Source organism: Aegilops tauschii, chromosome 4, assembly GCF_002575655.3.
Source record: "Aegilops tauschii subsp. strangulata cultivar AL8/78 chromosome 4, Aet v6.0, whole genome shotgun sequence".
NCBI lineage: Eukaryota > Viridiplantae > Streptophyta > Magnoliopsida > Poales > Poaceae > Aegilops > Aegilops tauschii.
This window is the reverse complement of record NC_053038.3, coordinates 429,663,607-429,735,695: the sequence shown is the minus strand read 5'-3', so window position 1 is coordinate 429,735,695 and position 72,089 is coordinate 429,663,607. Positions and strand designations below refer to the sequence as shown.

Sequence of the window (72,089 nt, the reverse complement as noted above, 5' to 3'; positions counted from 1 at the left end):
AAGCCGGCGTCGTCCAGGGCTACGATGCCTGCGGTCGCCAGCACCGTCTGGAAACGCTGCGCGGTGTGGGGCCGTAGGCCGGCGCCTTGGATGATTTGGCACAGCCGACTGCCGCTCGCGTCCATCGCCTCCATAGGTGCTTGTGGCTTCTGGTCACTTGGTCTTGGATTGGAGTGAGCAGTGTTGCGCAGAGACTTGGGAGTAGATGGATTGGAGTGGTGGGGCGCCTTTATTATATGAGAGTCCAAACTGTGTTGCATTCACATCGTGCTGGCTCTATTCTGCTTCTCCAATTAATTCCCTCTGCATGTAATTGAGGATGCATCATTGACCGTTCAACGTCTCGGGAACCGCTACCCTCTCCCTCCTTGGCATTCAAGCACCTATGGACCCGTCGATGACGAGGTGCCTATGGTGACTTCGTAAATTTCAAGATGATAGCACCGTGCGTGTGTGCGTTCATACGGGTGAGTGTATGCGTGTGTATATGAGCGCTTGCGTCTGTACTGTGTAAAAAAACGTAAATGCGTGTCAAAAAGAGACTAGTCAGTATACTCAATATTGTGCACCTCGGAGAGGAAAACGATAGAACTAGTACGTATTTATTTACGGTGCAGATTCACTCATTTTGCTCCATATGTACTCCGTCTCGGTGTAGTCTAGTCACTTGTTGAAATCTCTAGAAGGGCAAATACTCCTTTCTGGTTTACAGGGCTATACTAGCAAGTAGTTGTATGTACTAGTACAATAGTGGGCTCACATAGCAATTTTGTCTCATGCAAGAGCCTGGCTATATGCGTGCTCCATTGTTCGCAGCTGCAACATTCGGTTTGCGCTTGGCTCTTCGCCCCTTCGAGAAGACGAACAATGATGTTACTACTAATGCTTCTACAGTGTCGAATCCACTGCTGCATGTCCATCCACCACGAGCGGGACGGATAGCTTGTTGTAGAAGTACTACTAAGCAAAAGCATGTCCACGTTTGCGAGCAACCGCGTGCATGGGCGAGGGAGAAGGCGTGTAGTAAAATCAAGCTTCTCCTCGTTGTACGAGTTGACGCGACACATCATAGCACTGGCCCCACATGCTTGCCTCTAAAGTTGGCTGAAAGACCCACAGTGTACAATATATTTGCTGCAACCTCTAACATTTACCCACCACAAATTAAAATATATGTGGCCATATGCATCATTCTGATGCAGAGGCCGGGGAGTCCCCCCTTTTGAAAAAAAAACAAATTAAAATATATATTCCTATCTTGACCAGATGAGCGTGCAAACTACAATCACCAGGGTGTCATGTAGGGCTAGAAGACTATTTTAATTTTTTTTTAAACTTCGAGACGGCCACATAGCATGGAGCCGACCCCAACGATTTTAAGCTTACAGGCACGATACACGCTATCCTAGACTACTCTACACATGAAACTGCCACACGAGCGTCCGGGCTGCGCTTGGCTCTTTGCCTCTTCGGGAAGTCGAACAATGATGGAGTACTACTGCACTGGAGGAGTACTACAGTACGCTCCTGGCCATCTGACACCGATTGAACTGCTGCATGTCCACCGCGTGCGGGAGGGAGAGCGTGTAGCGAAAGCTTCTCCTAGTCTTGCCAGCCACCACGCTCATGGGCGAGGGAGGGACGCTCCTGCCTTTGCGTGTATGACAGGTGGGCCCGACAGGTGTGTGGCCAACCTGTCATACAGCCAAAGGCAGGTGCAGTTAAGCCCGCGAGGGAGAGGATAATCAAACTTCTCGTTGATGTACGAGTTGACGCGGCACATCAAAGCACTGCACTCGATATATTTCAATAATTCACGTTTACCGATGCATTAATTACAACGCATGCATGCATGCCGTGACTCTCCTTTTGATACTTGCATGTGTTGATTTAATGCACCTTGAAGTAGTATAAAATATGTGACGGTAAAGCTTTGTAATACCCCGGCCCAAGTCGAGAGATGGTTGTGCACGAGGAGGGCGAGATCATGCAGACCGAACAGGACCCGACGATGGAGCTCTCTAAGGTCTCGATGGACCTCATCGTGCTCCACTGCCCCTTGTGCCTCCGCCCCTTGACGCCTCTAGTGTATGAGGTTCGAATACACCTCGTCCGTTCGGCTGATTGAGCAAGGTGCAGGTTTCTTGATTGATGTGCTGTTTGATTGATTTCTGCAGTGCAAGGGAGAGCACCTGGCCTGCGCGGACTGCCGCGTCGAGCGCCCCGGGAACCAGCGGCAGTGCCAGAAGTGCGAGCGCGGCGCTGGCTTCGACATGCGGAACACGGCGGTGGACTCCGTCCTTTCGTCGGTGAGGGTGGAGTGCCCGCACGAAGGCTGTGGGCTCTACGTCACTTACCACATGCTCGCCGATCACCAGAGCGTGTGTCCGCTCGCGCCCTGCAAATGCCCCGTGCCCGTCTGCGGCTACGAAGGCCCGCCGCCGGCGCTCTACCACCACATTAGCACCGCGCATCCCATGCCCGTGCACAGAATCCAGTACGGCAAGGTGCTCCAGCTGCAAGTGCCACTGTCGGAGCCACGGCTCTTGCTGTTCGCGGAGGAGGACCGTCGCGCGTTTTTCTTGGTCGGCGGCGTGCTCGACATCGGCGCGCCTATCGCCGTGTCGGTCGTCTGCATCAGAGCGGGGGCGTCCCCACTGCCGCACTACGTGGCCAAGCTGTGGGCGAACGGCCCGCCGGGGGAGCCCAAAGGCACGACTGACGCCGTCAAGGTGGAAATGGAGGTGACAAGCAGCAAGGATCCCGGCGACGTCGGCGTGCAGGAGCTGACCTTCTTGACAGTTCCGCCCAAGCTACTAGCCGGGGCTAAGCTTGTGTCCCTCCACATTCAGATTGACAAGCTCACGTCCTAAATGTTTCTACAGTGCCTTCTGTTTATCTTAGTAATTAATGCTCTTGTTTTTCTCAAAAAATTATGTTTATCAATGCATTAATTGCAATGCATGCATGCATAAAGTACATGCATTGGTCAATTTTCTCTTAATACTTGCATGCAATGATTTAATGCACCTTGGAATCTGAACATGTGTTGGGGAACAACCAAATTGAGCCTTATAAAATGGAAAAACTAAAATTTTGAGATAAGCCCTATAAACCGGAAAAGAGGGAGTAGAAAAAGAAGTACTCCATCCGGGAATAGTGCCGCACTTCGAAACTAGAACCGTCAAGAAATTTTGAGCTTGCGTTTCATCACATTCCAAATTACTCCACGCCATCATATTGAATTGCAAACCTGTTCACACCGATCACAACCTAAACGGTTTCCCACTTAGGAGCGTATTAGTACCACGCTATATTGAATTGCAAACCTGTTCACACCGATCACAACCTAAACGGTTTCCCACTTAGGAGCGTATTAGTACTCGGTTATAAATACTAGTATGCCAAGATGACTGCACATTCCTCCTCAACTCCTCATCCACAAAAACAAACAAGTCATTCAGCATCCTTCCCTTGCGTCTGCCATGGCCAGCGTGAGTTCTGGGTCAAGAGATTGCCACCAGGGAGAGGCGAGCATGGAAGCGGAAGCACGAGAGATGTCCCGCCTCGCTACGAGAGCAGCCGACATGTCCCGCCGCGCGGAAGTAGCAGCATAGAGGTCCCGCCGCGCCGTCGATGCAGCAGACTGGTCCGGCCGCACCGCGGAAGCAGCAGAGATGTCCCGCCGCGCCGCGACGGCCTGGGAAAATTTCTCGCGGGCAGGCGACGACTGTTACAGGCGCATGCATGCGATCGTCCATAGCCAGATGGATCAGATCTCCGGCTAGGCGAGGTTGCAGGACGACATGAAAGCCTCGTTTGAACAGGCTACCGGCGTCATCCGGCAACTAAGGGAGGGCAATGAGAGGCTCCAGGCCGAGCGCGACCTGCTGAGGGAGAAGATCGTCCGAAGTGCAGACCAGCAGGAGGAGACCAGTGCCTTGTTGAAGAGGACCGGCGTCATCGTCAACAAACTTATGGACGAGAATGACATGCTCCGCAACGAGCGCCAAAGGCTGGTGAAGGAATCCGTGGATGTTCTCAAGCAGCGTCTTGAGGACACGAAAGAGCTCATCGCCGCTCGCTGCGGAGACTAGTTCCCGCGGCCTGTAGCAACGCATCAAGAAAGTAGAGATCAGCGAGCCAGATCCTTGTCTTCCTTCTTCTTTTGCCCTTGTGTATTTCGGGCGTAGCCGCATGTGGCTTCTTTAATTATCTTTCTAATTATGTAAGACAATTAATCATCCTTATCTTTCTGTGGAAGATCAATGTTGCGAGGCTGGAATGAAGAAAACTCTTGTTGTGGCGACCCTGGCGTTGATGTTCTTCTAGTTGCTGCTGGGCTTCCTTCAGTTTCCTGGTTTCTTTTGATGTAATAATCGGTTTAGGATGTGGATTGTGTCGTCGGTTGTGAAATGTTGGGTTCTAGCGCGGATGTTTGACCTTTGTTGGCCTCTTGGGATGTTGCAATTTCAATCTGGTAGCTTTTAGTCCTTCGTGTTAGGCTGGAGTTGTGCTGAACTTCTTGTGAATTGTGGTGGTTTTCAGTAATGAAAATCGGAAGGGGCAAGCCCTTCTTTGATTAAAAAAAATTAATCGTCCTTATATATTCATCAGTCTTGCTATAAGTCGCAGTAGATGCTATATAGGTCCGTCAGATCTTACATCAAGATCCGTGCTTTCAGATTTTCTTTTTTCTCTCTTAAATCTCAGTCGAGTGAGACATAGCCACGCCATTAAACAGAGGCTCGGGCGCCATTAATGGAGACCTTGGGAGAGAGGTGGACGGCAGATGGAGGTCAAAGGGCTCTCCTCCCGATAAGCACGCGCAGGGGTCTGATCGCACGCCTCTCGTACTCAAATAGCTACACTGCACGGCGCCTCCTAGCTAATAAAAAATGGGGACGCGTGGCGGCACGTAAATGGTACTAGTAAGTAGAACGCCCACGGTTTCAATAATACTTGTGTTTCCGATTGTAACCTGACAGCACTTGTTCCTAAATGACTTTGTTGATTGTTAATGTGTGCGCCTTCGCAAATCGGACTGCAAATTTACCACAGCATGTTGGTGCCATGTCATGGCACCAAGCCAAGTTTCATTATTTTCATGCGTGTTTTGGATTTACAGGAATTAAAAAACTAAGTTTCTCAATGTTTCCAACCCAGCCACGACGCCCAGAATTTTGAATTTCATTCCCATTTCTTGCATGGAACCTAGAAATTTACCCGAGGACACACATGTGATTTTTCAACCAACTTTGGTGCACTGGAACATGTGCTTGTATTTCAAATTTGAATTATGCACACAAAGGTGACACGTTCCCTCCCAGAACCACGAGCCTTCTTGAGAGAAGCTCCGATTTGCAAGAAGCTTATACCAAAATTTGTTCCTATTCGGCCAATTTTTTTTACCACGGCATGGTACTACCATGACATGACACCATGCCAAGTTTCATGATTTTAAAACCAAGTTTCTCAATGTTCTCGACCGAGCCACGATGCCCAGATGTTTGAATTTTATTCTCATTTTTTGCATGGGACCTACTCCCTCCTTCCATCTATATAGGGCCTAATGTGTTTTTCAAGACAGCTTTGACTATTGACAAGATTAATAGCACATGAGATGTATACTATGAAAATTATATTATTGGAAGCTCCTTTGACATACAAATTTGAAGGTATGCTTTGTGTAAGTTGCATGTCATATATTATTGCTCTAACGTTTGGTCAAAGTTAGCCTCGAAAAACACATTAGGACCTATATAGGTGGAAGGAGGGAGTAGAAATTCACCCGAGGACACAAATGTGATTTTTCAACCAAATTTGGTGCACGGGAGCATGTGCTTGTAGTTCAAATTTGAATTATGCACATTAAATGACCAAAAACTCAATTAATGTGTAAATAAGGCCAAACGAAGCCGGAATAATTCCAAAATTTAACAGAGCACTCATGTAGTTCTATGTTGCCTTTGTAAATAAACTCAAGGGGGACAACGTATATCGTTTCGCACTCAAAGGTGGCACGTTCCCTCTCAGAACCACGAGCCATCTTGAGAGAAGCTTCGGTTTGCAAGAAGCTTATACCAAAATCTGTTCCTATTCATCCAAATTTTTTACCACAACATGGTAGTACCATGACATGACATCCATGCCAAGTTTCATGATTTTCAGACGTGTTTTGGATTTACAAGAATTTTAAAACCAAGTTTCTCAATGTTCTCGGCCGAGCCACGATGCCCAGATGTTTTAATTTTATTCTCATTTCTTGCATGGGACCTAGAAATTCACCCGAGGACACAAATGTGATTTTTCAACCAACTTTGGTGCACGAGAGCATGTGCTTGTAGTTCAAATTTGACTTATGCACATTAAATGACCAGAAACTCAATTAATGTATAAAAAATGACAAACGAACCCGGAATAATTCCAAAATTTAACAGGGCACTAATGTAGTTCTATGTTGCCTTTGTTAAGAAACTCAAGGGGGGCAGCGTATATCGTTTCACACTCAAAGGTGGCACGTTCCCTCTTAGAACCATGAGCTTCCAAATCGGCCCAATTTTTTACACAACATGTTAGTGCCATGACATGACACCATGCCAAGTTTCATGATTTCCAGGCGAGTTTTGGATTTACATGAATTTAAAATCAAAGTTTCTCGATGTTCTCGGCCGAGTCATGACGCCCAGATGTTTGAATTTCATTCTCATTTCTTCCATGGGACCTAGAAATTCAACCAAGGACACACATGTGATTTTTCAACCCACTTTGGTGCACCAAAGCATGTGCATGCAATTCATATTTAGATTATGCACATTAAAAGTCCAGAAACTCAATTAATGTATAAAAAGGCCAAATGAACCCGAAATAATTCCAAAATTTAACAGGGCGCTCATATAGTTCTATGTTGCCTCTGTAAATAAAATCAGGGGGGAGGCAGCGTATATCGTTTCGCACACAAAGGTGACACGTTCCCTCTCGGAACCACGAGGCTTGTTGAGAGAATCTCCTGTTTTGCAAGAGGCTTATACCAAAACTTGTCCCAATTCAGCCAAAAATTATACGTATGAAAACAGGGTTTTGATTATCCCAAACATCTCGTTACCTAGACCAATAATGTACTATGATTTAAATTCAACAAAAATGGATACAAATATTTGAATTGGAGAGCGTATGGTACATGTAGTTCATAGTGAAATATGATTACTGCTATATGTATGTTTTTTGTTATCAAGATAATATTTAAATTATTGTATAACTTGACAACAATCGTATTCAAACAAGGAAAATTGATTCAAATTTAGTCCATATGGTAGACGACAATATATATGTTCACATGGTGGAGTAAAATGTTCATATATGATGGAAGATCAAAATGTACGACTACATCAATTATAAACCACAAGGTCCCCTAACGATATATTCGAATTCAACATAACGTGGATTCAAAAATTGAAATTCGAGATCATGGCATCTGTAATCATATAAAAAGGGACATTACTCTTTCTTTGGTGGGAATTGATTTGTTTTTTGTTGTTGTTGAGGGAAGTGCGAATCGATTTGGTACTGTGCAGGGTAATCTTGTTCTCCCGATTTTTTTTACATTTTTCTTGTAGTTTTTTCAATGGCATCTATAGCAATATAGTAAAAGGGGACATGACTCTCTTGTGTCTTGTATGAATTGTTTTTTTACACGTTAAGTCTGTTCTGCCGAACAAGGAATCCGCACCTTGTTATCCCGAAATTTTCAAGCTCAAGTATCTTTTGTCTCACCTGCTTTGAAACTCCCGCTTCTTCAACCCGCGCCGCGCCTTGTTATCCCGAAATTTGGACGCGCGCGAGAACTCCCTCCTCATCCGAAATCGCTCCCGCAGCCCAGACACGCGAAATCCCCCTTCTACCCCTCAGCCGGAAATGAAGCTCCACGTTGCGGTGTCAAAACCGGTGGGGGTACGCTGGTAACTTACCCTACATTTTGGACAAGCGCGTCCCTAAGCTTGGCTCCCCCTCCCCCTTCGCCCCCCATTCGTACACCGAGGCTGCCAAAACCCGCGAAACCCCACGCTCCTCCGTCGGCGTCCCGACCGCCGCCCAGCCGGAGACTCTTCCCCGACTACGTCGTCCACCGCAACAGCTCGCCGTCCCTCATCCACCGCACCGAATGAGGATCCGTTGTCGATCTCGTCGTCCCGCCGGATCAGCCGACCCATCCTCCACCTCCAAGGAGCTGCCCCGATGTTCGCCTCGTCTATCGTGCCACGTCAATCCCCACAACGCCGTCTTGACTTGCCCCACCGGAACCGCAGCACCCTCACCAATTCCTCCGATGAAGCCGAGGCCAACTTGGCGCCACCAAGGAGGTTCTGCACTCACCGCTGCATTTTATCTTTTATTCGATCTCACAGGGCTGCCGGTGCTCGATACCGAGCAGACATGGCGTGTCTCCATCAACGGCGCCGTCGCCGGCCACATCATCCATGGCGTCTCTCCCCCATGTCGTTGCTTCCTCGGCGGCGACTTCCACAACGGCACTAGCTGCAGCTGCTCCGACTCTCGCTCGCGCTGCGGCTCTATTCTTGCTGTCGGTCGCGCTGCTGCACTGCTCCTGCTTTCGTTCGTGCTGCTGCTCTGCTCTTGCTCTCGCTTGCGCTGCTGCTGCTGCTGGACGACCTCCGGCAACTACAGGAGTTGCTGCTTTAGCACTCGCTCGCGGTGCTACTGCACGACTTGCTCTCTGCTAGTGCGTTCCCTGCTCGAGCGTCTACTGATTTAGATCACTGCTTCTTTGCTACTAGTGCTCGAACGCCCTAAACATCTATTGCAATGCTCTGTTACTAGTTCAATCAGTTTTGACAGTAAAATTCAGTTTCGACTGTGAAGTTCATTTTCTTCAGTTAAGTTCAGAGTGAACAGTACGTACAGCATCTGTCGGAGCGTCCGTGGCGCGGCTGATGCGTTTTACATCTAGCACTTTTTGGTGATGTATTTTACATCATCTATTGCAGATGATATTAGGGTCCCACTTCAGATTAACGTTGTCTGTCTTGTCATGCTTCAGCCTCGTCGCCGTACACCTTAGCGGAGCTGCTCCAACGACGGAACCGTCCATCACAGCGGAGCAGTACCCTCGGCGCCGTTTCCAGAGGCCTCTGATCTTCTTCCCCGCCTCCGACAGTCACACCAGCATCATCACCATCCTCCACGTCCAACCCAATGATGCTGAGGTCCACAAGGCTATGCCAAAGAGGTTGTACACTCGTCGCATCACTTTGTTTCTCCATTCCTTTGTTCTTCCAATTCATGTGAGCCAAACACCCAGGTTGACTGAAATCCTATGTTTCCAAATGCTTTGTTTTGCACGTGCATTCCTATCCTATTCTGTGTTTTTCCTGTCCCTGCGTTTATAGAATCCTCCAATTCTAAGGAGCCCTTACAGATTTACTTCATTTTCAGATAGGCGTCAAAGAAAACTTTGTGTGTTATGTCCTGCTCCTGCCGTGCCGTCATCCACCCCACCTGAGGTGCACCATCGACAGAAGCGTTCACTGCAGCAGAGATCCCCCCTGCAGACTTCCTTTCGCCACCTCAGATCATCTTCCCCGTTGCCGGCAGCCACGCCAACTGCATTACCATCATCGACTGAGCAGATGAACCTGAGGACTACACAGTTCCGAAAGAGAGGTCGCAGTCTTTCGTGTTTGCTTACGTTATACATCGGTTATTATTACCTGCTACTTTATCGTTCAATCTTGAGTTTTGAATTGCCCATGGGTCTCATATCGAGCCAGCAACGAATAGTATCTGTCTACTATCTGGTTCATCTGGGGTCTTCTATGTGGTTCATGTTGGGTGGGCAACAAACAATAGATGATCCATTGTCTATCTTTTTAAACTGAAGCTATAATCTACCTGCTATCATTAGTTTTGGATCCATCCACTCATTTGCTACCATCAGTCTTGATTTTTGCATGCACCCCTTAGGCCTTACAAAATCTAACTATTTTTTTATTATGCATGTCAGATATTGTACACAATCGTACTGAACATGTAGAGAAAAAGAGAAGACCGCTGCGTGCGAATATAATGTCATGCAGACGCCGCTCCATGGTGGGCGAAGTGCCCCCCCCCTCCTGCATTTCCAGATTGTATTCCAGAGGAAGATAACTGTTCAGATGGAGATTCAGAAGGAGCCGACCACGCCTGTTTACCACCTGAGGTGTTTGCTCTAACCTGGCATGCTGATGTTGGTCATATCATGCATATGGCGCCTTGCATTGCTTACATTATACATCTTATATGTCATCAGCTTAGTTTAGATTTGCTTTGTGTGAATGCCACCTGTTTGGTTTGTATATCATACTCCCACCATTCCTAAATATTTGTCTTTTTAGAGATTTCAACAAGTGGCTACATACGGAACAAAATGAGTGAATCTACACTCTAAAATATGTCTATATACATCCGTATGTGGTAGTCCATTTGAAATCTCTAAAAAGATAAATATTTAGGAACGGAGGGAGTATATGGGAATTATGCAATGCCATCTTCTTTAGCCAGGCATCATATACGTGAATCATGCAATGCCATCCTGTTTAGCCAGTCATCGTATATGTGAATTGTATTGTGCCATATTTTTTTTCCATAATGTATTCCATTTGTCAACAATGTTTATACATTCATCTACTCTTCCTGTGCATCAGCCATTTGAGTCGGTCATGGGAAAATCTGGAGTGAAAACAAGGTCTTTTGAGCAGTCAGTGCTACCTGTCGATGCAGATTTCTTGCTGGTTACAGATAGCTCCTCAGAGGAGGATTCAGAGAGAGATGACCAGTCGTATCCCCCCCCCCCGAGGTGCATGCTCTAACTTGGCTGGGTTATATTGCTCATATCATGCATATGGTGTCTTGCATTGCCATGCCATCTGCTTAGATTAGACATGCTTTGTGTGAATGCCTCCTGTTTGCTTTCTACATCAGATATGTGAATTATGCAATGCCATGTTTTTCAGCCAGTTATCATATATGTGAATTATGCACCGCCATGGAGCCAGGCATCATATATGTGAATTATCTCATGCCATCTTTTTTTCATTACGTATTCCATTTGTCGACAATCTGTGTATATTGAACTACTCTTCATGTGTATCAGCCATTTGAGCTGGTTATGGAAAAACCTGGAGTGAAAACAAGGTCTTCAGAGCAGGCAATGGTACCTGTTGAAGCATATATCTCGATGGTTACAGGGAGCTCCTCAGAGGAGGATTCAGAGACAGATGACCAGTCCTATATCCCACCTGAGGTGTATGCTCTAAGTTGCAATGTTTATATTTCTCATATGATGCATATGGTGTCTTGCATTGCTTAGTTTAGACATCATATGCACAATATTGAATTCTATCTGCTTAGTTTAGAAATCATACATGCGAGTGCCAGCTGCTTAGTATATGAATCAATTATGTCAATTATATCATGCCATCCTGTATACTTAGACAACATGTATGTGAATTATTTCATCCCAACCTATTTTAGAAAGACATCATATAGTTTTGTCATGTCATCCTGTTTAGGTACTCATCATATGTTGAATTATGCCATTATATCCTGTTAAGTTATCCATCATATATCTGAAACTGTGTCATGCTATCCTGTTTAGTTAGGCATCATATATGTGAAATTGTGTCATGCTGTCCTGTTTGGTTAGACAACATATATGTGAATTACCACATCTGTCTATCATACAATGTCTGTACGTTCAATTTCTTTTCTTGTTTATCAGCCATTTGAATTGGAGGGGGTGATGGCAGTATCTAAGGGAGCAAAAACCCGTTCTTCACAAAAGACAGTGCTACCCGTCGATGCAGATAGAACCATGGTTGTACTCGCCCACAAACTAGCCCCACCACACATAATCGAGACTCTTCCAGATTGCACACTTACACCATTGGGCAGAGAACCAGCTACAACCCATCTAACCACAACCCCAGCGGATAGTAACCCACTTATAGTTGACAAAGCACCATGTCCACCACAGAGTACCCCCACACGAGCAGTTTGTAAAGCTACTGCAGTGCCCAAAGCACGAAGACCACCACAGCTAACCCAAACTCCACGTTTAAAGCAGAAGAGCAACTGTTCTCAGGTCAGATTCCGTAGCTATTGTCCATACTCCTTTGCTGTTGCATCACTGTATTTACTCATACCAACTACTTTCGAATTTGAAGGATCCAATTGAAACTCCAATGGCGCAACAGGTATGTTTTAAACCTATTTCTTTAACTGGATTGCTGTTCTAACTTCTTGCTCTATGTTGATTTCAGTTTAAGTTGTATAAACAGTTATGTTCTCATGTGATGCACATTACAAGTGCTGCCAATGCTGTGTAGTTTCTCACACTTATATTCTGTCTATGCTGTTGTGTCTTAAAAATATATGAGTTGAACTGTGTCTCTATCTTGATTAGGGAACATAAACTAGAATGATATGGACAATACAGTGACCATACTACATAGATATATGTTTGTTTCATGATGTTATCCTGTCCACCTTACTACTGAACCGGTTTACCAAAATGAGTTTCGTATACTACAAGCTAAACCTGTGATGTGTCTGCTTGTTTCTCTTGTAGTATGCAAACAGAATATTGGAGAAGAGCACCCCACTACGCAATGGTAGAGAAAGTAATGCAAATAAGGTTCAAGATAGTGAGACAACCCTGTTGGTCTCCAAGAAAGCTGATAAAAACGATCTTGTAGACAGTGAGAAAACCCCACAATCTTGCGTTGATGTAGTGTTCGAGTTACTGGCCAGTACCGCTGGCACAAGCTCTTCGAACTCGCTGCCTGAATCACTTCGGCTTCTTCAGTCTCAGCTACAAGCTGAAAGGCATCAGTCAGTTGTGCTGCGGCAAGAAGCCGAAGGACTGAGGAAGTCCCTGCAGAATTCAGATGCGTACTTTCTTGTGCAACAGCAAGCGCTGGAGGATTTAAGCGCCAAACAAGAGAAAGTTAATAAGCTTGCTAAGCATCTTGCCAGCATTATGGGTACCCAGGATATTGTTTCTTGAACTCTTCTGAAGTGGTTTCAGTTCTGGACTTGTTTTGCTGTGGCGTTTATATGCTGCTTTGTTCCCTATATTTGCACTGGTGGCGAACTTTGATGCCCAGTGGATGTAATATGTGTAATAGCCGTGATAGCCTAGCGTAAGTTGCTTGCCTATTTATTTCCTTATTGTCTTGTTTATTTGTTTTCTTATAGTCAGTGCAGTTCTTTTTCCGCGGTTTGCTAGTGGCCGAAATAAAATATTTTTTAAAACTAGGCTACATTAACAATGGGCTACATATTTACTATAGTTAACATGGGCCTCCTACGGGCCGTAGAAACAATGGGCCTTCTAAGGGCCGTAGAAACAATGGGCCTTCTACGGGGCGTACACACAATGGGCCTTCTACGGGCCGTATCATCAATGGGCCTTTTACGGGCCGTATGATCGGTTGGCCAAACATGGGCCAATAACACACCACATTATGGCCGTAAACGGGCTAGAGTTGGAATCGTCCGTTCATGGGCCGACCATAACGGGCCATCGTTAATAGGCCGTATTTGATGACGCTATGAAAACGGCCCAACGTATTAACGGGCCACAAACAGGCCGACTGTAACCACGGGCTGTATTTGGCCCACAAGCAGAAAATGACAGTAACGGGCCGAAAGTAAACCAATGCTGGAAATGAACCCAAGAATAAATGGGCTCTGAGAAGGCCGAAAGATAACATGGGCTGGAAACGGCCCAACGGAATAACGGGCCGTTAATGGGTATAAAGTGATACACTGTTCATTACGGGCCAGTTTCACCACAGGCCGTTAATGGGTGTAAAGTGATACACTGTTCATTACGGGCCAGTTTCACCACGGGCCGTTAATAGGCCAAGAGTTACATAGGGCCTCATATGGGCCGAAAGTCGTCATGGGCCATACATGGGCCAGAAGTGAAAACGGGCTGGAATCATATTGGATGGCCCAGTTGACGCTACTGGGCCTAATTCGGATAGGGCGTAACGGGCCTTGGGTTAGCGGGCTGTAAATGGGCTATATGCGAACAGGCCGTTAACAGGCTTTCCATGGGCCGGCCCGCCACCATTTGACCAAGTCAAACGGGCCGGCCTTTTCACATGAATGGGCCTCTGTTGGGCCGTGCCACGTGTCGACGTATCATAGGCGCCTTCTGTCCAATGAGTGGATGACATCTGTCCCAACGATGAGCCGACACGTGTTTCCTCCAGCCAATGATGATTTTACACGTGGAAATTCCCCATTGGTCGGGGCTGTTAACGGGTTATCGGATCCAAAACCCGAACCGATAGCTTAACGGCGTTCCGTTACGGTGGATGCCACGTGTCGGTCACCCTTGACGAAAGCACTTCTGTGACGCGCGATTTATCGTCATGGAAGTGCACACTTCCGTGATGATAATTTTGGTAATGTCATGGAACACTTCTACGACAACACATGTATGACTATCTTGATTCTGTCATAAAATCGTCATGGATGTACATGCATGACAAAAAACACGACCTACTGTGACAAACACGTATCATCACGGAAGTGTATTTTTTTTTGTAGTGCGCGTGCGTGTACGAGAGAAACGCGCAAACCTCTGTGCATCGCTCGGCCCCGACCACCCACCGTAACCGGGAACACCCCGATATTTTCCTCGCCCTCGCTTCTACCATGGTTTTTTCCGTCATGGACGGCCCAAAGAATGTCATGCAGCTGCGTCTCCGGCCCGCCCAGGATGAAAAGCCAATTTTCTGTCATGATTTTTTGTCATAGAAGTAGGAGCCCACCACATCTATTATGATACCGGGTTTTCTCACAATTATCGTCATAGAAGTGTCATAAGTATGACAGAAAAAAAATTCGTTCGGCCCAAAATGTCACGGATGTGTCTTTTTTTGTAGTGAGTAGCAGGAAGAATTTCTGGCGCCGTTGCCGGGGAGATCTACATCAAGCCTACAAGTACTCACCATAAACTCTCATCTCTTGCATTACATTATTTGCCATTTACCTCTCATTTTCCTCTCCCCCACTTCTAAAACGATTTCAGAAAAACACAAAAAAGATTTGCCTTTTTATTCGCCCTTCTTCTGTTCGTCTTTTCATTTGCTTTTTGTTTGCTCGTGTGCTAGATTACTTGCTTTGTCACAATGTCTCAAGAAAATACCAATTTGTGTGAATTTTCCAATACTAATAATAATGATTTTATTAGTAGTCCAATTACTCCCACCACTAGTGCAGAATCTTATGAATTAATGCCACTTTGCTGAATCTTGTTATGAAAGATCAATTTTCTGGCCTTCCTAGTGAAGATGCCGCATCCCATCTAAACACTTTTGTTGAGTTGTGTGATAATGAAAAGAAGAAATATGTGGATAATGATATTGTTAAATTGAATCTATTTCCGTTCTCACTACGAGATCGTGTTAAAACTTGGTTCTCATCTTTGCCTAAAAATAGTATTGATTCATGGAATAAGTGTAAATATGCTTTTATTACCAAGTATTTTCCTCCCGCTAAGATTATCTCCCTTAGGAATGATATAATGAATTTTAAGCAGCTTGATCATGAACATGTTGCACAATCTTGGGAGAGGATGAAATTGATGATAAGAAATTGCCCTACTCATGGTTTAAGGTTATGGATGATCATACAAAAAATTTATGCCAGATTGAATTTTGCATTTAGAAATCTTTTAGATTTGGCCGTGGGAGGTACTTTTATGGAAATCACATTAGGAGAAGCTACTAAACTCCTAGATAATATCATGGCTAATTACTCTCAATGGCATACCGAAAGATCTTCCACTACTAAAAAAGTTCATGCGATTGAAGAAATTAATACTTTGAGTGAAAAGATGGATGAACTTATGAAATTATTTGCTACTAAGAGTGCTCCTATTGATCCTAATGATATGCCTTTGTCTACTTTGATTAAGAACAATAATGAATCTATGGATGCAAATTTTGTTGGTAGGAACAATTTTGGTAATAACGCGTATAGAAGTAATTTCAACCCTAGGTCGTTTCCTACTAATTCCTCTAATAATTATGGTAATTCCTACAACAATTCTTGTGAAAATTATAATAAGATGCCCTCTGATCTTGAGAACAATATTAAAGAATTTATTAATTCACAAAAAGTTTTCAATGCTATGGTTAAAAATTGCTCAAGATTGATGATTTGGCTAGGAATGTTGATAGAATTTCTCTTTAGATTGATTCTTTGAAAATTAGATCTATGCCACCCAATCATGATATTAATGAATCTCCTAAAGCTATTAAAATTTCCATTGATGAGTGCAAAGAAAGAACCACTAAGATGCGTGCTAAGTGAGATTGGTTTGTTAAAGCGTGTTCTTTGATTTCTTGTGATAATAATGATGAAGATCTTAAAGTGATTGATGTAACTCCTATTGAATCTTTGTTTTCTAATATAAATCTTGATAAAGATTGGACTGGATATGAGTCAACTTTAGCTAGAAGACATCCCAATGATTCGGAGTTTTTAGATCTTAATGCAAAAATTGATAAAAGTGGGATTGAAGAGGTCAAAACTTTAAGTAGCGATGAACCCACTCTTTTGGATTTAAAGGATTTTAATTATGATAATTGTTCTTTGATAGATTGTATTTCCTTGTTGCAATCCATGTTGAATTCTCCTCATGCTTATATATAATCAAAACAAAGCTATTACTAAACATATCGTTGATGCTATGATGAAATCTTTTGAAGAAAAACTTGAGTTGGAAGTTTCTATCCCTAAAAGCTTTATGATGAGTGGGAACCTACTATTAAGATTAAAGTTAAAGATTACGAGTGCCATGCTTTGTGTGATTTTGTCAGGACCGGTTTTCGGGATATTAATTTCCCAGAAAATGGCCCTTGTGCTCACCAGCCCCAGGATTACTGTTAGCCGATGAGGCACCAACTTGATACAGAAATTCCAAGCAAAGTACATAATATGTAGTACAAGACCATTCTGGCCTATGAGTACAACAACTGGTTTCTAGTGGCTGATGGCGGACGCGCTTCGTTGTTCATCTGTGTCTATGGGACTCCATTTCCCACAGGAACAGCTGACCAGGATAACTCCTATCTTCGCGAGGCTGCTATCACCTTTGCATGGGTTCCGGGGCTGTTGTCGCAACGCTCCTCTCCACGCAAGAAATCTGGCCAAGACAATAGCCAGGGACAAGCCAGTGAGTACTTTTGAATGTACTCGCAAACATTATGAACACTGGTATAATATAGCAAGGGATAATCATGCTCCGAAATATTCTATGATCATAACGTCAGTCACGAAATAAAAATCCATGATGCACGCAAGCAGGTTGTTTATATGAAACATGAGTATGCAATCAGAGAGTAGAAATAGAATGCACCGATCGGGTGTCTGAAGCGACGCCTCGAAAGGATAATAATATAAATCATGCCTCAGTCGGGCGTCTGAGCGACACCACATAAAGGGCTTATAAATAAAAGAAATAACAAGCATGCCACAGTCGGGCGTCTATGCGACACCTCATAGGGCTTATAAATAATTTAAATAACAAGCATGCCTCAGTCGGGCGTCTGAGCGACACCACATAAAGGGCTTATAAATAAAAGAAATAACAAGCATGCCACAGTCGGGCGTCTATGCGACACCTCATAGGGCTTATAAATAATTTAAATAACAAGCATGCCACAGTCGGGCGTCTGAGCGACACCACATAAAGGGCTTACAAATAATTTAAATAACAAGCATGCCACAGTCGGGCGTCTGAGCGACACCACATAAAGGGCTTATAAATAATTTAAATAACAAGCATGCCACAGTCGGGCGTCTGAACGACACCACATAAAGGGCTTATAAATAATTTAAATAACAAGCATGCCACAGTCGGGCGTCTGAGCGACACCACATAAAGGGCTTATAAATAATTTAAATAACAAGCATGCCACAGTCGGGCGTCTGAGCGACACCACATAAAGGGCTTATAAGGTAAATAAATAACAAGCATGCCACAGACGGGCGTCTCAGCGACACCACATAAAGGGCTTATAAGGTAAATAAATAACAAGCATGCCACAGTCGGGCGTCTCAGCGACACCACATAAAGGGCTTATAAGGTAAATAAGCATGGTGAATATCCAGGAGGTAGAACCGTCCCAGGGATACTCAATAAATAATGTAAATGGTTAGTCCATAATAATAATAGCCATAATCATCGCAAGTCACAAGTCATGATCCAAGTTCTGGTTTAACAGTTTTTCTCCTCCGAAGACCGACACTTGACCCATCCCAGACTGTAGTCCTTACCCATGGACACGGCTATTCGAATAGATGTATAATCTCTGCAGAGGGTGTACTCTTTACCCACGGGTAACGGATTTCTTTAGTCCATCGGGACTAATTCCGTCTACGGTCTTTTAATTGAAAACACACCTAACCGCACACACCAGCCTAACTTACCGGTGTCTGGAATCACCCACGACACCCATTAAGCAAAACTCTAAGTGGGGAGGCTACAACCTCGACTTAGCATGGGATCACAAAATTTACGCGCGCAAACTAGGGGAGCTACCCCCTCGGCTCCAACCGGAAACACCCATGCCCCCGGGCCAGGTGGCATGCCTACCGGATGCAGCCGGTATCTTCCACCATGGCCTCTCTGTACGGTGTGTGCTAGAAAGGGGTTGACAACTTACTGGACCGTACCCTACCTATGGCAGGGACAAGTGGTAGTACGAAACAAGTATGGGATGTTACCGGAACAAGACTCGATCTACGGCCGACTCAGGAGGTTTAAGTATTCCCTGCATGGTTAGCATTGCAATCTTCTTCATAGTTTCCCGACAGGGTCACCACCCATCATGCCCCATCATGCCTTACTGCACATTCTCGCCACAACGAGACGACAGTCACGGGGTTGTGTTCACCGGAACATAACCTCCTTTCGAACTCCCTCCGAACTATCATCAGGCACATGTGGCATGAGAAGTAGCTGCTGTCACCAATGTCACATACCTAACAGAAAAGATTTTCACCATGTGCTTATATGCATGAGTATGATTCCACATAAAATAACACCATTCCACATTAGCATAAATGGTGGAATTCTAGAATATTCTAGCAAAACAACACCCAACTTGTATCATATCTGAGTTCAAGATGCTTGCCTTCAAGGTGTGGAGGGGTGAGGTGCACTCCAAAACTTTTGAAAGTTATAATCTCCCCTCCAAATTCCTATTTTCAAAAATATTCAAATAACACATACTTTAAAAACAGCGCAAAAAGTTGTCCTAGATATTTTTGAAATAAATCTTAAAATAAACTAGGTGGAATTTGAGAGAGGTAGGAAAAAGAATTAATTCATTTGGAGGTTTATTTAAAACGATATAGCTAGTCGAAGTTTCAGTCAAAATCTGATTTTTAAAATAAAACAGAAAAGAAAACGTTCCGGACGAAATACGTTTTCGAGAGGGGGACACGTACTTCGGGCTTTACGCCTCCACCTAATCTAGCGTGGACCGGCGCTGGGTCACTGACAGTGGGCCCCTTGGGTCCACTGGTCAGGTTTGACCAGTCGTTCCCCCGCCTCCTTCCTCCTCTGGCCGAACAGAGGCGGGGCTCCGGCGATCGACGCCGGCGAACGGCAGCTCCCCGCGGGATCCGGAGGGCAGGGATGGATCCGCGGTTCCAGGGCGGTCCTCCCGGTGGTCGATAGGGTGGCGGGGACGGAGGGAGTTGCCGGCGGCGAGCTCCGCGGTGGACGGCAGCTTCGGGTGAGTTTGGGGGTCTGGGCTACGGTGGCTCCCGATCAAGTTTGAGAGGTGGGGTGGCTCCGCAAGGTCTAGGAGAGTCGAATGGCGGCGCTGGATGGACCGGGGAGGTTCTGCTCGCGACGCAAGGCACCGGAGCGTGGCGGCGGCCGAGCTGGCCAGAGACGAGGAAGAAGGCCCTCCCCCGTTGATTGCTGGCTGCGGGAGTGCTATGTGGATGGCTTGAGGTTGCCTGGGGGTTTGGAGGAGCTCGGGGGTCCCTATTTATAGCGGCCAAGGTCGGTTCCGCGGCGGCCGTGGATAAGAACGCCGGCGACCGCCGTTCTGTAGCCAGGGGGCGCGTGGCGTTGGCTGGCGGGGTCTGGCAGAGTGAGGGGATAAGCTTGAGCTGTTCCAGGGGCAGCTGGCGCGCTGGAGTGGCTCGGGCGGCGCTGTCCATGGCAGGAGCCTGCTGTGGACGCCGGTGTGCTGCCAAGGGAGCTCTGACGGCGGCGCTGTAGGGCGCTAGGGTGGCTTGGAGGGTTCTGGCGAGCGGGCGAGGGCAGGGCGTGGCCCTACGGGCGAGCAAAGGCCAGGGGCCAGACGCGGCGACTCGGGCGCACGCACGTGCAAAACGCGCGCTCTGGCCGCGCCCAGAGCACGCACGCCAGGTGCTCGACGCAATGCCATCGTGTGCTAGAGGGCTTGAGCGAGGCTGGTAGTTAACAGGTCTAGGTTAGAGTCATCTAGGAGCTTAGTGGACAAGTTAGTTAGGTCAGAGGATCAAGTTCACAATGCCAACTAAAAATCATGCCAGATTTGGCCATGCACACAAAGTGTTTGGCAAAATGCTAAGGGCAACTAGGCAACTCTTGGGGTGGCCAAAATCTCCAGATCCTAGTTTCTTTAGGTGTAGGTGATGGTGGCAAGGTTAATTGGTCAAGACCAGAAACTTGTTAGTGCAAGTTTTTGAGAAAACCAAATCTGGACAGAAACTAAAGGCTGTAATTGCATGAACCAAAAATACTCCAATGGGTCCACTCGCCTGGACTTAAGGGTTTTGTAGGGAGGACTACAAGTAGGAAAAAGCTCATGGGCACTAAAGCAAAATAAATTAGGGTTGCAGTAGAAAAAGCCAAACTGGACCAGAGAGCAAAAGAGGATGATTTGCTCAAATTTGTCAAAGAACACTCATGGGTTTTTGCATGAAGTTGAATTATATGCATCTACTGACATCTCCAAACACTTGGAAGAATTTTTAAAGAAATATTTAAATAGGTTGTAGTGCAAAATTACCAACTGGACAAGATTTGAAACTTTGGTGTAGAGCTCAAAATCTCCAATGACCAAAAGATATTTTTGCATAAAAGTGATGTGGAAACACTACATGACATCCCCAATTTTTGGTTGAAATTTTCAGATATTTTCTGAAAGGGTTGTAGTGCAAATAGAGTTCTGGAACTTATGAAAAATCATTTTTAAAGAAATAAAGCATCAGGAAAAATAATTGTAGAAATGATTCCACTGATAAAAAGAAATGGTCTTGGGAAGATATACAAGTCCAACAATATTTTTGAAGGTTTGCACTTGGGGTAAAAACTTCACAATATCAAAGAAAAAAAAGAGGTTCTGAAATCAAAGATAAATTCAGAAAATAAAAATTTAATTTCCTGGCAAAATTTTAACTAATAAAACAAGGTCAAAATTTTGGGGTGTTACAGATTTGGGTGCTAGCGTTTCCACGATTCCAAAAACTTTATGTGATGTGCTAGGTTTCCGTGAATTTGATGATTGTTCTATAAATTTGCATCTCACGGATTTCAGTATTAAGAAACCTATGGGAAGAATTAATGATGTTCTTATTGTAGCAAATAGGAATGATGTTCCCGTAGATTTCATTGTGCTTGATACAGATTGCAATCCTACATGTCCTATTATTCTTGGTAGACCTTTCCTTAGAACGATTGGTGCAATTATTGATATGAAAGAAGGAAACATTAGATTTCAATTCCCGTTAAGGAAGGGCATGGAACACTTTCCAAGAAATAAAATTAAGTTACCATATGAATCAATTATGAGAGCTACTTATGGATTACATACCAAATATGACAATACCTAGATCTATGTTTTATGCCTAGCTAGGGGTGTTAAACAATAGCGCTTGTTGGGAGGCAACCCAATTTTATTTTTTTATTTTTCTTGTTTTTGGTTCTGTTTTCAATAAATACACATTATTACCTCTATATTAATTGTGTTTTGGTATTTTAATTAGTATTTGAGCCAAGTAAGACCTTTGGGATGGCTTATGGTGTTAGTTGATTTGATCTTGCTGAAAAACAGAAACTTTTGTGTCCAGTAACAGAATTGTTTAAATTCACTGGAGCGTGTAAAAACCCTGAATGTTTTACACAAGATTGATATACAAATTGCCTCCGTCATCCTAAATTTTCAGAATTTTTGGAGTTACAGAAGTATGAGCCAATTCAGATCTTCGCAGACTGTTCTGTTTTTGACAGATTCTGTTTTCTATGTGTTGTTTGCTTATTTTGATGAATTTATGGGTAGTATCGGGGGGTATGAACCATGGAGAAGTTGGAATACGGTAGATATTACACCAATATAAATAAAGAATGAGTTCACAACATTACCAAAAGGTGGTGATTTATTTCCTTATACTAACGGATCTCATGAGTTTTCTGTTGAGTTTTGTGTTGTGAAGTTTTCAAGTTTTGGATAAAGATTTGATGGACTATGGAATAAGGAGTGGCAAGAGCTTAAGCTTGGGGATGCCCAAGGCACCCCAAGGTAATATTCAAGGACAAGCAAGCATCTAAGCTTGGGGATGCCCCGGATGGCATCCCCTCTTTCGTCTTTGTTTATCGGTAAATTTACTTGAGGCTATACTTTTATTCACCACATGATATGTGTTTTGCTTGGAGCGTCTTGTATGATATGAGTCTTTGCTTTTTAGTTTGCCAAAATCATCCTTTCTGTACACACCTTTTGAGAGGGACGCGCATGAATCATGAATTTATTAGAATACTATATGTGCTTCACTTATATCTTTTGAGCTAGGCAATTTTGCTCTAGTGCTTCGCTTATTTCTTTTTAGAGAGCGGCGGTGGCTTTATTTTATAGAAATTGTTGAACTCTCATGCTTCACTTATATTATTTTGAGAGTCTCTCTAAACAGCATGGTAATTTGCATAGGTTATGAATTTAGTCCTAATATGATGGGCATCCAAGAGGGATATAATAAAAACTTTCATATAAAGAGCATTGAATACTATGAGAAGTTTGATTCCTTATGATTGTTTTGAGATATAAAGATGGTGATATTAGAGTCATGCTAGTGAGTAATTGTGTATTGGTAGAAATACTTGTGTTAAAGTTTGTGATTCCCATAGCATGCACGTATGGTGAACCGTTATGTGATGAAGTCAGAGCATGATTTATTTATTGATTGTCTTCCTTATGAATGGCGGTCGGGGACGAGCGATGGTGTTTTTCTACCAATCTACCCCCTAGGAGCATGCGTGTAGTACTTTGTTTCGATATCTGATAGACTTTTGCAATAAGTATGTGAGTTCTTTATGACTAATGTTGAGTCCATGGATTATACGCACTCTCACCCTTCCACCATTGCTAGCCTCTCTAGTACTGCGCAACTTTTGCCAGTGCACTACACCCACCATATAACCCTTCCTCAAAATAGCCACCATACCTACCTATTATGGCATTTCCATAACCATTCCGAGATATATTGCCATGCAACTTCCACCGTTCCGTTTATTATGACATGTTTCATCGTTGTCATATTGCTTTGCATGATCATGTAGTTGACATAGTATTTGTGGCAAGGCCACTATTCATATTTTTTATACATGTCTCTCTTGATCGTTGCACATCCCGGCATACCACCGGAGGCGTTCATATAGTCATATTTTTGTTCTAATTCTTGAGTTGTAAGTAAATAAAAGTGTGATGATCATCATTATTAGAGCATTGTCCCATGTGAGGAAAGGATGATGGAAGCTATGATTCCCTCACAAGTTGGGATGAGTCTCCAGACTTTACAAAAAAATAAAAGAGGCCAAAAGAATCCCAAACAAAAAAAGAAGAAAAAATGAGAGAAAAGAGAGAAGGGGCAATGCTACTATCCTTTTACCACACTTGTGCTTCCAAGTAGCACCATGATCTCCATGATAGAGAGTCTCCTATGTTGTCACTTTCATATACTAGTGGGAATTTTTCATTATAGAACTTGGCTTGTATATTCCAATGACGGGCTTCCTCAAATTTCCCTTAGGTCTTCGTGAGCAAGCGAGTTGGATGCAGACCAACTTAGTTTCTTTTTGAGCTTTCATAAACTTATAGCTCTAGTGCATCCGTTGCATGACAATCCCTACTCACTCACATTGATATCTATTGATGGGCATCTCCATAGCCCGTTGATACGCCTAGTTGATGTGAGGCTATCTCCTTCTTTTTGTCTTCTCCACAACCACCATATTCTCTTCCACCTATAGGCTATATCCATGGCTCACGCTCATGTATTGCGTGAAAGTTGAGAAAATTTGAGAACATCAAAAGTATGAAACAATTGCTTGGCTTATCATCGGGGTTATGCATGATTTAATACTTTGTGTGATGAAGATGGAGAATGATAACCCACAAGTGTAGGGGATCGTTTCTAGCCTTCTTCGATAAATAAGAGTGTCGAACCCAACGAGGAGCTAAAGGTAGAATAAGTATTCCCTCAAGTTCTATCGACCACCGATACAACTCTACTCACACTTGACGTTTGATTTACCTAAAACAAGTATGAAATTATTTTGCAGAATAAAACTACGAGTACTTTGCGAGAATAAAAATATGAATAAATTGCAAGGTAATAAAATTAGATAGCTTTTGTCAACAAGAAAGTCATTTGTCCCTAGGCAATCAATAACTAGACCAGTAATCATTCTTGCAATTTTATATGAGGGAGAGGCATGAGCTAACATACTTTCTCTACTTGGATCATATGCACTTATGATTGGAACTCTAGCAAGCATCCGCAAGTACTAAAGATCATTAAGGTCGTGAAACCCAACCATAGCATTAAGTATCAAGTCCTCTTTACTCCCATATGCAACAACCCACTTATCCGTCTTTAGGCTGCTGTCACCCCCGCAACCGACAATAAGCGAATCATAAACATATTGCAACACCCTACATCGAGGACCCCTCACGTTTGCGTGAGACGGAGGACACCGTAGGATAGCACCATAAATAAAATATACACTCATACCAACCAATATCACGATTAGCCCACAGGACAAAACGAATCTACTCAAACATCATAGGATAACCATAAATCATTGGGAAATAATATATGGAGTTGAGCACCATGTTTAAGTAGAGATTACAGCAGGGAGAAGGGCGTTACACCACTGCATAGAGGGGGAGAGAGTTGGTGTTGACAGCGGCAAAGTTGTTGGTGTAGATCGCCGTCATGGTCCTTGCCCCGGCGGCACTCCGGCGCCACCGGGAGAGAGGGGGAGAGAGACCCTCTCCTTCTTCTTCTACCTTGGCCTCTCCCTATATGGGAGGAGAGTTCCCCCTCTGGTCCATGGCCTCCATGGCGGCGGAGGGGCGGGAGCCCCTCCGAGATTGGATCTCCCTCTCTATTCTCTTCTATTTTGCGTTGCTGTTTTCTGGTCAAAAACCATTTCTTATATTCCCGGAGATCCATAACTCCGATTGCATTGAGATTTTAACACGATTTTTTCCGGATATAAGCTTCCCTGCGCCCGAAGTAGAGCCCCAACCAACGTACGAGGTGAGCACAACCCACCACCGTGCGCCTGGCCCCTAGGGCGCGCCCTGGTGTCTTTGTGGGGGCTGTGGGGCCCCGTTTGCGTTGATTCCAAGTCCCAAAAATCACATATATTCCAAAATAATTCTCCGTAAAATTTTATTGCATTTGGACTTCATTTGATATGGATATTCTGCGAAACAAAAAACATGCAAAAAATAGGAACTGGCACTGGGCACTAGATCAATAGGTTAGTCCAATAAATCATATAAATTGTTGCAAAAAATATGTGAAAGTTGTATAATATTGGCATGAAACAATCAATAATTATAGATACGACGGAGACGTATGAGAGCATAGCCATACTATATGATTTTGTAGGGATAACTTTCTTTGGCCACGTTATCTTCAGAAGACATGATTGCTTTATTAGTATGCTTGAAGTATTATTGTTTTTATGTCAATATTAAACTTTTCTTTGAATCTTATGGATCAGAATATTCATGCCACAATAAAGAAAATTATATGGATAAATATGTTAGGTAGCATTCCACATCAAAAATTCTATTTTTATCATTTACCTACTCGAGGACGAGCAGGAATTAAGCTTGGGAATGCTTGATAAGTCTCCAACGTATCTATAATTCTGTTTTGGATGTTTTATATTACCTAGAGCCCAGTGACAATTTCTGTTTTTTCCTTGTTTTTGAGTTTTACATAAAAGGAATACCAAACGGAGTCCAAACGGAAAAAAACTTTCGTGATGATTTTTCTTGGACCAGAAGACACACGTAGGACTTGGAGAGGAAGGCAGAAGAGTCCCGAGGGCTCCACAAGCCCTCAGGGCGCGCCCCTGACTTGTGGGCCCCACGGGAGTCCACCAACCCTAATCTTTGGCCTATAAATTCAGAAATATTCCCAAACCACCAGAAGCGTCCACCAAAATACTTTTCTGCCACCGTAACCTTCTGTTCTCGTGAGATCCCATCTTGGGGCCTTTTCCGACATCCTGCCGGGGGGGATTTAATCACATAAGGCTTCTACATCAACTTTGTTGCCCTTCCGATGAAGCATGAGTAGTTTACCACAGACCTACGGGTCCATAGCTAGTAGCCAGATGGCTTCTTCTCTCTCTTTGATCCTCAATACCATGTTCTCCTCGTTGTTCTTGGAGATCTATCCGATGTAATATTCTTTGGCGATGTGTTTGTCGAGATCCGATGAATTGTGGATTTATGGCCAGTTTATCTATGAATATTATTTGAATCTTCTCCGAATTCTTTTATGCATGATTTGGTATCTTTGTATTTCTCTTCGAATTATCGGTTTGGTTTAGCCAACTAGATTGGTTCTTCCTGCAATGGGAGAGGTGCTTAGTTTTGGGTTCAAGCTTACGGTGTCCTCACCCAGTGACAAAGTAGGGGTAGCGAGGCACGTATTGTATTGTTGCCATCAAGGGTAAAAAGATGGGGTTTTCATCATATTGCTTGAGTTTATCCCTCTACATCATGTCATCTTACTTAAGGCGTTACTCAATTCAATGAACTTAATACTCTAGATGCATGTTGGATAACAGTCGATGTAGTAGTAGATGCATAATCATTTTGGTCTACTTGACACAGACGTGATGTCTATATTCATAATCATTACCTTGGATATTGTCATAACTTTTCGCTTTTCTATCAATTGCTCGAGAGTAATTTGTTCACCCACCGTATTATTTGCCTTCAAGAGAGAAGCCCCTAGCAAAACCTATGGCCTCTGCCTCGACCCTTGACCCCTCGGCGACCGGCAATCCTCAACCCTCGTTCCTGACCCTCGACCCTAGTTTTTGCGACCGGCGATCCTCGACCCGGTTCCGTCGGCACCGACGCACCCCTAACCTATATAGATGTCATTCAGGGTTTCGTCGACGTCTTTTTCTTCTTCTTCTTCTTCATCATCATCATCATCATCATCATCATCATCATCATCATCATCTTCTTCTTCTTCTTCTTCTTCTTGATTTGTTCTCCTCCTCCCCCTCTTCTTATTTTCTTTTCTTCTTCTTCTTCTTCTTATTTTCTTTTTTTTTTCATCTTTCTTCTTTCTTCTTAACCTAAACCTAAAAAACATAAAAAACCTAAACTAAACTAAATCTAAAAAACAGAAAAAAGAGGAGAAGAGAGCTCACCTTGGGAGGGGGGCGGCCGGTGGAGGAGGGCCGCCGCAGGGGAGGGGGCGGCGCCGCGGCCGCCACAGGGGAGGGGGGCTGGGCAGCCGCGACAGGGTGGCGGGGCGACATGCCCGGCAGGCGGCGGGGTGGTGGGGGTCGGGGGCAGTGGCCGCGGCTGCGGTGGGGGTCGGGGGAGGAGAAAGATCGAGGCAGAGAGACAGAAGAGAGAGAGGAGGCGTGGGGGGGCGTTAGCCATTAGGTACTAACTTCTTTGCCATCTTCTAGCAGACGGCAAAGAGGTGGGGGGCATTACAGCGCTGGCCTCCACTGGACCCCACCCACCTCTTTGCCGTCTGCTAGCAGACGACAAAGAACTGGCTAATGGCAAATAGTATATTTGCCATCAGCCAGTTCTTTGCCGTTAGTTTTTTGTAAGTAGACGACAAAGACCTTCTTTGTCGTCAGCTAACAGACGACAAAGAACTGGCTGATGGCAAATTCTCTGATTCCAGTAGTGCCAGTGTGCACCTTGATCCAAATGATCCAAGGCGCTGGTCTAGAAACCGACCGCCGCCACCGCACAACCATCCTTCTGCGTCAAGCCATAATCCATAGATTGCATCTCATTGTTGAAGGCAACCATTAGATGTAGAGAGACAACCCTTGTAAAGACCTTTGGGTGGCCATTACAATCCGCAGCGACCACCGATGCAGGCACGTCACTGCCGACTACCACCTCGCTAAAGAGAGCCCATCCTAGATCCATCGGCCAACGGGCTGACATGGACGGATCTGGAGCACAAAAGGTAGATCGAATCGATGGCCAAGAACGAGAGTGTCCTAGCACCCACGACCCCAGGTCCACCTCCACTGAAGCTCCCGTCGGCAGCGCCCAATGCCTAGCCCTCTCAACACTTGAGCAGCAGCACCTGAGCCGTGCCCAGCTGTGGCTCAGTCCGCACAACCTCTAACACTAGGGTCGAGGAAGCCTTGCGGGAGTGCATCCGGAATCCCGATCCAGATCAACAACGGGAGGCGACCAACGCTACATGGGGGAGCACGAGGACGATGGAGAAGCAGGAAAAAAGAGAAGATGAGTGTGCCCGCCACCGTCCGCCTGTGGCAGCATCCTCCGACGGCGGCGAGGGGTGGTGTGGCTTTGCGGAGGAGTTTTTGGTGGCTGCGATGGGTGCCTCTGGAGTCGCCCTAGCGATCTGGGAGGCAGATCCATGGGTGCAGTTTTGATTCAGTTTCACTGCAAACATGATTAATAACTTTAGTGCAAAAGTCTGACAAAGATAATCAGAACAAGCCTCCGCTCTCATAGCCCTTTTCAACAAATTGTCCATACTTGGACACTACAACCTTATTGGACTCAAACACCAAATTATAGCCATCTCAACACAAATGAGAGCCGCTGACAAGATGTTTATTTATAGAAGGGACATGCTGCACATTCTTCAGCCGCACGATCTTTCCCGAAGTAAACTTCATATCGATCGTACCTACACAATGAACATAAGCATGAGACTTGTTCACCATCAACACATGTGTAGTTCTTGTGACCTGATCAGAAGAGAAACATGTTGATGTCAGAACACACATGTATATTGCCACCGGTGTCAATCCACCAATTAGGAGAATGATATACTGAAAGAATGGTAGAAAATTTACCATACCCGACATATTTCATCTCAACATCACCAATAATAACATCACCAATAACATGCGTCATTTTGACGCATGGTCATTGAAGGATGAAGCCCAATGATTCTCACTACCGCATAGAAGGCATTTTCCTTTTTATTTTAGGTCTCCTTCTTCTTCTTGAAGTTGGCAGGTTGTTGGACTTTGTTCTTGCCATCAAACTTTCCTTTGCCTGCATAGTTATTTTTGTTGGGTTTTTCGGGTTGGAAAATTTTCTTCTATACCAAATTGGCACTAGAATTCCCCTCATGGTAAATAAGCACGCGTGTCTTTTTCCCTCGCCTTCTCTTACACATCAAGAGTGCCAATAAGATTGACAACAGTAAACTCTTGCCTCTTGTGCTTCATAGAGGTAGAAAATTCCTCCACGAAGGTGGAAGCTTGGCAATGATTCCTCTGGCAATGAATTGTCTGGTAACACACAATTAACATGCTCAAGTTCCTTAGTGAGCGACTGAATCTCATGAGCCTGCTCAACAACAGAGCGATCATTAGTCATCTTGTAGTCATGATACTGTTCCATGTCACTTCCCGCGTCCACGACGCCAAACTTGGTCTCGAGCACATCCCATTTATCCTTACCGACCATGATGGTCATGAATGGATCAAAAATCTTGTCACCAAGAACACTCAGAACAACACCTCTAAAGAGGGTGTTTGTAGGCTGGAAAGCTTGCTCCTGCTCAACAATCAGCTCTCCCTCTGGCTTTCCTTAAGAGGCGTGAAAACAATTCATGGTGGTAAGACAAAGAACTGCCCTCGCATGCCACCTCTTATAGTTCACACCCTCAAACGATGCAGACTTGAGAGTTGCAGCAAAAGCAATAGGAGAAAATTGCCTACACATTTTAGGTTTTTGGATTTTTGAAAAATTAGGCATTTTCCATTAAATTTAATCCAGAAAAACAATAGGTGAAACATGATCAACATGATAGAGAGAATAATTGCGACATGCAACTGATTGTTGATATTAGTCATGCAATTGAGATCATAAGCAACAAGCAACATATCCATGTTGATCACTAGTAGCAGTAAACCAAACACTAGCCTAACTAAGAGGATAATATGACATACAGAACAACAACAAAAGATGCATACGCGCCATTCGTCATGTCGGTGAAGATGTTGTCGGCGTCGGGGAAGAAATCGTCGTCAAGGATGTCGTCATTCGTAGCCACGATGAAGAGAGATCCAACAGTCTTGCGGAAGAACTCCCTAAAACCTCATTGCCCCTCCCCGTATCGGATCACGAGAGCGCGGGTTTCGGAGGCCTGCTGTCTCACTCCCCAGTGCCTGCCAGGAAGCGAGATGGGAAAGAGATAGGTTTCAACTCACGGGTATATCCGCTAGTTCTAAAAGAAGGTAATTCCGTTGGATTGGAGCGACGTTGTTCAGGAAGCTACGAATATGATACGGCAGGCTTTCTTAGTCGTAGGCAAGTGCACAGACGAACGAACATGAGATGACGTTAGAAATTTTTTGTGACGGACGAAACAGACAAAAATTACCGACTCAAGTACAACAAGAATGAAGATGCATTCAAGATTACTGATATTATACTTTATTTTTAGACATATATTAGGAAATAGCCGTGTTTTTGCTCTCTATGCAATGCTAAACTATATCGATTTTTGAATATGTTGCATGTCACGCTTACTAGTAATCTCTAAAAAAAGTTGACTTTTTTTTGAGCAAGAAAAGTATCCTTTATTGAATGTTCAAACACATAGGGATACAGATGATATTGGGCAGAGTAGTAAGCCACACATGGCGCCCGGGAGGAAGAGAAGCAGCTGCCTTAGCTAAGGCATGAGCTTCCCCATTATGTTTTCTATTCTCGTGCACAAACTGTAAATCTTGGATCTGAACGCATCCTGTGCTTGATCTCCTCCAAGATAGCAAAGTATCGACATGAGGCACCAGTATGGATATAGGTGATCACCTCGAGGCAGTCCGATGCAACACACACGGATTGAGCATGGAGGTCCGCGGCAAGAGCAAGGGCCTCGTTGCACGCCTGAGCTTCGAGTGTAGTTGGGTCAAGCAAACCCTCGAAAATAACCGCGGAAGCCCCAAGAAACATGCCATTCTTATCCCTGCAGATCACCGCCGAAACCCCTCGGTCTCCAACCTTGGAAAGGCCACCGTCAACATTAATCTTCACGTCATGCTTCGCCGGCGGGAGCCAGGTCGTCCGAACTGGTCGGTCGCGCTGCACTGATTCCTCCCGGGGCGTTACATGCACGTCCCTGGGCGTTGCATGCAGGTCCTTGGATTTTGCATTTCGGTCCCTGGGTCCCTCTTTCCCGTCGGGGATCGCCTCCAGCTCAGACAAAAACTTCTCAATGAACATATGCATACTGAGCGGACTTTGGAACTGCTCATCGTGGATAGCTCGACGCCGTGCCCACCAAATTGCCCACATCGTCACGAGGACGCGCGCAAGCTCCATCGAGGGAAGAGTATCAACGAGCCACAACATCCACAACTTTGCGTCGTCCGTCCGGTTCGAGACAATGGTTTCCGTGAGGTCCTCATCAGCTAGTGCCCACACGCACCTAGCCATCTTGCAATCAAAAAGCGAGTGACGCCACGTGTCCACCGCCACCTTGCATAGGGTACACTCCGGTGTTTCAGCCATGTTCCTTGTCTTGCGAACTTCTCCCGTGGGATGGAAGATTTAGCCAATCTCCATGCAAAAATTCTAACTTTGGAAGGGACCGGAGCTCCCCACAGCTTTGTCCAAGATCGGCGATCAGACTCGAAACGCGAGTGGCCATCATTGTGCTCTAGCCAGTCCGTCCGCTGTTGCTTTGTGGCGGCCAAGAGTCTATATGCAGACCGTACTGTGAAAACACCCCTTCTCTCATAATGCCAAGACCAGAAATCATCACGGACTCTTGAGCTTAACGGGATGTTAAGGATTGCTTCAACATCCATGGGGTAGAGGTGCTGATCAAGAACATCTCGGTCCCATGTCATATTAACTGGATCAATAAGGTCTGACACCTTGTGGGGAGGAGTCAAAGACTTTGGGCACACCGACCAAAGCTTAAAATCATGTGGAATTCAATTGTCATTCCATATGTTTGTGTCCTCTCCCGAACCAATCCGTTTCACAAGTCCAAGCTTTAAAGTGTCTCTGCCTTCAATTATGGAGCGCCAAACTTGTGAAGGATGTTTGCCCACTTCTGCGTCAAGAATGGTGGAAGAAGGGTAGTAAACAGCCTTTAGGATCCGCGCACTCAAAGAGGTGGGTTCCTGTAGGAGGCGCCAGGCCTGCCTGGCCAGTAAAGCCAGGTTAAAGAGCTCGATATCGCGGAAACCCATTCCTCCCATAAAAAAGTTGACTTTTGTAATGCTCTGCTGGGAGCGAACCACCACCTCCCGGTTATGGGCCGCGGCCCATGGGGCGCCATAACCGCCTCCATCCAAGTCGAGACGGTATACCCATGGGGCACAGCCCGGCCCGATCCCTCCATAAGCAGGGCCTCTCGTGCGAGACAAGGCCTGCCGCAAGAAATGAAGGGGGAGACCGACGCGAAGAGGAAAAGAGAAAAAAATCTCAATTGATCGCCTCCGCCGCTACACATCCACGCCGTCGAGAAGCACTTCGGCACCGCCGCGGCCGGTAGCGAAGACTTCGGCGGCCTCTTCTCCGCCGACACCGACGACCAGATCGCCCTCGAATTCCCAACCTGTCCGCCCTAGAACCGGCGCCGCCGCGGCCGGCAGCGACGACTTCGGCGGCCTCTTCTCCGCCGACACCGCCGACCAGCTCGCCCTCGAGTTCCCCACCTGCAACCACGTGCGTGAGCCTTCCCCTCCCTCAATCCCCTTTTCTCTCCGCCGGCCTCTGATCCGTTTGCGCCCCGTTTTCGTTTCCCGGTGGCAGTTCGATGGGTTCCAGAAGGCGACCATGGAGATGGTGAGCAACAAGAAGGGGACGAACACGCTCTCCTTCATCTTCGACAAGGCGTCATCGTCGCCGCCGAGTCCCGGGCCAGCATGGGCGGGTACACATGTGAGTCCCCTGTCCCTTGGCCTCGCATTCGTGCTAGGGTTTGGTGCTGCGGGGATTCGATTTGCTGGCGTGGACGCGTGATTTAGGGTCGGGATATTTATAGATGTCCTAGCGAAATCTGGTTCCTTTGTCCGTTGATTATCTATGGGAGGACAATTTGGTGGCCAGGGGTGTGTTTCTTTACTCTTGCGTACCAGGGCTGTACATTTTCATATCTAGTAATTCAGGGCAGTGATTCATACTTCTATGAAATCTCAAACCAACTTGATTTGGGTGTGAAGAACTTCTGCTTAGGTTCTCGTGCACAACAGAGAAAAACATATCACAACCTCACAATAGCTGAGCCACCAATTGCAGTGCCATAACCTCACACCAGTTGTGGTGACCGTGCTTGGATATGGCGGTTCATTTGGATTACATGGTGAATACAAAGAGCTAATTATCTTTTGGAACTGAGGAGGGAGGTAATCTGTAGTGGGATTGTTAATGATAGAGAGTTGTGAATTGATGTGATACTGATACCACACACACAAAAAAGATAGTTTTGCTAATACTTACTATTGAATTCAAGTCTGCTTATCTGTAGGTCCAACATTTGTGCATATTGATTTGTGTCTTTGTGGTTTGGAGAAAGCCAATAGAAAGCTGCTGTTATTGTATAATGTCTATTTTTCCACAAGTGCTGATCCTTCTGTAAAATTGCCCTTGCATGTTTGTTAGTCGTTGTAGAAGGCTTTTGCTTGATGCATATTTGTGGTTTGTAGAAGGCTTCTGTAAAATTCCCGCGTTGCCATCTGAACTGTGTGCTACCACAAGTGAAATTCACCTCGAATTACCTATTTTTGGATCGCATTGATGCACAATGGTTGTAGACACAATCCAGTCTTCTACTGGCGAAATATCGAAACAATGTTAGTATCTCTGTTAATGTTAAATACACATAAGCAAAATATCTATCAAAACTTCAATGCCAACATGCCTGCAACATTCTTGAATTTGCATTACTAAGTACTCCCTCCATCCCAAAATAAGTGTCACTAACTTTGTACTAAATCAGCGGCACTTACTTTGGGACGAAGGGAGTATATAGAGAACTGAAGTTTAACCAAGAACATTACATCATTGCATTTCTTTACAGAATTAGCCCACAGTTGTGATTACAATGCTAATTTTTAGTGTTAGATTCATCCGTATCTAGATAAATTTAAGACAAACTTTTTGGGATGGACATAATAGAACTGAAGGTGCCAGCACTAAATTTCTCCCAAGATTTCTGAAGAAAGCAAAAATAGGAAAATATTTGCCCAAAGATTTCTCCAAGAAATGCATACCAGGAGCAAAATTAATATATTGATGTAGATGACTTTAATCTTCATGTAAGGTGGATGAACTGCCATACAGGAGGGTCCAGGTACATGCTCATAAACTTGGTTGATGTTGCCGTGGCTAATCTAGCCTTATTTCTTGCCGCTGGTTCTATGAACAAGAAACCAACAAAACTAAAGTTTACTTTAATATAAAGTTTTAGCTGCAGCTAGAAAAGAGCCGCCAAGCTCTTGTACATTTAGTCGATGGACTTTAAAGAAAAATCATGGATAAATGAAGAAGCTAGATCTGGCCATATAGTGCAAGAAACAATTAGGGAGCGAGACAAATGCTTAGTGATGAGAAAAGAATACGTTGGTATTGAAGACAAACACCTGGAAGCCTTAACAAATCTACTCTTCCACCCTTTCGGCGGCCGCGGACCATGAGAACTCCAAGAACCTCTCTTGAACGCTCACGTACAACTGGAGTAGCTGCTGCACTTGGAGACCTGCTGCGGTGCCACTGTTCGATGCGCTAGGAAGCAGGTATAGATGAAGATCGTACATGACAGAAGACGGTGAGCTACATCTTGCATGTACAATCGAGGGCGACCTAGGCTTGTGTTCGACAAATGTTATGCGAGGCGGCGACGACTGAACGCGATAGTAACCCTAGCTGGTCGCGCTTGCTCTTCACGAGAGAGGAAGAATAAATCAGACTGGGTCGAGCGAGTCGATGAGGCAGGGAAGAGAGCGGGCGGGTCCACTCGCCGGCGATAATTTGGTTGAGAGCGGAGGAAGCGACACACGAACATGCGAATCGATATACCACGACCTACCAGCACAACCACACTCCCCTTTGATAGTAAAAGACAGTTAGCATAACAATAGTTTCTTCCTTTAGAGATTTGATGGAACTGTGAGTGGCCCTTTGACATATTTTAGTGTCGTTAAGCTGTACTTAGGTCTATGCTTAACAATTCTGCTCTTTTTCTAGGGTTCGGTCTTGGTACTATGTTGATAAGCGAGGGTGCAAGGCTCAAGGGAAGCCGGTTCTCTTACTCTCTGTATGCTTATTATATGCTCATGGTATCTTGGATGAGGGGTATGTTCTTTTATACCTCTATATGTTGCTTTGCTCACTGTTCATATTATCTTGAAGTTGCATCCCTTATGTTTGTGTTTTACATTTCAGTTACAAATTCAACATGTCAGTTGAGGATGCTGTTGAGTTAGCATGGCGGGCGCGGGCTTTTATCACGCAACATTTCGTGATGGAGCCAGTGGTTGTATTCATATTGGTATGCATTCTATTTCCTAGTATCTATCGTAATATTTGTTTTGTTCACTCGATAAGCATGATACAACATGCATGCATATTTGTTAAACACCTTATCATTATATCTTCCTTTTGAAATTGCAAACATAATTGTTTATTGAGTTGAAATTACTTTCGTAAGTTTTTGGCAAAGTTCAGAGATTATTGTATTCTCCATCATGTAATGCACACCCCTAGGTTGGGAACTAGAGATTACCGTCTAGACGATGGTTATAAATTAAACCAAACCCTTCTATTTACAAATGTACAATGTTGTAGAGTATAAACATGGGTCTAGACATCTAGTGAGACCTACCTAGGATTTCTGAAACAATATAATATAATGGTTACATGTAAATTACATGCGTAGATTTATTCCTTTTTTCATACGACTTACATGTTAGTAGATTCTAAAAATATGGTGTGATGTATAAAAAATTATGGTCAATGCTATGTCTAGTGTTTGGGTCAAATTATTATTTGGAAGTCAGGGTTAAAGTTTATTGAGAAAAGAAGATTATCATTTGGGCTTGATAGAGTATGACTATCCTACGGGGTCATGTTATGCAAACGTGGCCCACTTTGGAGAAGAATACACCAACCATTTTGGTAGTGAGCCTAACTCATCTCAACAATTCTGTTTGGGCCTCGTTCCCCTAATATGCTAGACTATTTCTCTTATTCACTTCACGATTTGAGAGAGGGAATGCCAGCGGCCATGGCATCAGTGTGCCCCGGCCATTCATGCCACTTGAGAGGATGAAGGCTCTTGCGACATCGTGCGAGAGGCATTGGCGCTAGCGAGTTTGCCACCATCTGAGCCGCGGCGACAATGCCGTAGAGCATATACTGGTGGGTAGAGCTGGATGGTGGCGTGCCGACGTTGTAGGAGGAGGTGCACTTGTACGGGCATTGCAATCTGTTTCTTCTTCCAAGCAATCAGAGAACCATTAGAAATGCACAGGAAGCAGAAAGTGAACGACAATCCAAGGGATCACTAGCCCACATAGCATCTCAATATGCCTGGGAGTTGTAATGAACGTGAACGGGGAAAGAATATACAGTGAGGGATCGTGCCACGAAGATATCAAAAACCATGAAGATATAAAAAACACGAAGAAGATGACTATAGTGAACCGAGGTGGGGGCAGAGACGAACTGACTCAAAATATGGATATGATAGGAGATATCCCGGCGGGTGATAGCCGGAAGACTCCCAACAAGATGACGATAACGTGTCAGAGCCGACAAAGGGTCACCATCAGTAGCGCGAAGGTGAACATTAGCTACATGGGAGTCAATGGTGCGCTCATCAGTAAGAGCAACATGAGCAAGAAGATCCTGGATTACTTTTCTTGACCAAGAAGAGACCTTAATCCTAAGAAAGTAGCAAAGCGGGCCAAGATCAGATATAAGGAAGTGCTTACTAAGACGTGCCTTCACAAAGGTAATATACTCGGTGTCTTTGCCAGTAGTGAACATGTCATCAACTTATAGAAGAAGAGTCCAACCAAGAGCAGAAAGTTGGACAAACAATGCAGGATCATGAGCACTTGCTGAAACCAACGACAGCCACTGTAGAGGAAAACACTCACACCAATCTTGAGGGCTTGCTTCGGGCCATGGAGAGCGACGAAGACGATAAAGCATGTCGTAAGGAACAAAATACCTAGATGGTGGCTGCATGTAAACGTCCTCACGCAGCTCACCATTGAGAAAGACGTTCTTAACATCAAGTTGAGGTATAGATAAGTGGCGAATGTGTGAACAGTGGTCATATGGTTCACATTAGCAAAAAGTCTTGTAATCAAGACCAAGCACCTCCTGAAAGCCACGAGCCACAAGACGAGTTTTGTAACGCAACGGAACCATCAGAGCGAGTCTTAACCTTGTAGACCCCTTACAAGTGATGGGACGAACACAAAGAGGAAGAGAAACAAGATCCCACGTGCCGGTACGCTCAAGAGCAACAGTCTTCTCTACCATCGTAAACTGCCATTTCAGATGAGCAACAATCTCCTCTACCATCGTAAACTGCCATTTCAGATAAGCAACAGTCACGATAAGAAATCGACTCAAGAAAAGCAGCGCAAGCGCTTGAAAAATCAGGGCGGTCAATTGGCGGAAACATATGAGAAGGCAAGCCGTAAGTAGGCTGAGGCGGGGAAGATGGCACATCAATAGACGCATACACAACACGCGGTCAACGAGTGTGAAAGTGAGGAAAAGATGGAAGACCATGAGGATCATCGGGGTAAACTCAGGTGATGGAGACGAGGAAGCCATCGGTGATGGTGTAGAATCTTGTGATAAGCGAGGTCAGGAAATCATAGGAGATGATGGCGTTGGATCTGTTACCATTGGAGAAGTGAATGGATAAAGGCTCAATAGGAATGATAGGAGTGTCGAGAAAATTGTAGAAAGAGATATCCTTCACTGAAAAGGTCGAGGAAGATGAATGCATGTAGAAGGGACGAGACTAATCGAAAGTCATATACCGAGAAATAGGCATCCGTCGATCGGCGTGATCTCAACAACGATATCCCTTACGCTCATCGCTATATCCCAAGAAGACACTTAACAGACCAATCAATTAGTTTGGTGCGCTCACGAGGGAAAAGAAGAACATAGCAAACACAACCAAACAATTGAAGCGCCAAATAATCAGAAAGCAATCAAAGTGACGCTCCAAAGGAGCGCCACCCTGTAGGGAAATGGATTGCTGAAGGTTGATGAGATAGATGGAACTGGAGGCAGACTTGACCGAAAAGTGCGGCGGAAGATAGAGCAGTGACCATCAACTAACGAGCCGTCTCAAGAAGGCGACGATGCTTGCGCTCAGCCATGCCATTCTGAGCGCGAGCACCAGGATAAGAGAACTGAGCAAGAGTACCTTGCTCAGCAAGGACTCAAAGCAACAACTTGGAGATGTATTCTCCACCAGAGTCATCACAGAATACAAGACTAGGCGTAGAGAACTTAGTATGAACAATGACATCAAAACACTTATATAGATAAGATATCACTACGAGAAGAAATAAAGTATATCCAGGTGTGTTGAGAGAAGTCATCTATAAAGATCGTATACTAGCGATGACCTTCTTTCAAGGCAAAGGGAGATGAACCCCAGACATAAAAGAGAACAATGTCGAAAGGATGCTGAGACACTGTCTCGCTATGAGCATAAGGTATCTGTACCTCTTCTCTTTACCAAGCTGACAACCTTGGCGGTTTAGAGACATCATTGGGGATGGATCCAAGAAGACCACGTCAAACTAAGGATGAGAGATGAGAGCCACACAAGTGACTCTTGGCGATGATGCCACTGCTGAAAACATGGTAGACAAGGCAACAGAGGAGGAGAGACTGGCGGCGATGGCAGCAGAGTTACTTGGTCCAGCATCCCACGTGCCTGTGCACTCTCCGTTACCCGCCGATCCGGCTTGGTGTGCTTCTCCTGTTTGCGGGTAGTGTGGCACGCACTTGATTAAGCACCCCACGTTCTCTTATTGTGCGCCCTTAGCCCTGGCTTTAGGTAGCGTCTGTCCTCGGCTTGTCGTGCATAATCTAGGTACGCGCCGATTGTCCAAGCTCCTGCTCACCATTGGTGTTGCTCGAGGGTTATGGTGTCGCTCAACAAGGGAGCATGGGATGTGGGATTGAGACAGTTCACATACCAACCCACAGCAAGGCAAAGGATGCCCATCCAGACTGGCAGGGAGCGGAGGTGGACACAAAGGTGGATGTTGAGTCTCAACAGTGCGCTCGTCAGTAAGAGTAGCACGAGCAAGAAGATCCTGGGTATACTTCTTAGAAAATAAAGATGAAACCTCATTCTCAAGGAAGGAGCGAAGAGGACCAAGATCATACATAAGAAATTCACTATGACGAGCCTTCACAAAGGCAATGTAAGAGTTGTCCCTAGTGATGATTGACATATCGAACAAATGTCAGACCATGAGTTGGTTGGTGGACAAAATGTGCAAGATCATGAGCACTCACTAAAAACCAGCCACATTCATTGCTGAGATGAAGCGTAACCAGGCACGCGAGGGGTTTGCTTAAGACCATATAGGGAGCGATGAAGACGAGAAACCATGCCATCCGGAAGAGAATACCCAGGTGGTGGCTACATATAGGCATTCTTGACATCAAGCTGAGAGAGAGACTAGTGGCGAATGGAAGCCACAACGGAAAGTGTGCGAAGAGTGGTGATCTCGGCCATACAGGAGCAAATGTCTAATTGTAGTCTGTTCTCACCACTAGAAGAGCTTCGTAAAGCTCAAGTGAAACATCATAGTCTTACCCTTGTAGGCCCACTTACGCGGGAAGAGCATTCAATGCCATTACATGCTGCTATTCTGCATGAACAAAAATGTCACGGTAAGAAGTCTTCTTGGGAAGAGCAGCGCAATAACAATAGTAGTTAATAGGCAGAAGTCGGCGAGCTCAGAAGCCATTAGTAGGCTGTAGGCTGATCTGGAGGCCATGTGTTGCCAACAGAAGAAGACATAGTAGTCAAGGAAGATGACTCATTAGAAGAATCCACAACACGCGGACAATTATTGTAGTATAAAGTCAAGGAAGATGAGCAAAAGAAGGAAGATGAAATGACGAAGTGCAAGAGTGACTCGACTATCAATTGGTAGGGAAGTTCCATTTGACAGTAAAAACATGAACAGGGGAATCTAGATGTGGAATACCCAAGTGGCGGCTGCACGTAAACCTCCTCACACAACTCACCATTAAGAAAGACATTCTTAACATCAAGCTGAAACACAGACCCGTGACAAATAGAGGCCACAACAAGAAGTGTGCTAACAATGGTCAGATGGCCTGCGGGGGCAAAAAGTCTCATCGTAATCAGGGCCATGCTACCGCTGAAAGCTACGAGCCACAAGACGAGCTTTGTAATGCTCAAGAGAACCATTAGAGCGAGTCTTAACCTTGTAGACCCACCAAGTAATAGGAAGAACACGAGGAGGAAGAGAAACAATATCCCACGTGCCGATGCGCTCAACATAGCAATATCCTCTATCATGGCAAGATGCCATTTGGTATGAACAACATTAAGATAAGAAGTCTGCTCAAGAACAACAGCGCCAATGTTTGAAAGACTAAGGCGGTAAGTAGGCGAAAGAGGACGAGGACGCAGGCCACAAGTAGGCTGAGACGGGGAAGATGGCACATCAGTAGACGCATCCACAACACACGAACGACGTGTATAAAGGTGAGGCAAATATGGAAGAATACGAGCAAGAATCATCGAGATAAACTTGGGTGATGAAGACAAGGAAGGCACCGGTGATAAATGTGTCAAATCCTGTGATAAGCAGGTGAGGAAATCATAGGAGATGATGGTGTTGAATCTTGAATAATCGGAGAAGCAAGAGCAGTACGAGGAATGGATTAGGGCTCAACAAGAGTGATAGGATTGTCGGGAAAAGTGTGGAAACAGATTCCTCCACTGAAAAGGTCGGGGAAGATGGACGCGGGTAGAAGGGACGAGACTCATCGAAAGTCATATCCCGATAAATAGTCATCCGACAACCAACATGATCCGAGCAACGATATCCCTTATGCTCATTGTTGTATCCTAATAAGCCACACTCAACAGACCGAGCAATAAGTTTGGTGCGTTCACGATGGGCAAGAAGGACACAACAAACACAACCAAACAATTGAAGTGCCGAACAATGAGGAAACGATCAAATAGACGCTTGAAAGAAGACCACCCTACATAACAGTGGATTGGATTGCCTAAGGATGATGAGTTAGATGGATGTGGAGATAGACTCGGCCCAAAAGTGTGGTGGAAGAGAGGTAGTGTCCATCAATTGATGAGTCTTAAGAAAGTGATGATGCTTGCGCTCAGCCGCGCCATTCTGAGCATGAGCACCAGGATAAGAGAACTGAGCAAGAGTACCCTGCTCAGCAAGGACTCAAAGCGACAACTTGGAGATGTATTCTCCCCCAGAGTCATCACAGAATACAAGACTAGGCGTAGAGAACTTAATGTGAACAATGGCATCAAAACACTTGTATAGATAAGATATCACTACGAGAAGAAATAAAGTATATCCAGGTGTGTTGAGAGAAGTCATCTATAAAGATCGTATACAAGCGATGACCTCCTTTCGAGGCAAAGGGAGATGGACCCCAGACATAAAAGAGAACAACGTCAAAAGGATGCTGAGACACTGTCTCGCTATGAGCATAAGGTAACTGTACCTCTTTACCAACCTGACAACCCTGGCGGTTTTGAGACATCGTTGGAGCCGGATCCAAGAAGACCACGTCAAACTAAGGATGAGAGATGAGAGCCACACAAGTGACTCCTGGCGATGATGCCACTGCTAAAAACAATTGGTAGACAAGGCAACAGAGGAGGAGAGACTGGCGGCGATGGCAGCAGAGTTACTTGGTCCAGCATCCCACGTGCCTATGCACTCTCCGTTACTCGCCGATCCGGCTTGGTGTGCTTCTCCTGTTTGCGGGTTGTGTGGCACGCACTTGATTAAGCACCCCACGTTCTCCTACTGTGCGCCCTTGGCCCTGGCTTTAGGTAGCGCCTGTCCTCGGCTTGTCGTGTATAATCCAGGTACGCGCCGATTGTCCAAGCTCCTGCTCACCATTGGTGTTGCTCGAGGGTTATGGTGTCGCTCAGCAAGGGAGCATGGGATGTGGGATTGAGACAGTTCACATAGCAACCCGCAGCAAGGCAAAGGATGCCCATCCAGACTGGTAGGGAGCGGAGGTGGACACAAAGGTGGACGTTGTGTCTCAACAGTGCGCTCAGTAAGAGCAGCATGAGCAAGAAGATCCTGGGTATACTTCTCTTATAAAATAAAGAAGCCATCAGAGGTAGAAGAAACCTCATTCTCAAGGATGGAGCGAAGAGAACCAAGATCATACATAAGAAATTCACGACAAGCCTTTACAAACACAATGTAAGAGTTGTCCCTAGTGATGATCGACATATGGAACAAATGTACAGAATGTGCAAGATCATGAGCACTCACTAAAAACCAGCCGCATTCACTGCTGAGATGAAGCGCTCAAACCAGGCACGCGAGGGGTTTGCTTAAGACCATATAGGGAGCGACGAAGACGAGAAACCATGCCATCCGGAAGAGAATACCCAGGTGGTGGCTACATGTAGGCATTCTTGACATCAAGCTGAGAGAGAGACTAGTGGCGAACGGAAGCCACAACGGAAAGTGTGCGAAGAGTGGTCATCTGGGCCATATAGGAGCAAATGTCTAATCGTAGTCTTGACTATGTTCTCACCACTAGAAGAGCTTCGTAAAGCAAAAGAGAAACATCATAGTCTTACCCTTGTAAGCCCACTTACAAGTGATGTGACGAGCAAGAGGAAGGGAAATGAGATTTCACTAGCCGACGCGGGAAGAGCATTCAGTGCCATTACATGCTGCTATTCTGCATGAACAAAAATGTCACGGTAAGAAGTCTTCTTGTGAAGAGCAGCTCAATAACCATAGTAGTTAATAGGCAGAAGTCGGCGAGCGCAGAAGCCAATGTAGGCCGTAGGCTGATCTGGAGGCCATGTGTTGCCAACAGAAGAAGACATATTAGTCGAGGAAGATGACTCATTAGAAGAATCCACAACACATGGACAATTATTGTAGTAAAGTCAAGGAAGATGAGCAAAAGAAGGAAGATGAAAAGACAAAGTGCAAGAGTGACTCGACTATCAACTGGTAGGGAAGTTACATTTGACAGTAAAAACATGAATAGGGGAATCTAGATGTGGAATACCCAAGTGGCGGCTGCACGTAAACCTCCTCACACAGCTCACCATTAAGAAAGACATTCTTAACATCAAGCCGAGACGCAGATACGTGATGAATATGGCCCGTGGGAGCAAAGAGTCTCATTGTAATCAGGGCCATGCTACCGCTGAAAGCCACAAGCCATAAGACAAGCTTTGATCTCAAGGGAACCAGTGGAGCGAGTCTTGACCTTGTAGACCCACCAAGTAATGGGAAGAACACGAGGAGGAAGAGAAACAATATCCCATGCGCCGATGCGCTCAACAGTAGCAATATCCCCTATCATGGCAAGGTGCCATTTGGTATGAACAACATCGAGATAACAAGTCTGCTCAAGAACAACAGCGCCAATGTTTGAAAGACTAAGGCGGTAAGTAGGCGAAAGAGGACGAGGACGCAGGCCACAAGTAGGCTGAGACGGGGAAGATGGCACATCAGTAGATGCATCCACAACACACGAACGACGTGTATAAAAGTGAGGCAAATATGAAAGAATACGAGCAAGAATCATCGAGAAAAACTCAGGTGATGAAGACAAGGAAGGCACCGGTGATAAATGTGTCAAATCCTGTGATAAGCAGGTGGGGAAATCATAGGAGACGATGGTGTTGAATCTTGAATAATCGGAGAAGCAAGAGCAGTATGAGGAATGGATCAGGGCTCAACAAGAGTGATAGGGGGTTCGGGAAAAGTGTGGAAATAGATGTCCTCCACTGAAAAGGTCGGGGAAGATGCACGCATGTAGAAGGGATGAGACTCATCGAAAGTCATATCCCGAGAAATAGTCATCCGACGACCAACATGATCCGAGCAACGATATCCCTTATGCTCATTGTTGTATCCTAATAAGCCACACTCAACGGACCGAGCAATAAGTTTGGTGCGTTCACAAGGGGCAAGAAGGACACAACAAACACAACCAAACAATTGAAGCACCGAACAATCAGGAAACAATCAAGTAGACGCTCGAAAGGAGACCACCATACATAGCAGTGGATTGGATTGCCGAAGGTTGATGAGTTAGATGGAAGTGGAGATAGACTCGGCCCAAAAGTGTGGCGGAAGAGAGGTAGTGTCCATCAATAGATGAGCCTTAAGAAAGTGATGATGCTTGCGCTCAGCCTCGCAATTCTGAGCATGAGCACCATGTTAAGAGAACTGAGTAAGAGCACCCTCCTCAGCAAGGACTCCACGCAACAGCTTGGAGATATACATTCCATCGGAGTCATCACAAAACACAGGAATAGGCGTAGAGAACTGATTGGAACCAAGGCGGCAAAACACTTATATAGATAAGACCTCACTACTAGAAGAAATAAAAGATATCCAGCTGTTCAGAGAAGTCATCTATAAAGATAGTATACTAGCAATGACCTCCTTTTGAGGCAAAGGCAGATGGACCCCAGACATCAAAGAACATGGTCGAAAGGACGCTGAGGCACTGTCTCGCTATGAGTATGAGGTAACTGTACCTGTTTACCAAGTCGACAACCCTGGTGGTTTAGAGACATCGTCGGAGACGGATCCAAGAAGACCACGTTGAACTAATGATGAGAGATGAGACCCACACAAGTGTCCAAGGCAATGATGCCACTACTGAAAATAACTGGTAGACAAGGCAACAGAGGCGGAGAGACTGGCGGCGGTGGCAGTAGAGGGACTTGATTGCATCCCATCTGCCTGTGCACTCTTCGTTCCTGCTGATCTAGCTTGGTGTGCTTCTCCTGTTTGCAGGTTGTGTGGCACACACTTGATTAAGCACCGCACGTTCTCCTACTGTGCGCCCTTGGCCCCGATTTTAGGTAGCGCCGTGTCCTCGGCTTGCCGTGCATAATCCAGGTATGCGCCGACTGTCTGTGCTCGTGCTTGCCATTGGTGTTGCTTGAGTGTCCGGTCTTGGTGTCGCCCAACAAGGGAACACGGGTGTGGGATTGAGACAGTTCCCATAGCAACTAGCAGCAAGGCGAAGGATGCCCATGTAGACTGGTAAGGAGCGAAGGTGGACACAAAGGTGGATGTTGACACCATAGGAGTCTCAACAGTGCGCTCGTCAGTAAGAGCAACACACGCAAGATGATCCTGGATATACTTCTCTTAGGAAATAAAGAGGCCATTAGAGGTTGACGAAACCTTAGTCTCAAGGAAGTAGCGACGAGGACCAAGATCAGACATAAGGAACTCATTATGACGAGCCTTTACAAATGATATACTTGTCGCCAGTGATGATCGACATATAGAACAAATGTTCGACCATGAGTTGAATGGTGGACAAGATGTGAAGGATCATGAGCATCCAAAAAACCAGCCACAGTCACCACTGAGACGAAGCGCTCAAACCAGACATGAGGGGTTTGCTATAGAGAGCGACGAAGACGACAGACCATGCCATCAAAAAGAGAATACCCAGGCGGTGGCTACATGTAGGCATTCTTGACATCAAGCTGAGAGAGACTAGTGGCGAACATAAGCCACATTGAAAAGTGTGTGAAGAGTGGTCATCCGGGCCGTATAGGAGCAAATGTCTCATCGTAGTCATGACTATGTTCTCACCACTAGACGAGCTTTGTAATGCTCAAGAGAACCATTAGTCTTACCCTTGTAGACCCACTTACAAGTGATGAGACGAGCACAATGAGGAAGGGAAATGAGATTCCACGTGCCGATGCGGGCAAGAGCATCATTCTTTGATGCCATCACATGTTGCCATACGGGATAAGAAGTCGTCTCGGAAAGAGCAGTGCAATAACCATAGCGGTCAATAGGTAGAAGCGGGCGAGCTCGGAAGCCATAAGTAGGCTGAGTTGGAGGTGGTGTGTTGCCAACAGAAGAAGACGTAGTAGTCAAGGGTGATGGCTCATCAGAAGAATCACAACATTTTTGAAATTTGTGAACATTGTTCTAGAATTCGCGAACATATTTTGAATTCGACGTGAACATTTTACGAATTCACGTATGCTTGTATATGTGAATAGTTTTTTGTATTTATGTGCATTTTTTGAATTCATGAACTTGTTTTGAATGCGTGAATTTTCGAATATGTGATCATCTTTTGAATACATGAACAATTTTGGAATTCACAAGTTTTTTTGAATCCAAGAATATTTTTGAATTAGTGAACATTTTTTGTATCCACAATCTTTTTGGAATTGGTGAACATTTTTCGTATTTGCAAACATATATTTTGAATTTGTGAACATTTATTGAATTTCTAACTATTTTGTCAAATTCGCCTTATATGTTATTAGATTGTAAGTGTTGAAGTGTGTATGTGGATTGCCTAGCCCTTTCCATTAGTTCAGACTTTTGGTTGCGTGAATTGTCTAGCCCTTTCCATTATTTTGGACTTTTCGTTTGCATTGACTAGTTCATGAAGCTTAACACTAAGGATATGGTGTGATGTATAAAGAATTATGGTCAATGATATATTTAGTGTTTGGGTCAAATTATTTTTTGAAAGCAAGGGTTGAAGTTTGCCAAATAAAAGAAGATTATCATTCGGACTGGATAGAGTATGAGTAAATCCCACTCGATCCTGTTTGCATCAAAAGCGTGGCCTACTTTGGAGAAGAATGCACCAATCATTTTGGTAGCTATAACTCACCTCAGCAATTATGTTTAGGCCTCATTCCCCCTAATACACAAGTCATTATCTCATTTCTCATATTTCTTAGTCTCATTCCCAAACACTTCACGATCAACACGTGTCACATGTGGTAAGCAATTCAAAAAATTCAAAAAAAAATACTTCACGATCCTAGAGAGGGAACGCCAGCAGCCATGGCGGCATTATCCCCTCCTTTCATGCCACTTGAGAGGATGAAGGCTCTCGCGACATTGTGCGAGAGGCATCGCCACTAGCAAGTTTGCACCATCCTGGCCACGACGGCAATGCTGCAGAGCATATGGTAGAGGGTGTAGGACGGTGGAGCAACGACGCTTCAGGAGGAGGTGCACTCAAACAAGGGGCACTGCAGTCTATTTCTTCTTTCGGTCGAATGGCAGCCAGATTGACAAGACTCCCAACAAGATGACAATAAAGTGTTAGATCCGACAAAGAGTCATCCTCAGTAGCAGAGGCGAACATTGAGCTCCATGGGAGTCTCAACAGTGCGCTCATCAGTAAGAGCGGCACGAGCAAGAAGATCATGGATTATTTTTCTTGAAAGAGGCCCAAGATCAGACATAAGAAACTGCTTACTAAGACGTGCCTTCACAAAGGCAATATACTCAGGGTCTTTGCCAGTGAATGTCATGTCATCAACATATGGCAGAAGAGTCCTACCAAGATCAAAAAGGTGGACAGACAGTGTAGGATCATGAGCACTCGCTCAGCGGCAGCCACCACAAAGGTAGAATACTCAAATCAGGCATGAGGGGCTTGCTTAAAGCCATAGAGAGAGCGACAAAGACGACAAAGCATGTCATCAGGAGCAGAATAACCAAGTCGTGGGTGCATGTAAACCTCCTCACACAGCTCACCATTAAGAAAGGCATTCATAACATCCGAGCTGCATGTAAACCGACTTTAGGTTGCGTTGTGTCCTCTGCTTCGACTGTCCGAGCTCCTGCTTGCCATTGGTGCTGCTCCACATCAAAGCAAAGGATGCCCATCCAGACTGACAGGGAGCGGAGGTGGACACAATGGTGGATGTTGACTCCATTGGAGTCTCAACAGTGCGCCATCAGTAAGAGCAGCACGAGCAAGATCCTGGATATACTTCTCTTATAGGAAATAAAGAAGCCATTAGAGGTAGAAGAAACCTCAATCTCAAGGAAGTAACCAAGAGGACCAATATCAGACATAAGAAACTCACTATGACGAGCCTTCACAAATGCAATGTACTTAGAGTTGTCGCCAGTGATGATTGGCATATAGAACAAGTGTTCGACCACGAGTTGAATGGTGGACAGAACATGAAGGATCATGAGCATTGGCCGAAAAACCAGCCATAGTAACTACTAAGACAAAGCGCTCAGACCAGGCACGAGGGGTTTGCTTAAGACCATGTAGAGTGACGAAGACATAGACCATGCCATTAGGAAGAGAATACCCAGGTGGCGGCTACATGTAGGCATTCTTGACATCAAGCTGAGAGAGAGAGGGAGGGAGCGAGAGAGAGAGAGACTAGTGGCGAACAGAAGCCACATCAAAAAGTGTGTGAAGAGTGGTCATATGGGCTGTATAGGAGCAAATATCTCATTGTAGTCATGACCATGTTCTCACCACTAGACGAGCTTTGTAATGCTCAATAGGACCATCAGAGGCTTAACCTTGTAGACCCACTTATAGGTGATGAGACGAGCACGAGGACGAAGGGAAATGAGATCCCTCGTGCCGATGCACGCAGGAGCATCAATTTCCGCTGTCGTCGCATGCTGCCATTTGGCACGAACAACGCCGTCAACATAAGAAGTCGTCTCAAGAAGTGCGGCCCAGACTAACCATAAGCGTCAATAAGAGGAAGTGGGCGAGCTCGGAAGCCATAAGTAGGCTGAGCTGGAGGCAGTGCGTTACCAATAGAAGAAGATAGTAGTCGAGGGAGATGGCTCATCAGAAGAACCCAGAACACGCGGACGGCCAATGAAGTAAAGAAGATGAGGGGGAATCAATAGGGAGGCCTCAGGGGACGAGCTAGGGGAGGTAGCCTCAGGTAATGAACGGGGTGGGGAAGCCGTAGGTGACGACAGTGTGGAGTCTACAACAGTACTACGGGAAGACACGGTGGGATGGGTGGACGAGGGCAAATACTTGAGTGATAGGTGTATTGGAAAAAGTGAGGAAACAAATATCCTCAATGGGGGAGGCCAAAGGAGAGGATGGACGAGCGAACGCAGCTCCTTAAGATTTTGAGGACGATGCATTTCGAGTATGGCCTTGATTTTACTTGGGTCGATTTCTATTGCCCGATGTCGAATGAGAAACCGTAGGAATGCCTGACGAGACCATGAAGGCGCACTTCAACGGGGTTAACTTGAGTGCATGTTGCCTTAGGCGGCCGAGTATGATTTGGAGATGTTGAAGATGTTCTTCATAGGATACCACCTTTACAGTGAGATCTACATAACACTTGACAATCTTATGTATTATCTCATCAAAGATCTTAGCCATGGCGCGTTGATATGTAGCACCGGCATATAAAGGACGAGACTCATCAACAGTCACATTCTGAGAAACTGACGACTGACAGAATCCCAACCCGATAGCCCTTGGTCATCACTGTAACCTAAGAAGACACATTCAACAAACTGAGCAGTTAGTTTGCTGCATTCGAGGGGGGGGGGCAAGAAAAATGTAGCAAATGTAAGCAAACAAAGGAATCATTGAGTTGTTAGGAGAACGACCAAAAAAACGCTCGAGAGGAATGTCACCTTGTAGAGCAGAGGAAGGATGAATGTTGATGACACAGGTGGAAGTAGAAACTACGTCAACCCAAAAGTGAGGTGCAAGAGAGGTGACAATCATCAACGCACGAGCCACCTCAAGAAGGTGACGATGCTTGCGCTCAGCAACATCATTCTGAGCATGAGCACCAGGACAAGAGAACTAAGGAAGTGTACCCTGCTCAACAAGGAATCTGCCCAACAAATGAGAGATACACTCAAGGATTCTGAAGCCGCTGAGTTCCACATGGAGCACACCTTGCTCCAGGCAACCATACATTGCCCATCGTTGACTATGTCGGTCCCGCTCTAAAGGAAAGCGCGAATGCACTTCTCGATCTCCGCAAGTAACCACAGAGGTAGTTTTATGGCGATGGCTTGATAATCTGGGATGGAGAGCAAATTTGAGAAGCCTCTCATGTTGAGTAGATTCTCAATCCAAGTGGGGAGGAAGTTGAGAACTTTGTCTGGAAGAGGCCACAGGTGGACCGTTTGAATCTTCTTGCACGACAAGGGGAGGCTGAGATAGGTGCACGAGAGCAATGAGAAAGCACATACGAAGCTTAACTTGATCACCTAAATCTGGACGATGCTGCAGCAGTTTGGCGCAAAGGAGCACTTGTCAAAGTTGGTGCATAAGTTTGACACGCCACCAAGATCAGGTTGACGCACGTCGAAGACAGGAGGTCTCATGTTGAGTAGATTCTCAATCCAAGTGGGGAGGAAGTTGAGAACTTTGTCTGGAAGAGGCCACGGGTGGACCGTTTGAATCTTCTTGCACGACAAGGGGAGGCTGAGGTAGGTGCATGGGAGCAATGAGAAAGGACATACGAAGCTTAACTTGATCACCTAAATCTAGACGATGCTGCAGCAGTTTGGCGCAAAGGAGCACTTGTCAAAGTTGGTGCATAAGTTTGACACGCCACCAAGATCTTTGCCGCACGTCGAAGACAGGAGGATGCCCATGTCGGCATCGTACAGTGACATGAGGTGCTTCATGGATGCCAGTGCGATGGCTCCGACATGACAACGCTCTTCACATGGACCAACAAGGCGTCGAGCACCACCAGCACAAAAGAAGAAACAACAATGACAAAAAGTGGTCACGTTGCCACATGCCATGATGGTGAAGAATATTCCTTCCGGGCACCTTGTTGAGGATGTCCATGGTAGAATCATTCAGACCCACTCGGTGAATCTGCCGCCAATGTCAGCGTGCCACGCGTTCATAGGAGGAAGGGCCATGAGACTGAAGCAAATGCCTTCGCAGTGTCAACCTTGAGCATGAGGGTTGCGATCTGGCGTGCAAGCCCTTGTCGGTGAGCATGAAGGAGCTTGTTGCTTCAACTGTAGTTCCGACCGACGAGGTTGATCTTGCGAAGCTCAAGGTCATCAAGGAAACGGTGAAATTTGACCATCTGTCTTTTTTTAGGTTAGCGTTATTCTTATCCCTTGCCTGCTAGATAAAGGAGTCATCGGTAACGACCCAAGGACCATGGTGCGAGGAGCGGAACTCATAGCTCTTGGAGCAAAGCGAAGCGATCTGCATCAACGAAAGGACCATATACGGTTGACAATCACCAAGGGGGTGCCCGAGACGAACACAGAGGGCAATGGTTCGCGTCAGTGCATTAAGGCCCCACACGTTTCAAGAAGACCACACCGAACGAAGGACAAGAGACGAGAGTCACACAAGTGACCAAGGCGATTCGCAATGCTGAAAAGAGCTGGTAGACAAGGAAACAGAGGTGGAGAGACTTGTGATGGTGGCAACGGAGGGAAGGTGAAGCCAGTCAAGCTCCCAGAGGCCCTTTGAGTCAAGGCACCGGGGGCCAGCACCAAGGAGAGCACTAGTGTGACGTTTTGTAACAAAGCATGAGTCAAAGTCGAGAATTACCCGACAACCAGAGTCAACAATTTGACAACCAGAAATGAGCTGCATGGTAAATCGAGGAACATGAAAAGACGAAATGCTAAGAAGTCCTTGGCCATTAACCAGGAGGGATTGTACCTGTTAGGAAATATGCAACTTGTATTTCCAGGTGGCCATATGCCGTTATACACAAACGTGCAAGTGTGTTACAATATGAAATAAGAACATTATAGAACGGGGAAAATACAAAGGGGTACACGGCTACATATATAACTCTTAACACCCCCCCAAACCCATGATGGATCAACACCAAGTTTGGAGAGATAGAAGTCGTGTTGTGCTCTAGTCTGGGCCTATCTAAAGAAATCCGCCAACTGTAACTCGGTAGGCACATACTAAGGGGCAATAACCTGAATCTTCCACAACGGCATGCACAGAAGAAGCATCAACACCAATATGCTTGGTGAGCTCATTCTTCACAGGGTCGCTCACAATACTAAGAGCACATGTAATGTCAGACAAGAGCAGAGTGTAGTGCAGAAACACCAAACTTCTGAAGTAAGCACCGTAACAAAGTCACCTCTGCCGTCAAAAGAGCCATAGCTCGCGACTCAGCCTTTGTACTCGAACGTGAAACTGCAGTCTGTTTCTTGGTCTTAGAGGCAATGAGAGAACCACCAAGAAAAACACAGTAAACAGAAAGTGAACAACAATCCTAGGGATCACTAGCCCACGTAGCATTTGAGTAGGCCTGAAGCTGTAATGAACTGGAGCAGGGAAAGAATAGACAGTGAGAGATCATGCCACGAAGATATCGGAGAACACGAAGGAGGTGACATAGTGAACCAATGTGGGCGCAGAGACAAACTGACTGAAAATATGGACATGATCGGAGATACCTGGACGAGTGACATCTAGATAGACAAGACTCCCATCAAGATGACGATAACGTGTTAGATCAGACACGGTCACCATCAGTAGCACGAAGGTGAACATTGAGCTCCATGGGAGTCTCAATAGTGCACTCATCAGTATGAGTAGCACGAGCAAGAAGATTCTGGATATATTTGTCTTGGGAAATACTCCCTGAAATTTCTCCGACAAGTATTTCCGGACGGAGGGAGTAAAGCCATTAGTGGTAGAAGAGACCTCTATCCCAAGAAAGTATGGAAGATGGCCAAGATCAGACATAAGAAAAAGAAACTGCTCACTAAGAAGTGCCTTCTCAAAGGCAATATACTCACGGTCGTCCCAATTGATGATCATGTCATCAACATATAGAAAAGAAGAGTTCAACCACGATTAGAAAAATATATCCAAAAGAATAGTCTGACAACGATGAGAAAAATATATCCACCAGAAGTAGAAGAGACCTTTATCTGAAGAAAGTAGCGAAGGGGGCCAAGATTAGACATAAGAAACTGCAAACTAAGACGTGCCTTCACAAAGGCAATATACTCAGGGGCCATCGCCATTCATGATCATGTCATCAACATTCTAACCTATAATGAGGCTGGCCAACTCAGCCTCCCAGCTCTCCCCTAGATTGAAGCTTCGTTGACCGTTCGATTGAGTTGCTTTTGGCCAACTGGTTCGTCTCGGAGATTTGTTCTGCTAGTTTTCACCGCACGGTTAATTTTCAATATCCCTGACCGGTGGGCTCGTTCTTCCTCCCTAGTGGCCCGGGTGAGCCCTTCGTGGGTGCGAGCGACCCTATCCTCACACGCCGCATGTTGTGTTGCCCGTATTTGGCGTCTCCGCTTTTGCGTGCAACCCCATATGAACCCTAGCCCCAATCACGTATATGCCCCTCCTCCATCCCTTGTCTGCCGACGTCCATCTCAACCTCCTATCCAACCTCCTCTTGCACCTCCCGTTTTCCTCATCCTTGCCTCCCCATTGCTTGCCCTTTGCCCGGATCGGGCGCAGGTTGTCGTCGTGGAAGACTAAGGCGACAGGGTCTTCACTGTGGGGGTGGAGGAGCAGGGGTGGTCATTAGGCTAGCGGCGGGGGATGAAGCAGCGAGGCCCGAGCACTAGGCGTTGCACACATCGCGGGGTTGAGGAGAGCAGGGCCGGTCCTGAGATTTTGGGGGCCCGGGGCGAAACCAAAACTCGGGGCCCCCTTTGCATGAAAATCATTAATAATACTAATGACCATCTCTGCTCTTTAAAAGACTCAGCCGACGACGATGGCATGCCTGTTATCCCTAAATTTGATCATTCGGTCTACATCTAATGCATGCGATGTAGGTTATGGTATTGAAAAGAGACCCCCACTACTTTGCATCATATTTGCAGTAAATCTGTTAGTGTGTCCGAACCAGCCCCAAACTTTCCCAACATCATCCAAACAAATAAGAGGAATATACTATGGATGAATCCTAACATATTTGTAGTGATATATACACTGAGAGCGGGGTGTTTGTTTCAAGTTTATCAACATGTATCAGTTTATTTTAGATTTGTTGCAATGCACGAGTAATTTTCTAGTATGTGTATATATACTTTAATCAAATCAAAACGAATATTTATATGAAATAGTTTATACACACAAAAACGATATTGAAAATAAATAAAATATGAAATAGTTTATACACACAAAAACGATATTGAAAATAAATAAAATAGAACATAAGTTGAATATGTGCAAAGAAGGGCTACTTTTAATAAACTACTTTCTCCGTTCCTAAATATAAGTTTTTTTAGAGATGCTAATATGAACTAGATACGAAGTAAAATACGTGAATCTACACTAAAATACGTCTATATACATCCATATGTAGTCTTTTTGAAATCTCTAGGAAGACATATAATTAGGAACGGAGGGAGTAATAGTGAATAACATGGTATACCTTAGAGCGGTTGGATCTGCTTCGCTAATGGCCTGATCGGGCGCTCCGCCATGACACGAAGGGGACTGCCATTGGCCACCTGGCGTGTCATTATGGTGCGCTCGGAGATGACACGACGTGGATGCCATCTCGAGTGGAGACAGGAGAGCGGAGCTCGCCGGCGAAACGGCGACTTGCAATCAGATCCGGGGGGTCGGGAAGATTGGATCTTGAAAGAAAGGGGAATTAGGAAAGCGAACAGGAGCGCGTTCGAGGCTAGTACGTACGGTTACGATGAGTCGAGGAACTAGCGATTGCATGCGTGGGCTAGCCGTGCTTACATCTGCATGTCCAGCCCATGTAGTGCTTAGCTCCTTTTCCAACAAAATAATGCGTAGCTGCGTGTGTGGGCTAAGCCTAAGCTAGCAGCATACGTACCTTGGGTGGGGGCCCCTGCAGCTTGGGGGGCCCGGGGCGGCCGCCCCACCCCCCCCCCCCCCAGGGCCGGCCCTGGAGGAGAGGCTGGCGTGGGGCGCAAGTAGCAGCAGGTGGGGAATGGTGGGGCTTTATCTCCCACTGTCTAGCACGGGCCACTGAAGAAGATGAAGGGAAGCCAGGGCTCCTCAAATGGCGGCTGCTCCTCTCTGGCTTGGACCAGAAGCCAGGCAGCTGCGTAAGTGCAGAGAAGCGAGCAGAGCAACTGGCGCGCCGCCTCCTCCCCTCGCTTGCTTCCTCCTCTTGGAGCCCCTGTTCCAGTTCTCTCTTTCTCTCTCTCTCTCTGGATTTGCTTATGAATTGACTCGTATTGTTGATTGCTTTGCAGGTTTGGGTTCAGATAGAAGAGCTCCATGCTTACAAACTTTTGGGATAACCGAGTTTATCAATGCCAAAGTATATGATGGTTTCTCCACTTCCACCCCATGATTTGCAATTTCTTCATGTGATGCATTGATACCATTCCATTATGATTTTTCTGCAGAAAATAATCATCGGGTTTTCAAGTGTAGGCATCGTGTGAAAGCCCAGTTAGTGTTCCTGGTTTATGAATTTAAGAATACATTCTCATCTCCCTTCTGTCTATATTCCATTGTTTTAGATTTATAAGTGCTTTAGATAATTCTTGAGTGCCTGGTGCAACCTTTCCATTTCAGGCATCATTTCTAAGTTGTATGGCATCCATCCCGATAATTTGTTCTGCACCATGCTGCCTCATGTAGGATTTTAGTGCTCGTAATCTACTTTGCTTAGGTGACCTGCTCCCAATCCTTCTTCCCCTCTTTTCTGACCTCTCTCTCTCTCTCTCTCTCTCTCTCTCTCTCTCTCTCTCTTTATGATGTTTGATATGTGTTTTGGTTCAAATTTGACATGACTTTTTGGTTGATGCTTGGTTCAGAAAGGAACAAGTTCTAGAATTGGTAGAAGAGTTGTCATCCTTTGTTTTTTTTGTCAGGATGAATGCTTCATAACAGGTGCATGGAAGCACAAAAGTAGATCATATAAACTACAGTTACAGTATCAGCAATAAGCAAGGGACATCTCACATGTTTCTATCAAAATTGTGTATAAATTTAAGAGCTTAGCAAGAGAATAGCATCTCTGTTCCGGGAGAAGAAATTTAAGAGCTTAGTAAGAGAATAGCATCTCTGTTCAAATATTAGAGCTTAGTTTTTTGCATATGCATGTAACAGCAACTCTTTTGTGTTCTGGTCTTAAATATCCTATTCATGATACAGTAATCTGCACCAAGCTTACTATGATGAATTTCGGGCAAGGGAACCCCATTGTTTATGCATCTTCTGTAACAGAAGAACGATATTTGGGGTATAGTTTCGTAATGTTTCGCCTGGAATCCATCTATCCAGTCTGCTTTTTCTTTGTTCAGTTCATCAAGGTTTGCTCCCTTCTTTTAATGCATTAGCTTTGTTTTCATTATACTCTTGTGATGCTTGTTAGTTAAGTGATGATTTTACATTCTGGATTAGGCCAACGTGTTGTGTTATATTTCGCGTCGTGCTGCTTATATTTCGTAATTGCTTGTGTTGTAGACCCCGGCCTGTAAGTGTATTGATTTTTGATCCCATTGCTGGTAGGTCCTGCAGGAGCGCGGCGCTTTGCTGACCAAGAAGATTGAGAGGGGGCGCCAATTGCTAGAGAGCGAGAAGGCCCGAACTGCTGCGTTGGAGGCCTCAGTATCCGATTGCATCTGTGAGTACCTACCTTCTGCTTACTGGCATTTAATTGGTGTAGACTTGTTTTTTGCTGATATAGCTTGTTATTGCCGTGATGAAGCAGCCGAGGAGCAATATTGCGAGATGCGTTGTCGTCTTGCGAGATGCGTTGTCGTCTTAGCTTGGTTTGTAAGGAGGCCAGCAATTATCAGAGCATCGCCGAGTTGGATGCTTTGGAGGCCTGTTCCTGCCAGGAATTATTGTTGAAAACGCGAGACGCTGGGGATTCCAACCAAAACATTACCTCTGGTCTCCAGGCAATGGTGCAAAATAAGAGAGACAGAGGCCGACCTGCGGTGACAAATCCAGTCCGTCCGGGATGAGACTGAAGCTTCAGGGAAGCGTGAGGGCCCTTCGATTGCCGAGGAGGCCGCCCTGTGAGAGGTCGGTCAACGCATGTCAGTGGGACTGTGAGATCAATACGGCCAAATAGCCAAGCTCCAGGAGGCCACCCGAGGTGGATGCCCTTTCTTTGTCCTTTTGTGACGTGCTTTTTGTCTGGCGTCTCGCCATGTTTGCTAATTGTGGTTAATTGTTGCAGGTATTCTTCCGTAAATGTATGTTGTGCCGGATCAAGACAGCCTTGGTGTTGTCACTAGGCGCTGACCCGTGTGGCAGGTTCGATGTGGATCTCGCAGGATGTTGATGTCCACTTGGGTCCGTTGATCGAACGTGTAGCTGGAGCCCGGGATCGCTTGGTCGACCTCCAAGAAGCGGCCGCCAAGGAAGGAGCCCGACTCGTGCTTGCACGCTTGAGGTCGCGCTGTAGCGAGGTCTCCACTCATGTTGTTGTGACCTCCGTTCCTGAGAACCGCCCACTGACGAATTTCTTTGAAGTCAAGGACACCGCCTTGATGGTGGCGACTGGATGTGAGCTTGATGTGAGCCTGAAAGAGTAGGAACATTTGTTGGCCGTGTGTGGCGTTAGCCAATGTCAACTTTTTACAATTTTTATGTTTCAACTTTTGTAGGTTGAATTCTTGTTTGATGCCTTTGGGCAAAGTTTTGACTGACCAAGCGCACGTGGGAGGGCACCCCTATTTCTCGCTTTAAGCGAGTACAGGGTGCTGCTATATGTCGCGTTCAGCGAGCAGGCGCGCTGCACTCGCGTCGGGTGAAGCCCCAGACGGGCCGGCTCAGTAGCGTAGGAGCCACAACCTGTTTTTCTTTTCTGTTTTCTGTTCTCATTTTTGCTTCATTTTTGTACTTTTATTTAAACTTTAAAATATAAAATATTATATATTTGAACATGTTTAGTAAAATGTTGAATAAGTATTACAAAATGTTGAATAAGAATTTGAAAAATGTTGAACATATATTTGAACATGTTGAATAAGTATTAAAAATGTTGAACATATATTTGAACATGTTGAATAAGTATTAGAAATTTTGACCAATATTTAAAAATGTTGAACGAGTATTTGAAAAATGCTGAACAAGTATATGAAATTTTTTAAACAAATATTTGAAAATGTTGAACGAGAATTTGAAAAATGCTGCACAATTGTTTGAAAAATATTGACCAAGTATTTGAAAATGTTGAATAAGTATTTAAAATGTTGAAAAGGTATTTGAAAAATGCAAATGCTAGCATCCACCCGTGTGGCACAAAGCAACATGACCCAAACGCCTACAATACCATTCATTTTGCCACATCAAAACAGATGACATCAGCGGGAATCTTTTTGGTTTTCGGCTTAAAAATATTTTATCTCCTAATTAAAAATCTGTTTTCATCATTAAATCCGTCTCGACGAGATCTTCAAAACCAGATCGCCTGTTGATATGTTTGGACGAAATTTTTTTTGGCCAAAAGGTGCCATGATGTTACTGTAGTTGCCACAGTGTTGCACTAAAGTTGCTATGTGGCAATTTTAGTTTATAGAGCATGACAATTTCACTATTTTGACCATGACAATTTTAGTACTTTGACCATGAAATTATTTTTTGTATGAACCATGGCAACTTTAAGTGCATGTATCATGGAATTTTAAGTTTATGGTTCATGGCAAGTCTACTTTCTTAATTCCCTTTTTTATAATAAGTCAAAATTTACTTCTAAATGTAGAATAAAATAGCTCAAACATATGATGGCAACTTCAGTGTAAACACCCTGACAATTCATGTGCAATAGACATGGCAACTTCTAAAAGTCGCCGAAACATATTGATATGAGATCTAGTTTCGAAGATCTCGTCGCGATGGATTTGATGGTGAAAACGGATCTTCAATCGGATTTTTCATTAAAACGATAAAACAGTTCAAAAACTGGAAATCCAAAAAGATTCTCACATGCATGCGATGACGTGACATAGTCTGTATATTATAGGGCGTGTGGGCGTTATCAGCGTCCTTGAAAAATGTTGAATAGGTATAAAAAATGTTGAACGGATATATAAAAATGTTGAACAAGTATTTGAAAAATGTTGAATAAGTCTAAAAATATTGAAAAAGTATTTGAAAAATGTTGAATAAGCATTGGAACAATGTTGAATGTGTATACAAAAAAATGTTGATCACTTATTAAAAAAACTTTTTGATATATACGAAAATGTAGAGTGAAAACGAAAACAAACATAAAAAAAAACAAAAAATGGAGGAGAAAAAAGAAAAGAGGAGAAAAAACAAACAAACAAAAGAAAATGTAGAGTGAAAACGAAAATAAACATAATAAAAAACAAAAAAATGCAGAAGAAAAATGAAAACCAAACAAAAATGGAGAAGAAAAAAGAAAACCAAACAAAAAATGCAGAAGAAAAATGAAAACCAAACAAAAATGGAGAAGAAAAAAAATAAAAACCAAAGAAAACTAGCTCGAATAACTCAAGTAGGATGCGCCCCCTTGTTCTAACAACGAAGGGAACTTGGGCAGAGTGGTTATCTATAACACCCCAAAAATTAGGTTATCAATTTTTGTGCTGTTATTCCTTCCTAGCTTTCTTTTTCAAAATCTTCCTCCGAAGTTTGCTGGATGATCAGGTGGATCCAGGCAATTTTCAACCTTTCAGAACCATGCCCTTGTCTTGGATGCTGGCCAAGACCCATCTGCATCACCGAAACCCCAATCAAAACCCTAATTCCATAATTTGGATTTTGAAACCCTGCCTTTGTTATTACAAAGGAGCCCTCATTCCTTGCTCTGTTGATCCTCCAAAAATTCCAAGAGATCCTCCTACACCTATAAACCCTGGATATGCAAAAATATTGCCAAGTCATATGCAGTATTTTTCATCTAGGATTAATTATTTCTTCTATCCTTCCGAGGAATTAAATTTAGAAGCTAGAGATCTTTGGATTTCATGAAAATTTATGGAGATGGTCTTTGTGCCTATCTCAAGCTCTGGTAAAAATATTGGCCAAAGTTAAATAACAAAATTTTGATTTTCCTTTCACAAGGCCAATACTGCCTCTCTCCCACGTTCCAAAGGAACTACCATTTTGGTAGCCAGGAAAATTCTCAAATAAATTGTGGAGCTTCTCCTCACTACATCTTCACCATTTCCATCCAAACATCAAGTCACAATTTGAGCACATGATCCAATGCAAGTTTCTGCCTTGTTTGAAACTTTGTGAAGTGCTTGATTTCTTAATCCTATTGAGCTGAAATTTGTAGGGTAATTTATACTGATATATTACTACTACAAACCAAAAATCAGCACTATCAACCTAGCCATTTCCCCCAGCATCTCCATTCCTATTTCTATTTGAGCTGAGAATTTTCCACAACGATCACCTTAGTGGATGAACAACTCAGCCAAATATCAGACTGGATGGACCATTTCATTGCCCTTACAACTAATCAAACACCTTATTGTTTATTAGGATTTGTGCATCGTGCAGTCACATCGTGGGCCATGGCTATTGTTTCTTTGCACCTAGCAGCTACCTGGAGAACGACCCACCTTCCATACATGCTTTTGCAGCCAAGAGCGCGTGGTAATGCCACGTTCACGCGGTGACCACACGTAGAGTGCGTGCATTGCATGCAGAAGTAGTGCTCTGGGCACCGGACCCCTTGAGAGGGCCCTCTCCGGCCTCCCAACTCGCCCTCGCGCGCCACGAGCTCCCCCATGCTACCTAGTCACCTCCCTCCCTTGTCCCTAGCCCCTGTTCGAGCGTGCCGACCTCATATTCTCCACCGGAACGCGGCCACGTCGCCGAGCGTGTCGGAGCTTCGACTACCCTCCCCGGCATTCCAGAGCTCTCCCCCGTGGTTATTTAATCGCGTCACCAAGCCCTCCTGCAACCCAAGCCCTCTCATCCAAGACTCGAAGCTCATCTCCCCTCCAAGGGTTGAAGTGCCGCCGTTTGATCCCCTCGGCCAGTTCCTCCTCGTGGCCTTCCCCCTCCCTTCCCTTTGCATTCTCGATCGCCCCTGGAGCTCGCAAGGCCACCGCCCTCCTCCTCTTAGCCTGGGAAGCCTCACCGACGTGGCTCCCCTACATCGCTTCGGCCGCCGTGGCCTGTCCAATGGTGACGACGTCGTGGGCTGTCTCAAGCGACCCCGCGGCCACCCGCAGGCGCGGTGCTACGCGCTATCTCCGGCGAGCCAAGTGGTGAGCCCTCCTACATCGCCAAGCGCCGGCCACGCCAGAGGCCGAGGCCCTCCCCTTCCTGTGTCGCGAGGAAGAAGACGACCGGGAGGAGAGAGAGAGAAGGAGATGAGGTAGTCCCACTTGTAAGCCTCTCGGCACTGACCAGGCCGACCCGTTGACTGGTTAAGTGGTAGCGTAATCAGCGGAGTGCGCTTTACCCTTGAGAAGGTGTACTCGGCCGCGGCTTCGGCAGAGAACGCGCTTTCTCTATTCCGAAGGCGCATTTCCGAAATACGCTTTCAGCCTCATCCCGCTGGCCAAAACGGTTAGATTGCGGGCGTTCAATCGTTACGAGCAGAAATGCATGGTTTTCTGTTTGTTTTTCTACCTAACAAACGAACTATCATATTTTCGCAACTGTAACTCCGACTGAGGTAATTACAAAGCCCACATTCTCAGTTCGTCGAGCCTGTTCCAATGGTTCCGTTTTCATAGTGTCATCACTTGTTGAAAATGCCATCTTTACCCTTTTCTCTATTCTAGTCCATTCCTGAAGCACCTATTCCAACGTCTCGTGTCCAGAGGATCGTTGCATTTCCATCTGGTGCATTCATCCACCCCAAGGCAAGTCAACCTCTTATCATGAGCCCCAGACTTGCATGTTGACTTTGCTTGAACCCTATGTGTGTAATTGCAGCATATCCATATTATGTTTTAGTCTGTATTTATGCAATCTATGCTAGATGTTCATATTGCTTAATACGTCACGCCATGACCTGACTTCATGCTATGTTTTGCCATGTTAGCAATAATACTTTTATTCTTAATATCATGTTGATACTATGATTTGATCTCATGCCATGGTTATCAATACTATCATAATTATGTTATGTTGTTGACGTGTTTGTATGATGCTATTGTGATGCTTCATATGTCATAACTGGTCACTTAAGAAGTTTGGTAATATTTGCTCATTGATGCATTTGTAATTATTCATGCTTATAAGTATTGATGTTATGGTAAGATGATGGAGATGTTAAATTAAACTTAAATAACAAACCTCCTCCGTCATCGATGGGATCAAGTCATAATGCCACCGAACTGAGCTCATCAGTGCAACCACATTTTCCTAGATGGGGAGGCCCTAACTTGGCCTATTGGCGGGCCTCTTACTGGTACCTTCAACGAGCGAAGTATATATGTGTGTGCTACCCTGGCCCGGTAGGCGGCTATAACCTTGTGAGCCCAAGTTGTATGGATATTCACTGTCCCTGTTTGGGACATCACTGTACCCCATTTGGGATAGTTTTGTTTAGCCACACGGTGAGCCCCAGGGACACCCATGGCATGAGCCAAGAGGAGGGTATGTCGGAGGAACCATAAGTGTCACACAATATATTAGTTTTGTTGGAACGTCTATGGTCCACCCGAATGGGAATATGTACTAAAGTACGAGGCTAGGAGTTCCATGGTGTGGGTAGAGTGCGCTATCTCTGCAGAGTGTATATACTATCGATAGTCGCGTCCTCGCTTATGGACACAGTTCATACTAAGTCACACTATCTGGTCTTTGTCGACATGGAGGATAAACATGATATAATAAACTTGATAGAGAATGTGCTATAAAGTAATTGGTGACTTGGACTATGCGATAGTTGAGGGAAGTCACATCGTTGTTTTGACAAGATCGCGTGATGCGATCTCGGTAAGTCTTGTGGTAGCCTAGAGTGGCGGTTGTGTTGTTCTGACAAGATCACGAGATGCGGTCTCGGTGAGTCATGTGGTTGCCCAGAGTGGTAGTAAGACTGATTGGTGAACAACACGTTACTTTAAATCTTCACGGGAGGTAAGTGTAGTTTGCTTTCCGGCCTAGTTTCATATATACATGTCTTGTAGATACAACTATTCCATGCCATGATATGCTAATGATTTGCTTGATCCATGCTTCTTGTTAATATCACACCATGCTTAGCTATTGCCATGAGATAAATTCATGTATGAGCATATGACTTGCTTTGTCATCTGCTTGTTTGGATGCTATATATTGGTTGTCTTGAGAGTATATTCAAAGTACTCACCTAGCCTTGCTCGTGGCCAAATGCAAGAGAAGACTCATCGTGCTAGACCGTAACCCTACCAGTCCTGTGAGTTGTGGAGCCCATCCAGAGATGACGTGCCGCTAAACTAAGACTTCCTCCGCCATTTAGATAGCCTTAGAGCTATGCAACTCTGTTGTAATAATCAGCGATGTAATACTCTATTTCATGTAAATGAAATATTATTTTGTGCTTGGAATGCTGTAGTGTGTACCTGTCTTGCATCATGTGTTATCCTGGGCTGACGTGCGACGGCCCTCTTGCTCTAGGCGGATCGGGGTGCCACGGGACATGGTATTGGAGCAGCCAAGCTGGCGGTAGGTTGCCCTAGCATATAGTCACCGCTATCATCAACCCATAATCAGCCAAATAAGTTTGACCCATCCCTGGCACCCGACATGGCCAATGTTGAACAACAGGTGGCATAGTTGGAACTGACGCATTCCTACCCAGCTGCATGCCCACCCAGCTTTTCTTGGATTGGACCGCAACCCTACCCCTTTGTCGCTCGTATTGGCGTTTCCTTCACCCTGTAGGGAAAGGATCCACGCTATACTTGTCGGGCGGATGACCCCTGGGTAGGCGAATCAACACTTAGCAATTTTCAAAACATCAGGGCGGCAAGCACCCCTCAATCCAGCTCGCCCTCTAGCCGGCCATCTGGCTTCGGGCCAGTTGGGCACGGCGACAAAGCTCCAGCCGGCTGGCCATAGCCGGCAGATGGCGGGTCAGCGCCCGTCCCATCCAGTCGTACAACAAGACCGCTCCCCCAAGACGGGGTGCGCATGGCAACAGTGCCACCCTTGCCGCTGACCTAGGAAAGCATGGCTATAGTGCGAACGTTACCGCTAACCGAGGCGGACGGTGACCAGGCGACGCGGCACTGAGGCCGCACATTACCAACCACTCCCTGACGCGGGCGACGATGCGCCACAGTGACGTCCTACCGACGGGCCCACAGCCGGCGGGCCCCATGAGAAGACTCAGACGATGACACCAGGGCCTCGCCCCATGTAGATTACCATTGTACCCTAGGGGCCGACTATAAGACCCCTCGGGAGCCCCTCATGCAGGGGGTCGGCTAGTTCATTCCACACACCCACATCCACATACATGGAGAAGTAGAGAGCTAGCTATTCTTCCTCCTCCACCCAAGACTGCTCAAGGAGCACAATTGTAGCCTTCTCATGATCCTCATAGTAAGATCCAGCAGGACTAGGGTTGCTACCTCCCACGGAGGGCCCCGAACCTGGGTACATCGTGTGTCTCGCACCGCTTGTCCCCGATCTTGCCTCCGGAACCCACCGGCGTCCTCTGGGCCCAACCACGTTCGATAAGCCTACCCATGGCATCCGCCGTGAGCACACCACGATAGTTAGCACCCACCGTGCGGCCATCCACAGCGTCAGCCGGAGTTACAATTCGGACAAGACCTTTCACTCCCTCTGGCGAGCGCATCGCGCATGGTCTGATCATCCTGCCCGATGTAGCCGGCTGCGTTGGTTGGCGCGGGTGTCGCTGATGTCGCTTGAAGCTACGTCGGTATTTCCCCAAAGAGGAAGGGAAGCACAGCGGCAGTAGGTATTTCCCTCAGATATGAAACCAAGGTTATCGAACCAGTAGGAGAACCAAGAAACACAATGTAAACAGCCCCTGCACACAGATAACAAATCCTCGCAACCCGACGTGTTAAAGGGGTTGTCAATCCCTTCCGGGGTATGGCGCCTCAAGATAGGCCAACGGACGTGAGATAAATTTGTAGTAAATTAATAGATAGATCACAAATAAAATAAATAGAAATAAAACGCAGCAAGGTATTTTTCTTATTTTTGGATTAGTAGATCTGAAAATAAATGGAAGAGAAAAGTAGATCGCAAAGGCAAATATATGAGAAAGAAGACCCCGGGGCCGTAGGTTTCACTAGTGGCTTCTCTCGAGAAAAATAGCAAACGGTGGGTGAATAAATTACTGTTGGGCAATTGACAGAACTTCAAATAATCATGACGATATCCAGGCAATGATCATTATATAGGCATCACTCCAAGATTAGTAGACCGACTCCTGCCTGCATCTACTACTCCACACATCGACTGCTATCCAGCATGCATCTAGTGTATTAAGTTCATGGAAAAACGGAGTAATGCAATAAGAGCGATGACATGATGTAGATAAGATCTATCTATGTAGAGATAGACCCCATCGTTTTATCCTTAGTAGCAATGATACATACGTGTCGTTTCCCTTTCTATCACTGGGATCAAGCACCGTAAGATCGAACCCACTACAAAGCACCTCTTCCCATTGCAAGATAAATAGATCAAGTTGGCCAAACAAGACCCAAATATCGGAGAAGAAATACAAGGCTATAAGCAATCATGCATATAAGAGATCAAAGAAACTCAAATAACTTTCATGGATATAAAAAGATAGATCTGATCATAAACTCAAAGTTCATCGATCCCAACAAACACACCGCAAATGAGTTACATCATATGGATCTCCAAGAGACCATTGTATTGAGAATTCAACGAGAGAGAGGAAGCCATCTAGCTACTAACTACAGACCCGAAGGTCTACAAAGAACTACTCATGCATCATCGGAGAGGCACCAATGGAGGTGGTGAACCCCATCCGAGATGGTGTCTAGATTGGGTCTGGTGGTTCTGGACTCTGCGGTGGTTCTGGACCCCTCGGGGCACCACCCAGGCGCAGCCAGGGCCCGTTGTGTTCCTTCTGGCCCATAAAAATTCTCCATGGAGTTTCGTGGCATTTGGACTCCGTCTGATATTGATTTTCTGCGATGTAAAAAACATGGAAAAAACATCAACTGGCACTTGGCACTATGTCAATGGGTTAGTACCAAAAATGATATAAAATGACTATAAAATGATTATAAAACATCCAAGATTGATAATATAACGGCATGGAACAATAAAAAATTATAGATACGTTGGAGACTGCTACCTCTTGAGCACTGCGTTGGTTTTCCCTTGAAGAGGAAAGGATGATGCAGTAAACTAGCGTAAGTATTTCCCTCAGTTTTTGAGAACCAAGGTATCAATCCAGTAGGAGACCACGCTCGAGTCCCACGCACCTACACAAACAAATAAGAACCTCGCAACCAATGCGATAAAGGGGTTGTCAATCCCTTCACGGTCACTTACGAGAGTGAGATCTGATAGATATGATAAGATAATATTTTTGATATTTTTATAATAAAGAGAAATAAAGATGCAAAGTAAAATAAACGGTAATAGAAATAGCTAAGTATTGGAAGATTAATATGATGGAAAATAGACCGGGGGCCATAGGTTTCACTAGTGGCTTCTCTCAAGAGCATAAGTATTACGGTGGGTGAACAAATTACTGTCGAGCAATTGATAGAATTGAGCATAGTTATGAGAATATCTAGGTATGATCATGTATATAGGCATCACGTCCGCGACAAGTAGACCGAAACGATTCTGCATCTACTACTATTACTCCACACATCGACCGCTATCCAGCATGCATCTAGAGTATTAAGTTCATAAGAACAGAGTAATGCTTTAAGTAAGATGACATGATGTAGAGGGATAAACTCATGCAATATGATATAAACCCCATCTTTTTATCCTCGATGGCAACAATACAATACGTGTCGTTTCCCTTTCTGTCACTGGGATCGAGCACCGAAAGATTGAACCCAAAGCTAAGCACTTCTCCCATTGCAAGAAAGATCAATCTAGTAGGCCAAACCAAACTGATAATTCGAAGAGACTTGCAAAGATAACCAATCATACATAAAATAATTCAGAGGAGATTCAAATATTGTTCATAGATAAACTTGATCATAAACCCACAATTCATCGGTCTCGACAAACACACCGCAAAAGAAGATTACATCGAATAGATCTCCAAGAGAATCGAGGAGAACTTTGTATTGAGATCCAAAGAGAGAGAAGAAGCCATCTAGCTAATAACTATGGACCCGAAGGTCAGAGAGGCTATGGTGTTGATGTAGAAGCCCTCCATGATCAATGCCCCCTCCGGCGGAGCACCGGAAAAGGCCCCAGGATGGGATCTCACGGGTACAAAAGGTTGCGGCGGTGGAAATAGGGTTTTGGCTCCATATCTGATAGTTTGGGGGTACGTAGGTATATATAGGAGGAAGAAGTGCGTCGGTGGAGCAACGTGGGCCGCACGAGGGTGGAGGGCGCGCCCGGGGGGGGGGGGGGGGGGTAGGCGCGCCCCCCTGCCTCGTGCTCTCCTCGTTGATTACTTTGCATAGACTCCAAGTCCTCTGGATCACGTTCATTCCGAAAATCACGTTCCCGAAGGTTTCATTCCGTTTGGACTCCGTTTGATATTCTTTTTCTGCGGAACACTGAAATAGGCAAAAAAGCAGCAATTCGGGCCGGGCCTCTGGTTAATAGGTTAGTCCCAAAAATAATATAAAAGTGTATAATAAAGCCCGTTAAACATCCAAAACAGAATATAATATAGCATGTAACAATCAAAATAATAGATACGTTGGAGACGTATCAGGGACGTATCAGTCACCTGCCCTGCAGGCGGCTCCGTCGTCCCTTTTGATGAGTTGCGCGTCTTCAATGCACTCATCCCCAATGAGTACCCTAGCGGGGTGCTCACCGTCTTTGACCCGCTGCTGTTTTGCGGCGGCAGCATCTCCGTTGACATCGACGACTTCTACATCCGCATGGAGGTGCTCACTACCGGGTCCAGCACCACCACTGGTCGCAACCGGCGCGCGGCTACCGCGACTACTGCGGCTATGGCTAGCGCTGGTCAGTCCAACCCTCTGCTGGCAACTATGCAGAACCTGCGTGCCCCATCACATCAAACGCCGATCCGGCTGCTGCTGCTGCCTAGCTCGAGGCGTCCCGCAAGGTCCTGCTTGCTGAGGCTACCAAGCTTGTCGCCATGCTGCGCCAGATGGAGTCTGCACAGTGCGAGTACAATACCGCCCACGACCTCACTCCGCCTAGCATTGAGCCCAGCCGACGGGGCAACGTGCGGCGCAGTGGCGGTGCCATCGGCAAGCTGTTCGGCACCAACCGGCCCACCTACGCAACTCCTGCCAAGAACATGAGGGCGGGGCAGGAGGCTTGTCGTGGAATTGTCACGGCAGATGTCCTAGTGTAAGGACTTAGTCGCGAGGCCAACGCATCTATGTGGTAGCTTGAAGGGGTTGAGCGGAATCGAGAGACGCAACACATAAGACGAGGATTTAGACAGCTTCGGGCCCCGGGAAACATCATCCGGTAATAACCCTACATGCTGTTTGTGGCTAGGTCTCATTATGATCATGAAGGAGTCGCCGTAAGCCGGCTCTCCTCTTTCTGTCTAGCCCTAGATATTGTTTCTTGTCCCTCTTTGGGGAGCCCTGCCCCTCCTTATATAAGTTAGAGGGGCGGGTTACATGTGGAGTCCTAGTAGGACTAGGACTAGTCTATCTTCTCTTACAAGTTAATTACAAGTCCGGGTCTTGCTTCCTTGTAAAGGAAATATTCGTCATCCCTTTCTTCTTAAGCCGGCCCATCATCACATGAGCCGGCCTTCTGGGCCTTGGGCCTAGTCTTCTATCTGACCCGTCGTCGGGGCCATCCGTGAGTCGTCCGGCTCGTGAGTCATCTGACAGTGAGCCGCCAGACCCGTGAGTCGCCAGTCCTCCGGCGGGTCATGGTGAAGCGCCAAGTCCGGCCGGGACATACTTCCAGCCGGGTCATACCGTGGGGTATATCCCCGACAAGGCTGCTATTGAACTTGACCACTTGGAGGGTGAGGCGCTATTGCAGCAGCAGCAGCGCGTTCGTGACCTCATCGCTGCGGCAAACCGGCTGTAGTACTACGAGCCGGACCCCTCCGGTTCAGAGCCCGCGCGTTCGGCCGACGTCCACAGCCGGGCGGGCTCCCTAGGAACACTTTCCAAGCTTCTTCTCTACCTGCTGTCAGCCACGGGAGCTAGTTCCATGGCAGCAGGGGAGGCCGGCGTCGTCGTGACGCGCCGCTGTCACTCATGGAGCCGGCCGACCCCGCTCGTCGGCAGCATGCTCCTCCGACTCCACCCGCACGCCGGGAACAGCGGGCCTCCGTCGGGACGGTTGGCCGCCCTCCAGTCGTCAACCGACTCGGGCCCCGTGATCTGCTGGAGGAGAAAAATGCTCGCCACCGCATCGAGGAGCTGGTCCACTCCCTCATCTTGGAGGAGGAAAGCTTGGTCGGGCTGGCCTACTTCGGCCCGTGCATCTACGGCAAACCTTCCCCAAGATCTTCACGCTTCCTCGCGACACCCCAAGTACAAAGGGACCGTCAAGCTGGAGGATTGGCTCACAGACTACGCCACAGCCATCGGCATTACAGGCAGCAACAAGCGTGTGGAAGTGCGCTATACCACTCATGCTGCAGGGCTCTGCCCGGACATGGCTCAATAGCCTGCCGGCCAACAGCATCAACACCTGGCTAGACTTCAATGAGGCGTTTGTGCGCAACTTCACCGGCACGTACAAGCGTCTTGGCCGGCCCCGCCAGCTCTCCATGTGCATCCAGGGGCCGGACGAGCCCCTTCGTGACTACCTCATGCGGTGGACCGAGCTGCGCAATGGCTGTGATGGAGTTCATGAGGTGCAGGCCATCCAGCACTTCATGGACGGGTGCTGAGATGGCACCTTGCTCAAGCACAAGCTCATGCGCTCCGACCCGGCCACCATGGCCTCGCTCATGGCCACGTTGGACAAGTATGCCACGGCCAAATCTACGATGCAGGTGCGGGTCCGGCTGGATGAACCCAACAATGCGATGCCTGCTCCGCCGACCAACCCTCGGCCGAATGGAGATGGCGGCCGACAACACAACAACAAAAACAATAACAGCAACATCAACAACAACAACAACAACAACAACAACAACAAAAAACAACAACAACAACAACAACAACAACAACAACAACAACAACGACAACAACAACAACAACAGCGACAATGACGACAAGCAGAAGGACGAGCAGCTGGTGTTGGGGAACGCAGTATTTCAAAAAAATTCCTACGATCACGCAAGATCTATCTAGGAGATACATAGCAACGAGAGGGGAGAGTGTGTCCACGTACCCTTGTAGACCGAAAGCGGAAGCGTTAACGCGGTTGACATTGTCGAACGTCTTCGCGATCCAACCGATCAAGCACCGAACGTACGACACCTCCGAGTTCTGCACACGTTCAGCTCGATGACGTCCCTCGAGCTCTTGATCCAGTTGAGGACGAGGGAGAGTTCTGTCAGCACGACGGCGTGGCGATGGTGATGATGAAGTTACCGGCGCAGGGCTTTGCCTAAGCACTACGACGATATGACCGAGGTGTTAAACTATGGGGGGTGCACCGCACACGGCTAAGAGAAGACTTGTTGTGCTCTGGGGTGCCCCCTGCCCCCGTATATAAAGGAGGGAGGAGGAGGAGGCCGGCCCCCTAGGGGTGCGCCAAGTGTGGGGAGTCCTACTAGGACTCCCAAGTCCTAGTAGGATTCCCCTTTCCTTTTCCTTTTCTAGAGTAGCAAAGGGGGAAAGAGAGAAGGAGTAGGAGAGGGAAAGGGGGGGTGAGGGAGTCCTGGATTAAGGGGTCCTCGGGTGTCTGGCCTGTTGGACATGGGCCGGACTGATGGGCTGTGAAGAAACAAGACCGAAGACTCTCACCCGTGTCCGGATGGGACTCTCCTTGGCGTGGAAGGCAAGCTTGGCGTTCAGATATGAAGATTCCTTTCTCTGTAACCGACTTTGTACAACCCTAGTCCCCCACGGTGTCTATATAAACCGAAGGGTTTAGTCCATAGGGACAATCATAATCATACAGGCTAGACTTCTAGGGTTTTAGCCATTACGATCTCGTGGTAGACCAACTCTTGTAATACTCATATTCATCAAGATCAATCAAGCAGGAAGTAGGGTATTACCTCCATAGAGAGGGCCCGCACCTGGGTAAACATCGTGTCCCCTGTCTCCTGTTACCATCGACCTTAGAAGCACAGTTCAGGACCCCCTACCCGAGATCCACCGGTTTTGACACCGACACTGGTGCTTTCATTGAGAGTTCCGCTGCGTCGTCTTCAAGAGGTTCGATGGCCCCGTCAATCATCTACAACAACGCTTTCCAGGGGGAATTTTTTCTCCCCGACCAGATCTTCGTATTCGGCGGCTTCGCACTGCGGACTAACTCTCTTGGCCATCTAGAGAAGATTGACAGCTACGCCCC

General features: G+C 45.8%; 1 protein-coding gene across 21 annotated transcripts; it reads left to right on the top strand.

Moving 5' to 3' along the window:
• Positions 1-32,964: 32,964 nt before the first annotated feature.
• Positions 32,965-58,231, top strand: LOC109774287 (uncharacterized). 21 transcript variants are annotated; one of them, XR_012182355.1, is made up of 10 exons: positions 32,965-33,269; positions 33,357-33,485; positions 35,790-35,897; positions 35,988-36,093; positions 55,814-55,881; positions 55,970-56,015; positions 56,724-56,881; positions 57,081-57,195; positions 57,283-57,675; positions 57,760-58,231. XR_012182355.1 is itself a non-coding variant. In XM_073496867.1 (8 exons), exons 4-7 carry the CDS (start codon positions 36,030-36,032, stop codon positions 57,423-57,425), a joined length of 390 nt encoding a protein of 129 aa, XP_073352968.1. In that variant the 5' UTR covers positions 32,965-33,269; positions 33,357-33,485; positions 35,790-35,897; positions 35,988-36,029; the 3' UTR covers positions 57,426-57,675; positions 57,760-58,231. The 21 variants fall into 21 exon arrangements, 1 of the variants encoding a protein (XP_073352968.1); XR_012182356.1 differs by lacking the exon at positions 56,724-56,881 and adding an exon at positions 56,142-56,238; XR_012182359.1 differs by lacking the exon at positions 56,724-56,881 and adding an exon at positions 56,142-56,238 and having other exon boundaries at positions 57,280-57,675.
• The last annotated feature ends 13,858 nt before the right edge of the window (positions 58,232-72,089 follow it).

Bases quoted from the DNA above. Each gene is read 5' to 3' on its own strand.
- LOC109774287 (XM_073496867.1), top strand. From the start codon at position 36,030: ATGGCGGGCGCGGGCTTTTATCACGCAACATTTCGTGATGGAGCCAGT. The intron at 36,094-55,813 runs GTATGCATTCTA...ATTGCTTTGCAG, and splicing joins CAGTGGTTGTATTCATATTG to GTTTGGGTTCAGATAGAAGA. The intron at 57,196-57,282 runs GTGAGTACCTAC...GTGATGAAGCAG, and splicing joins CTCAGTATCCGATTGCATCT to CCGAGGAGCAATATTGCGAG.